This window comes from Cupressus sempervirens, chromosome 7, assembly GCF_028749045.1.
Source record: "Cupressus sempervirens isolate cs-2001-9-10 chromosome 7, ASM2874904v1, whole genome shotgun sequence".
Classification (NCBI taxonomy): Eukaryota; Viridiplantae; Streptophyta; class Pinopsida; order Cupressales; family Cupressaceae; genus Cupressus; species Cupressus sempervirens.
In genome coordinates this window covers 9376639-9448727 of record NC_143124.1, presented here as the reverse complement: position 1 = coordinate 9448727, position 72089 = coordinate 9376639, and positions in this window count along the sequence as shown.

Below are 72089 nucleotides of genomic sequence, written 5' to 3'. Positions count from 1 at the left end.
TGGAGTACTTTGTGCCATTATACTAATGATAGAAGTAGATGCCTCCTTCCTTTAATATACCATAATGAGCAATGTTGGTTATATCACTATGAATTGAGGAGGGGCTGAGGGTGTCATTTTTTTCTATAATAACTCCCCCCAGATAGCTTATCTACCTTCTCAATCTCATCAATATTCACCAGTACAGAATTCTCACAAAGTTTATCCTAGGTGGTGGATTCCATTGGTATCTTTTTCAAGCCATCCTCTATGAGGGGATTGATGTTCTAAGTGGCAATATCATAAACATCCTTTATCTTTATAGTGTCATCTTCTTTGTTCACCTCATGTGATGGACTGACACTTAGCACGAGTGTATTTGGTACACTCTATTCTATTGGTTACTCAACCTCAGCTAGTGGATGTGTGTCTATGTTTATATTTGTGCCTCCCTCAACTATATCTCATTCAATTTCATCTTCTTTTTCTCCTTCTTTTTCTTCTCCAACCTTAATAGGTTCCTGCAATATTGTCTAGGATGTTGTCAAAATTTATAGTGATTTCCACATCAAAGTAGACTTTTGCACAACATCCTCAATGCTATTCTGTAGAATACTGAATGCCTTGTATTTTGGTGCAAATTTTTTAGTATGTTTCTTATGGATTTTTCAATTGCACCCTTACTTAGTTCCAACATTACTTGGGCAAGTGTTGTTTCTCTTATTTGTTTTTCAGTACTCAAACAATATTGCCACTTCTACTCAACTCTCTCATACACACTCTTAGATATGGAGTTGGCAAGTTCAAGAGGAGTCTTTTTATATATTGCCATCATGGCATATTCTGCCTCTTCAACTTGATTCTTTTTAATCTTGCCAAGATTGTCAAACTCAATGTGAGAGAATCTAGATAAATCAGCATGATTGCTAATATTCTCACATAGATTATCTAAATTTAAAGAAGAACTATGACTTACCACTTAAAACTAGTTGTTATCATCAGATTCAGGCTTCTCTTCATCAGATTTAGTTGGAACAACATATTTTCTCCTTGGTCTCTTCTGAGATTCTTCACCCTTGCTAGCTTGACTAGCTCTTTTCTCCTTCGGTTAGGCTACATCTTTAGCCTTTTGTATAGTGGCCCTTGTGCTAGCCCTAGTTGTAGGTACTATAGGCTGAGTAGGTTTTTCAACCTTCTTTGGTTTCTTTACTATAGGTGTCTTAGCTTTTTTTTCTTCTATCCAGTAGCTATAGGTGCTTCATTGACTTATTCTCCCTCGACACCTTCTACAATTTCTATTTCCTCTTCTTCTTTTTCCTCTCCTTGATCTTGGGTGTTGGTAAGTGGTGCTTGGGCAGGTGCATTTTCTTCTTCTTTATCATCTTCTTCTTCTACCCCTTCACCAAATTTCTCTTTCAATTTCTTTACCATCTTATTCTTCTTTCTAATGATTGAAGTAGTCTTCAAGTCCATTGTGATTTTTGACTTAGCCATATCATAGTTCCCAAAAGTTGTAGCCTCCTTGTCCAATTCTTCTGCAAGTAATGTTATTGTTGTAGAGGCTTTATCAATGTTTGTTTCATATTCCAATGGTCTTAACCATCTAACTCTAGGAACTACTACCTAGACATATGTGTAGTCAGTGTCAATTAGAAATAAAACATCATCAAAATGTTTCTCCACTAGTGAAACTAGTATCCTCAGTCTTTTCTTCATTGTCTACTTGAAGTCTTCAAAGTATCTTGTCATGATTTGTTCAAAATTGTAACCTAGTTACTCAATGAATTCACCTATTTACACTGCAATAGATCTGTTTACCTTCCATGCAATTTTACCAAAAGTAGGAAACATATTATGCACATAAAAGAATATACATACAAGAATAGATCCAAAGTTGCATTGTGCACTTTTGCTCTTCCTTATGGCTCCCAAATTCTTAGTCAATTATTGTAATTGCAACTTGGTAAGATCATAAGTATGATCTTTCTTCACTATTTTGTATCCCACATCCACTGCAATACATGGAACACTGTTGAACCTATTGGATTGATAGAGCTTATGTGCTATAATCCTCACTACAAAAGAAATTAAGGGATCTGTAATTATGTCTATTTTCATCCCTCATTTATTCCATACAACCCCTATATTTCTTTCAATTACCTCTTTTTCTTCTCTTCTCAATGTCTTTGGCCAATCTAGGGTTGGATACCTTGTAACTCTATGCACAATTTTCTTGGTGATTTTCACTGGTCCATTCTCTAACCATTTTAAATTATCATGTATCCTACTCAAAACTATCTTTATGCATTATGTATTGAAGATGTTGGGGAATTCTAGGGTATGAGTTAACCCTTTCTTCTCAACAATTTTGAATTCCTCCTTCAATGCTCCATTTTCACACAATTTCCCATATGTCTCCCTAATCTACATGTCTCATATGCTTACAACCTTACATGTATAGCAACATCTAACATCTTCGATCATTAAAACTTGTGGTGGTATCATTGACAATGTACCGAATAGATCTTGTTTATAAGCTATGTCTAGAATAGCTCTAAAGTTAGGTTGCTTAATCTCACTACTTATCAATTGCACATTCAAAACCTCCTTTCCCTCTACAACCTTGGCTACTAAGAACTAGACACCATTTCATAAAACTAGGTTTTGCAAAAATTCAAACTACATAACTCAACACATGATAAATACCTTTATGATTATGCAATGATGGTGTTGAGTGACTGTTGAATCCATTTACAAAAGCTCAAAACAATTACTCTAGTTCATCTTTAGCTCTTCATGATCTCCCTCTAATTCAAATAATGTCAAATGGGTAGAAATCATTCATATAGACCTGAAAACCTTGCAATTAATGTTTAGTGCTTACACAACTGTAAGCTTGGCTTCAATAAAGATTTGGACTCACTCAACTTCCATGAAGTTTCCTTTCCACTCAACAACCACTTTGAGCTTGGTCAATACTAACAATTGTGAAAGCTCGACAACCATAGTGAAACTTTTCATGCTTGATAGCAACACAAAAACTAATAAAACTAAAATATTTCTTCTTGGTTCTTAACAACACTTTGCATATCTCTTCATGCATATGTAATCTTTTTAGCACTAAATCATTGGAACTGGTGTAAAGTATATCCTTTTTGATATCTGTCCCACTTATCTTTTGATTGCTTAATTGGAGGAGGTGTGATCACCTGACCCATTGGGTGAAGCGATCCCTTCTACACTTTATGTGTTATAGTCTTCCTTTCTCTTCCATGTCTTGTTCATTTCATCTCTGATATTCTCAACATCTACCTTTTCTTTGCCTTTGTTGAATTCATCATTCGGTGCCTTTGACCTTTTTGGACAATTTTTGCTCATGTGACCAATCTTCAAACAACTAAAACATGTCGTTTGACTCAACCATCTACTATAGTCACTTATGAAATGTGTTCTTATGTAATTTTTAGCAACATGTCCATATTCTTGACAGTAATGACAACTATACCTTCTATTATAATCCCAATTATAAGAATTGTCATTATGCCTTACCTTTGTCTGCTTTTTTGATGACCATTTAGGATTGGATTTTCACTCATATGCTCTATGTCCATACTTCTAAAAATTGTAGTAGTATCCTTGAAATATTTGTGAGCTTGTGGTCTTGGTTCTACATTCATGTGCCTAATGTCCTTATTTGTTACATGTATGGCAATGACTCATGAATTTTTTCTTAGGATTCTGATTTGTAGTCTTGCTCATACAAAAATTGGTAGTATGACCTATCTTACCACAATTATGACAAGTAGGTTTGGAGTTCTTACCTTTTTTACTTCTCTCTTTGTCACTTTTGGATGTTTCTCCTTGTTCAATACTAGTGTCTCCCAATCCATAAGTATCATTGTTGGATCTAGGGGATCTAATCAATTGTTCAAAGTATTTGATGGATTCAGTAAGTTTTTTGAAACTATCAAAAAACTCCTTCTCTCTTTTAGGTCATTTTTTAGTTGTTCATTCTACAACTTCAGTATTGTGATCTCAGTATCCTTCGCATTTAATTCATGATTAGTAGTCATCATTTGACTCAAGTTTTCCTATTGTATGTTAGCAATCCTGGTTACCTCTGATGTTTTCTCTTCTAGTTTGTTGGTCAAGATCCTTTTGTCATCTTCAATCATGACTTCATCCTCTTCAACATTCTTTTTTTACTCAGTTACTTCACATAGCAATACTGATTGGATCTCTTGTTCTCTCTTCAGATTTCTAACCTCTTTAGTTAGGGTTCCATTCTTTTCCATTAGATCTGCAACTACTGCATCAAATTCATTGGAGTTTCCATTTGTAAATAATTTAGTAGTGTCAATCTCTTGATATTGTGTGTCATTCTCTTGAATAGCAATTTCCTTCCTTCTCTGCAATGATCTCTTCAACTCATCTCTTGCTTCATTCAATTGATGTAGGGTAAGTTGTATTTCAATTTTTTGGTTCTCAACAGTCTTTCCTAATTTGTAGACTTCCATTTCCAAGATCCTCAAAGTTGCAAATCTTTTCATTTAGAGAACTAGGCTCTGATACCAATTGTTGGAAATACAATAGAAAAGTAAACTCTAAGAGGGGGGAGTGAATCAACACTTAAACTTTCAACCTTTAAAACTATTCACCACACATCTATCTCATAGTCTATGCATGTAAATTGAAATACCAAATTAAGCATATACATTCATAGCATAAAAGTAAATATTCAACACAGGTATGACACAAGATTTTTGGTTACCCAGAAACCCTCCAAGGAGAAGGTAAAACTAGGGTGGGAATGACACCCACAAATCTCCACTACTATAGTAGCAAAGTGTATTTAATGAAGGTTACAATGTTTGACCATGAAACATGATCTACCATGTGAAAGGTTTTCCTTGTTAAAGGCTTACAATATTTTTAGATCTTACCCTATTAAAGGATTTAAAACACCCTACTAAAAGTCTTTCTAGTAAGATGACTTTAATTTACAATGAAGTAAGCACCCCGTTAAAGGATTTTAGAACTACCCTATTAAGAGATTTAACTGATTCACCTATTAAAATATCTCAACATTGATCCTTTGGTTAGCACTCTATTTCTTGGTGTTAGATCACATCTATACCAATTTGTAATTGATTCTTTCTGATCAAATGTACCTTTGATGTCCTCTATTCTCCTTCTAACAAATTTTGTAATGTAACTCAATTCAGACCACCTTAATCACCATGAATGTTTTGTCTGCACATGCAGACTCTCTTTAATTCTCCTTAGCATTCCTCTCTCTATATGTTAAAGTTTAGGGTTTTTCTTCCTTAAGAAGACCTAGGTGATTTAGGGTTAGGTATGAATCAATGGTAGTGATTCACCCATATTTCCACTTAAACCTTCCCTTTTTCTAATTGGATACATGTAATACATAGGGATTCACAATTAAGATTCATCCTTATCAACAAAATATCATAAAATAATACTTAAGTCAGCTCAAAAATGGTTTACATAGTAGTTTGTACCAATACAAACAACTATGTAAAAATTGTATTACTCGGCATCTGAAGTCCCTGGTGCTCGACACTAACTGCAACTTCAATGTTGTCACTTGGCATCTGAATGACTCAACATGCACTACTTGCTTGACACTTGAATCACTTGGCTCATACTATCTACTCGACATCTAAGTGACTCGACAATGGAGTGGCTCGACACTCACTATTTACTTGGCATCAATTGTCTTATATTTTATGCTCGACATATGTTACTTGTTTAGTATGAACTCAATAAATGACTTAAGTGTATAGACACTCATTAGTCAAAACCAATCTGAGATCAATAGATGCGGCAAGTGGAGTGTGAACCACAATAGGAGTGGTAGCCCTCATAGATGCCTTGATCCCCTATGAAACAATATGGTGGGAAACCTATGAATCAACAAGATTTGACTCCTATAAAACCACCATCGACCCTACAATGGTTGAGGTTTGTGCTCCTATTTGTATAGGAGGAACGAAAACTATAACAATATACATCTTATTGGGAGCCGAAGAAGCATTTCCTTTGCGTCCAATAGTGGTCCATTCCTCATTTTTTTTTCCTTCTGTTTGTTTAGTAGGAGCATTCATGGGTGGGGGTTTAACCCTAGGTACTACCAAAAGGGAAATCCTTGATCTTGTGTTTGGCCGAGTGACACCTATAATAGGTGTTGAGTAGGTTCAAATAGAGCACCTTTTGAAAGAAGGTGCGGGAACCAACTTGAATTTCTATAGAATCCTTGAGATCCTTGGAGAGATCAACTTCAATGCAAATGCTTCATTGAGGGCAAGCATTAAAAAAAATCATATTCCTTAGTAACAACTTTGCCATGGCTTTCTAGTTTTTGTTATTTTTTTGTTACTCTTCTGGTCTTTTCCCATCTACTGTTGATGGTTTTGTTTTTTATGTTGAACTTTTTTATGGGTTGTAGGTGGTACGATACGATGACCACCTACATGCAATTTTTTAACTTATACTCTACTAGTTTTAAAAGTAGGAATACTAGTAACTCTATATTCTAGTATACTATTTTTGATGTTTTTGATATGAACCATTAGGGAGACTACTTGGTTGTGTGTTGGTTGCTAGCAGGTTTTCGATAGTTGTTCCACCTCTATTGTAAAGGGCCAACCCCCTAGTTTTTGGCTACTTTTCTCATCAAAAATAACTTTTCCATTGGAAATGACTCAATAAATGACATACAAGGCAAGAGTAGACCATGGAACTCAACCTAGACAAGAAACCTAAACTTTTTGTCGTTAGAAACTATAAAGTCTCATGACCATCGTTGGAACACTAGTAGGGAGGAGTGAACCGACCAAGGGCCATTGCTAAAAACTGTATCAACCTAGGATGGGTTAATGAAGCAAAATTGAAAAAACCTTTGGTAAGGCTTTGCATAGCATCAAGGAAGACTCCATGAGGAGTCCAACTCTTGTTAACCCTTTCAAGGAGCATGGCTTCAGGAGGAATCCTACCCACAAAATACCCTATAAAAGTATGTTGTTCTAACCATTCACATGTAGAGTCAAATTCTTGCAGAGGAAGGATAATATTAGGAATACCTCATGAAAAACCTTCAAGATGAACTTGCAAGGATGTTTGTTCAATGGAGGCACCATGGCTTTCTAAAGCAGCAAAGTGAACACCAGTATCAACTACTGGGTCCTAGCTAGCCCGAGCCATTATAAACTAGCCCTAAAAACTTCTCACACTAAATGTGGTATGATAGATGGAGAACACATAAGGAAAGCTTAGATGAAGAGTCATACACAGAAGATGATATTTTGAAAGAGTGAACTTTCTTCAAAAGTTTATCTAAGTTTTTTTTTTTAAATAAAAAAAAAAACTTATAAGATAGAAAATTAAGATTTATGTAAATTGTTTTATTAAAAAATATAATGTATGAAAGTTTTTATTTTAAAAATAAGAATAAAAATTTAAGGAGAAATGAATAATTTCATTAAAAATAGCTTCACTCTAAATTTTTACTATTTGTTTTAGAACTTCCTATTATCGAACTCATTTCTAGTAAAGATCTAAATATTAGACTTAAAAGTAATTTTATTATTAGTCAGGAGATAAAAAAATTATATGTGTAGTCATGGCCCAACTCATAATCATAATAAATAGTAGAACATTGAAATAATAGTATAAAGTTCAAGTATACTATAATCTAGCATATCTAATATTCATATTAAATGAGTATAGATTAATATTTGATTAGAGATTAATATTTAGTATAATATAACATATTTAATGTTGATATTAAATAATTAGAGATATGATCTACTATATGTATTTGTTTTAGATTATAAATATATATAGTTTTATTGATATCATTAAGTTTCCTATATAATATGAAGTTAACAAATATATTATAATACATATATAAACTATTATTAATGTATTTATTTTTTATAATATGATGAGACTTAGATGCTCTCAACTTATTTTGAAGATGCTTTCGGAGAATGATATATCTGCCCTCCAAAGCCTTGTTTCCCAACAAGAAATTGTAGATGCCATCTGGAAGCTAAAAGATAACAAAGCCCTGGGTCTGGATGGCATTCTCGCTGAGTTTTACATAGCCAACATTGAGTGGATTTCTAAGGACCTTTATGATTTATATCTTTAGGCTTTCTCCAATGGCACTCTAGGGGATGCTATTAACATTGGTATCATTAAACTCATCCCCAAAGAGGAGGAAAAAGCTTTGATTAAGAATTGGTGTCCTATCACTTTACTTAATGTTTCCTATAAAATCCTTGCGAAGGTTTTGGCCTCTCGGCTTGAGACTATTCTCCCTAAATTTATCTGATCTACCCAGACTAGCTTCATTAAAGGTAGATTCATCCTTGAGAATCTCATTACTAGTTGGGAGGCCATGGAGTGGGCCAATTCTTCTAATCAGAAGGCTACTATGCTCCTCCTTGACTTTGAGAAAGCTTATGATAGGATTGAATGGGACTTCATCTTATCGATGCTAAAAGCTTTTGGATTTCCTGATATTTTTTGTAAGTATATTCAACTTCTTCTCAAAGATGCTTCTACCATGATTGACGTCAATGGAACCTTGTCCAATCCTATTCTGCTGTCTCGATCTATTCGACAGGGTTGTCTTCTTGCTCCTCCCTTTTTGTCATTGCTTTTGATGCTCTTTATTATATCCTTAAAGATGACACCATCTCCCCTAAGGTGCGTGGTATTACTCTTCCTAATGACTCTGAGCTTCTTAATATTCAATTTGCTGATGATACCTCTCTTTTCTTAGATCTCAATCTTGAAAACTTAATCTACCTCTGCCTTAAACTTGCTTGTATCTCCAGCTCTAAATCCATTATATTAGGTTGGCATGATATTCCTCTGGACTGGTTTTACCAGTTTGGTTATTCTTGGGGAGGACCTAACAAGATTGTTAGGTATCTTGGTATCCCCTTTTCCATGATCCCTTCTCTCAAAGATATGTGGTTATGGATAAAAGACGAAATTTTCAGAAAAGTTAATAAATGGAATCATCGGCTCCTATCCCTTGCTGAGAGAGTTCAGGTTTGTCAGAAGATTCTTTCCTCTTATAATATATACTATTCCTCTATCTAGATGTTTACTAATTATTAGATTTTTGAAATTCAAAAGGCCATCAGACATTTTCTCTGGTATGATGGCAAAGGTACTAAGAAAGCCCATTCTATTAAATGGGGATGGTGCCATTTGGAGAAAAGCCTTGGCGGGCTTGGTTTGAAAGACCTCAAACTTCAGGGAATGGCTCTTGCTTCTAAATGGATTTTTCAATCCCTTGATGGTGATGAGCCCTGGAAGGTTCTTGTCATGAATAGAATACAAGGTGGAGTCCCTAAATCTGCTAAATCTTGGAAGCAGCTTCCCTTTTGTCACCCGATTGCCGATAAATTCCCCATAACTGTGCAAGGAACTTAGGTTTTTCAATCCATATGAAAAGCATGGGAGACCATTCTGCAGCATATTAATAACTCAACCTTTGATTATAACTATACTCTTCAAGGTGAGCGATCACTATGGTGGAATCTTCTCCACCAGGGTAAACCTCTTGCTTTAACTAAAGGCTATTTGGCTAGATTTTGGGCCAATAAAGGTATTAATTGTATTATGGATATCCTTGAGCACAATTAGCTTATCAGCTAGGAAACCCTTTCCAATAAATTTAATCTTCCTGCTTCTCATAAGCGTACTTACAATCTTATTGAAGTGGCTTCTAACCACCTTAATCTCCCTCATAATACTGATGTGGATTCTCACCATTTCCTTTCCTTTAGGTGGCAAGATGATACTCTCCTCAATTCTATCAAAACTAAGAATATCTACAATTTTCTTAATCATGACATCTCAGTGTCCCATCACCTTAATGGCATTTGGTGTTGTTCCTATACCCCCTCAGATTGGCATAAAATGTTTGATAAGCTCTAGAAAGCTCCTATCCAGCCTAAAATAAAATGTTTTAAGTGGTAGCTGATGTTGGATAGGCTCCCCATTAGAAACTAGAAAGCTGATATTGATATTTTTTCTATTTGCAGAGTTCCTGAAACCATGCGACATATTTTCTTTGATTTTTATTTTGCTAGAGAAATTTGGCTTATGTTTGGTATATTCATTACTAATTATATTTACACTTTAGATATTGTTATTGGTGTTATTGGTGGCCTTGGAAAAGATGCTAACTTGTTATGGTAGGTTCTCTCGTCTCTCATCCTTTGGCATTTATGGAAATTTAGAAATGATTCTAAATTCCAAGGTTTTACTAGATCTTTTACTGTATTTCATAGAAATCTCATATATTTTAAAATTGCTTCACAGGTCTGTTGTGTGTTGAACATGGAAAGAAGAAAGTTGCTTCGATTTTTGTGGGACGATCGAGATAACATGTTTATATATGAGATGCCAAATGGGTACGTGTTGGCTACCATATTGGACAATCAGGTGACATTTGATGAAGCTCTTGCAAAGCTTATGCAAGAAATCAAAAACAACAAGAACCCCTCCCTTGATAACCTCCATGTCTTTTCACAACTGCTGGCTTAGAAAAAAGCTATATGGATGGAAGGGCCCCTTGGTTGGACTTCCTAGATCAACAAGTTTGAAGATGCTTCTCTATAGGACTAGTCTGCTTTTGGATATTCTCTTGGCTCGCTTGTATTATCGTCTTGCTCTGATATATATGTATTTTGGTGAATGGTCCTCCTTGGTGGACTAATTCTTATGCTACTCTCTAATTAGTTGGTTGAGGCTCTGCCTCCCTTCTTTTTTGGTGTACTTTTTTGCTCTCTCAATTTTTAAAACAAATATATATATATATATATATATATATATATATAAAATAGTTATTATAATTAATTTTTAATCTATATGTTTATTTAAATCTCTCTCTCTCTCTCTCTCTCTCTCTCTCTCTCTCTCTCTCTCTCTCTCTATATATATATATATATATATATATATAGTTTTGAATTCTAACTATTGCTCTAAATAAAAAATATATAATTAAGTTTAGGGTCATTTTTTATTTAGAGAAATGTTAAAATTAAGATTAGATTCAAAATTATATTTGATATAGTTAAATAATAATCAAATATTTAATTTAAGGTAAGAGCCTACAACACACTGGTAAATTAGAACTTGAGATAAATAAATAATAATAATTAATCTTAACAATAATAATAAATAAATAACAAATACTCTCTATTTCTATATTTATTGTACTTTATCTTTAAAAAGAAAAAGTTAATCTTGCTCATGTGAAATCATGTTTAAAATTTTGAGTTAAATTTAAAATAGATATAAACTATAAAAGTTATATTTAAATGTTTAAATCTTACAATATGATTGGTTCTTCAATTGAAAAAAATGCCTTTGACAACAACTAACAATGACAAATCTTAGATACCTTTGATTACACTTCTCTAATACACTAATGAATTCTACAATCAAATACATGTATATTTAATTTAAAATTCTAACAACATTTGGTGACCCACATACTTTATACACAAATAAACTCAAAATCAAATCACAATCAGATTATATTCATAGTGTACATGTCCACTTGTAGACCACTATTGACAAGTGGAAAAAGTGCATGAAATGCAATTTGCAGCATTGCAATTATTAAATTAGGAAAAATGTAAATTGTCCAACTAACATTGAAAGGAATTAGTGAACAAATTTAATTAGCCAAATGTAGTAAATGTTCTGTACAAGTTGCATATGAAAAGCAAGTGGAATCTGACAAAATCTTTCCAAGTTATTTGTGACATAGAATTAAAGTGACCGGTCTAACAAGTTGATTTATTTTATTCACAAAAACGTAGCTATGAGTGGTATTGATTTGAGCGATTATCATGTATTTTATATGTGGACAAATTTGAATTGGAAGTTGAGTAGGGAAAAATCCATAATCAATGAGATGGAAAATGATATAATAGTAGAGTCAAAAGATTTATTATTATTATTATAATAAATATGTTGGGCTTATTTTTCTTTGTTCTTAAATGTGGTGGGCATGGCCCATGGGCACTATTCATGGCTAGAATTTTCCTTTTCTTTACTTTTTTCTATTTGACCTTTTACAATTTGGTGACTTTAAAGGAAGGGTTCTTTATCATTTCCAAGTCAATGTTTATTAGTCCAATACGTAATTCCCCCACTACAACCAAAGTATCAAATGCCTCATTGGTATAGCTCTCCCCTCTTCCATGGACACTTCAGTGGCAATTGGGGATGAAATGGCTGACTGTGTTTGTTAGTAATATTTTGTTGGCTCTTTTATATATATATATATATATATATATATATATATATATATATATATATATATATATGGTTTTTGGATCTTTAGTTAGATAGAAAATGATTAATAATATATTTTTAAGTTTTGTTGTGGCCATTCTTTCATGCATATTTAACTTTTGTTGTTAGATGAAGCAACAAGTTCAATGTAATGTATTTATTCTCCACTTTTGATCTAATGTATGATTTATACTGTTTGTACATAAATGATCGAGTTCAATGTATCTAATCTTGTTATATTTGTAGACTTTCTCTTATTTACGTGCACATTACTCAAAATACTATCCATGTTATAGTCCATTATTGATTTATGTAATTCTAAAACTCTCAAACAAATTCATGTAATTTTTTTCAAATAAGTTACTTCTTCCTAGTAACAGCTACATTAAAAATTAGAAATTTATCATAACACTAACATTTTCAGCTACAAATTCACTGCTTTATACAACACATTTCATACTTGTCTGATTTTGAACATGGAACTATTCACAATCTTGAAAAAGAAACACACTAACCTCATATCCCTAGAAGGCAGGGACTAAAGCTCTCAAAGAGCTCTTGTTATTATTATTATTTTTATTGTTGAAAAACTTTATGTACATAATCTTTTTAGCTATTTGATATAAGAAAATGAATGCTAGGTTAAAAAACCTTTTTAACTTAAAGAGTCACAAATTAAGAACTTTCCATTCTAGTAAAGTTATTAAAGAAGCAAACTTAAACTTGATAGGATTTAACCATAGATAGAAATAACATTTACATGCAAATATAAACAATATTGGGTTATAATAGATCACACAAAAGAGAACACAAGACACCAAGATTTAACATAGTTCACTCAAACCCTCGGCTACGTCCACCAAACAACAAGTCCAATATTATTATGATCCATTGGTTACAACCTGATTACAATCTATAATCCCTTACAAATCAATATTACCATAAGACGTAATTTTCACATCACACCTTATGAAAAAACCCTAACCCTAAGCCCTTTTATACAAGCATTTTTATTGTTTTAGGGTTATAATTAATAATTACATGTCAACCTAAAATCTTGATAAAATAGAATTATGAAGTATATACAATACTTCCCTGATCAGTCACCACAAACTAACAAAATTCATCCTCAATTTATTACAACAACAAGGGATTGAGATTGAATGGATGATATAATCAATGAGCATTTTATAATTCTTAACAATTGTGTTGACCAATTGAACTAGAATCTTTTGATTTGATTTGATTTTTTATTTTGTTCTTTACATACATTCTATAAAGATTTGAAGATTAATATGTAAATGTTCTATTCTAGTTTCTTTTACTATAAGAAAACTTATTTAAAAAATATTGATTATGTAAATATTCTTTATATTTTAGCTTATGACAACCAAACTACAAAATCCAACTAAACTATTTTATCACTTTTAATGCTTACATATTTTTTATTTTTTCTAATGTTTGATCTTTCCCCATAATTTTTTAAAAATTGATTTTATGATAGCATGTCTTATTTTCTTGCTCATATTCAAATCTTGAAATCAATCTTAATTGTTTCCTTTATTATGTGTTTGTTTTCTCAATTTGATTGTGTAAACCATTTTAAAATTGATGTTTCAAATCACACTATGTGGTCCATCATTGGGATGCAATACAAGAGAAAGGAAGGAGATAAATGATAGATTGCAAACCTAGAACCTAATAAAAAGGAACTAGGGGGAATGACAATTAAGAAAGAACAAGACCCTAATGATTACATTAAACAACAAAGAAGAAGAAGAAGATGTGTTGAACATGTCAAATAACTAAGAGGGGGATGGATCAATTATTCCCACACACTTATAAATTTTTTTGATCTATTAGTTATTACTCAACAATAAATAATCACTATTAGAATGATTTAGAATAATTGAGAGGGGGGTGAATAAAATATCTTTAAGTTTAGATATACAAGTTCAACTTTTAATCACTTCAAATACTTCAAATCTAATCATTAAGTAGCTCCATCTCTATAGCAAATAATCAACAACCTAAAACTTGCATCCATTGTCTTAATAGAAGCAAACTTGCAGATGTTGCGATGTGGAGCTTAGTCAAACTCAGAGGTTTATTCGACATAGTTTTCTCCCCATATTATTTCGATGGGGGTCCTGTAGGGTCCTAGGGCAGTGCCCTAAGTGCACTCCCTGTTGTAGTACAGGGTGGGGTCAAGGGGCAATGACCTTGCAAGGGTTTTGAGGGCAGCACTCCCGAAGCCAAAATTGACCTTATATTGTAAAAGGAATTGACTATTATTTTCCTATTGGACAACTTATTCTAGCCCTAATTTTGTAAGCGGCAAAAGCTTGTATAAAAAGGCGTAGAGTTAGGGATTTTATAATGTAATGGTGATATTGTAGCTTCTTTCGGTGGTATTGAGCTGTAAGGGATTGCAGATTGTAATCATTGGATAATAATATTGGAATTGTTGTTGGTGGATGTAGCCCAGGGATTGGGTGAACCATGTTAAATCTTGGTATCTTGTGTTCTCTTCTGTGTGATCTATTATTTTTTGATATCGATTATATTTGCATGTAACTATTATTTTTGTCTAATGTTAATTCTAACAAGTGGTATCAGAGCCAGGTTGTCATTTTCTTTTTAGCTAGACCATCGTCCTTCTTCTTTTTTGTGATCCTCTACAAGAAGGTCTCACGGTTGAGTGGGAGTCTCATAGTTGAGTGGGAGCTATGGAAGACAAGGGTAAGCTAAAGGTTGACAAGTTCAATGGGTAGAACTTTCAGTTATGGAAAATGCAAATGGAGGACTATCTTTATCAGAAGGATTTATGGAAGTCACCGAAAGGAAAAATTGAGAAACAGGGAACTATGATAGATGGGGACTAGGAGATTTTAGATAGAAATGCATGTGGAAGCATTCGATTATGCTTGGCACCATCAGTGATATTTAACATTATAAAAGCAAAGACAATGAAAGAGTTGATACAAACCCTAGTGAAACTGTATGAAAAGCCTTCTACTTCAAACAAGGTATTTCTCATGAAGTGTTTATTTAATATGAAGATGACTGAAGGTGGATCTATTGTGGATCATTTAAATAATTTTAATACTATTACTTGTTAGTTATCTTTTGTGGGTATTAATTTTGATGAAGAAATCAGCAATCTCTTGACTTTGTGTTCTTTGCTTGAAAGCTAGAATGACTTGGTAATAGTTGTGAGTAATTATGTCTATGGATCTAATACCCTAAAATTTGATGATGTGATTAGTGTTATTCTAAGTGAGGAAACTCATAGGAAAACCTCAAGTGGATCTACATCAGGAAGTGCTTTAAATGCACAAAGTAGAGACAAAATGACTGAGAGAAAAAAATTTAGGAAATCATAGGAAATCAAGAGGAAAGTCAAAGGAGAAGAGGTCTCAATCCAAAGGACGAAGAGATTACCGATACTTTGGTAAAATAGGACATAAGAAGAGAGATTATTGGACTCAAAAGAACAATGAAGAAGATAAACCAGAAGGGAACAAGGAGGAAAATGTAATAAGTAACAAATCCAAACAGGATGCTTTGCTTCTTTCCTTAGAAAGTATTGATGATTCATGGGTTTTAGATTTTGGTGCTTCATTTCATGCTACACCTCATAGAGGTTATTATATTGATTATTTCCAAAGGGATTTTGGGCTTGTTTATTTGTGGGATAATGAACCCTGTCAAATTGTTGGAAAGGGAAAAGTAAAGATTAAGTTGTAGAAAAGAAAAGAAAAGTGAGAGACTAGAGCTTGTGCATACAAATGTATGATAACCAACTCAGGTATCCTCCATTGGTGGCTCTCATTATTATGTTACATTTATTGATGATGCAACTCAAAAAATTTGGGTTTATTTCCTTAGATAGAAAACTAATGTATTTCAAACTTTTAAGAAATGAAAATGCTTGATTGAAAATGAGATTGGTAAGAAATTAAAATGTCTCAGATCTGATAATGGTAGTGAGTATTGCGGTCATGAATTTGAAAACTATCACTCCACTAATGGTATTGAGAGACATAAAACTATTCCAAGGACTCCACGGGAAAATGGAGTGGCTAAACACATGAATAGGACTATAATGGAGCATGCAAGGAGCATGAGGTTGCACACATGGTTGCCCTTAAACATGTGGGTAGAGGCTATCAATATTGTTGTACATTTGATTATTATAGGTCCCTCTACTCCTTTGGATTGTGGTATTCCAAAGAAAGCATGGACTGGTAAGAAGGTGAGTTATTCTTTCCTCAGAACCTTTGGTTGTGAAGCATTTTCTTATATAGATTCTGAAAATAGAACCAAGCTAGAAGCTAAGTCAAAGAAATGTGTATTTGTTAGATATGGCATTGATGAATTTGGTTATAGGCTTTGGAATTTTGAAAACCATAAAGTTATAAGAAGTAGGGATGTCATATTCAATGACAAAGTGTTGTACAAAGATCTATTGCAGCAACATGAGAAGAAAGAAGATGATTATGTAGTGTTGGATGATACTCCAAAAGATGATGTTCCAACAATTCTTCATGATGTGCAACAACAACAACAAAAAATACCACACACACTAGTGAATGTTAGATAGTCAACAAGGCTAAGTAGACCTCTATAAATATTTTCTCCTTCCTTGTATTCTATTTTACTTACTAATGCTGGTGAACTTGAATGCTCTGATGAAGTTGTGTAGGTGGACACAAAGATTCAGTAGGAGCCTAAAATGAAAAAAGAAATGGACTCTTTGCTGAAAATTAAGACATGGAATTTTTGCAAGTTACTTGCAGGTAAAAGGGCTTTACAGAATAAATGGGTTTACAGGTTAAAAGAAGAGGACCGAGGTAAGAAAATATTTAAAGCCAAGTAGTGGTAAAAGGATTTGCATAGAAAAAAGGCATTGATTTTGATGAGATATTTACTCTTGTTGTTAAAATGACTTCTATTTGCACTATTTTAATTATTATGGCTATTGAAGTTTTGCATTTGGAGCAACTTGATGTTAAAAAAGCCTTTCTTCATGGTGATTTGGATGAATAGATATATATGGCACAACCATAGTGATTTAAGGCCAAAGGTAAGGAGAAATTAGTGTGTAGATTGAAGAAAAAGTTTATATGGCTTGAAGCAAGCACCTCGGCAATGGTATCTGAAATTTGACAATTTTATGCATGATCATGGATATGGTAAGTGTCATTCAGATCATTATGTTTACTTTAAGAGGTTGGATGATAAAAAATATATTATTTTATGTTGATATGTTCATGATATGCTTGTAGCTGGGTCTAACATGGATCACATTAAGGGGTTAAAGGAATAGTTAGCACATTCATTTACTATGAAGGATTTTGGGGCAGAAAAACAAATCCTTGGTATGAAGATTTGTAGAGATAGGAAGAATAAAAAATTGACATTATCTTAGGTTGATTATATTGCAAAGGTGTTGCAACATTTCTCTATGGAGAATGCTAAAGTTGTCAACACACCTTTACCTGGTCATTTGAAGTAGACTAAGGAGATGTGTCCCATGACACAAGATGAGGAGGATAAGATATCTAAGGTACATTATGCTTCATTTATAGAAAGTTTGACGTATGTTATAGTATGTACAAGGCCAAATATTTGGCATGCAGTGGGAGTCGTTAGCACATATATGAGTCATCTAGGAATTGAGCACTGGAATGCAGTAAAATAGATTCTTAGATGTTTGTGAGGAACATATAGTAAGTGTTTATATTTTGGGGGCTCTACTACTGATTTACAGGGATTTGTTGACTCATATTTAGTAGGGGATATTGATATTAGGTGAAATATTACACGTTATGTATTTACTGTTGGTGGGATAGCAATGAGTTGGATTTCTTGGTTATAGAAGTTCAATGCTTTATCCACTACATAGGTAGCCAAGGAGATGATATGGCTTCAATTCTTCATGGAAGAATTTGGACACCCATAGAGGGATAATTATTTGTTCACAGATAGCTAGAGTGCCATTCATCTTGCAAAGAATTCAACTTTGCATTCAAAGAAAAACCTATATAGTTGTGATACCATTTCATTCGATCAGTTTGGATGATGGATAGTTAATGTTGAAGAAGATACATACATATGATAATCTAGTAGATATGTTTACCAAGGTAGTAACAAGGGAGAAGCTGAACTCCTCCTCAACTTTGGTTGGTCTTTTAGCCTGAATAGGATAAAACAACAACAAAGCCCAGGGTAGTTTCTTATTCCAATGGGAGCTATAGGTTTAGAAATGCTATGATCAATCTCCAAGTGCGAGGTTATTGTTGTGGAGCCTAACTAGTCTCCAAGTGGGAGATTGTTGTGATGTGGAGCCTAATTAGAATCAGAGGTTTATTTAGCATTATTTTCTCCCCCATATTATTTTTACAAGGGTTTGGGGGCAACACCATCAAGATGGGATTTCATAATGTAAGGGTGATATTGTAGCTTCTTGTGGTGGTATTGAGTTGTAAGGGATTGTGGATTATAATGACTAAATAATAATAATATTGAACTTGTTATTGGTGGATGTAGCCTAGGGATTGGTTGGACCATGTTAAATCTTGGTATCTTGTGTTCTCTTCTATGTGATCTATTATTTTTTGATATTGGTTATGTTTGCATGTAACTTATATTTTTGTCTAAGGTTAATCCTAATAGTAGAATGTAAAACATCTCAGAAAACATCCACACAAGTATGACACTTGGATTTAATGTGGAAACCCAATTTGAGAAAAACCACCAGTAACATGCTAAGGATTTTCACTATTTTGAAGTGAGCTCTGTGAGGATCAAACCCTATTAAAGGTTACAAAACACATTGTTAAATGTGACCTTGTTAAAGGACTTAATCACCTTATTAGGAGTGGATTTGTTAAAGGGTTTAAGAAATTTCTATTATATTTTCACCTTGATTAAAGGATTTACAAATAACTATTAGCTTAACCTTGATTAAAGGATTTCAAATTGATACAATGGTTAGAAAGAAACAATAGTCTGATATGACAAATACATCTCACTTTGCAAATGCAGATCACAATGTAGCTCATATGTTGATCCATTGACTGACCTTCATTATCATCTCTATCTCTAATATGCTTCTCAATCCTTCATGTGATCACACTTCACCTCTTCGTAACTCTTCTCAACCTCCTTGTTAAGATTTCCAATCAATAGCATTAAAAAACATCTACTAGTTAACCTTGTTAGGTCACCCTTATGCCTCCTTAAATAGGTAGTTTTGATCTTTTGCTATTTAAACATCACCGTAGATCTTAGGGTTTGGTCAGATTCATTGAATCCTTCCATCTTTTTGTTCCATCCTTTCTCTTCTAGATACTTATCCAAACTTCTCTTTGAATCCATGAATAGAAATTCACAAACACAATTTTTTATGTATTAAATGCTCCAGGTCATCCATCCTTATCTTCAACAAGCTTTCCATATTCCAAGAATTCAATTATGTTAGTTGGAAATCAAGATTTCCTCTCAAATTGAAAAAAATTGTCACTTAGCCAACACTGTGTCTTGACACTCAATCATCACTGAATTATTCCTCATATACTAACTATTATATTCCACACATTTTTTGATACTCTCTCGATACTGATTGTTGGTCAACACTATATTATGCTCACCTTATCCATTGGTCGATCAACACTAGCATCACTCGACATATGCTTCTAGTTCCTTAATCTTCTACTCTTTTTCTTGGTCAAGCCTATGCATTTGGTATTCTATTGATCATTACTTATACGATTCAATAAACTATCTTCTCAACTTGTGTTATGATTAAACAATCATATTATCTTCTCAAGGTCTAACTGATCAAGTGCCCATTGTAGTTTTTCATAACTCAACCTTTCCTCTAGGTCCTTTTGTTATCTCTTCTTCCCTAATCCTCTTCATTAATCATTTTGATAAGGCACTCTACTCAAATAACAATTGCCTTACCAATAATGTTTAACATCAATGACAACATAACAGTTGTTCTTGTTGTAGTTCCAATAATCACCGTCTTTGACATTGATGGAAATACCTCTAGTTACCATGTAATTCAAAACATTCAATTTCTTTGAGAATCTCCCTCTTTTTTTAGTATCATATCTTCATTAATATCTTTAGTTTCATTCTCATTCATGCAGCTCTAATATGCAACACATAGACTCCCTCTATCATATCAAATCATGAAATTGGTCAACTCCCTCTTTGATTTTTGGTAACACCCTGCATTGTTGCAACTTCACTTCACCTCTCTCTCTAACCTCTCCCTCTTTATGACTTAACATACTCTCCTTCTAGATGAAAACTTCATAACATTTATCCCTACTTGACAACAATGACAAAGATACTTCATCTTTATCATACATTTTCACTATGTAGATATCTTCTTGTCAGTGCTTTTGAATTTTATTCTCCACCTTCCATCTTTGCTTCTGACTAATATGACATAGTGTGCTTCTCTCTTCACTAATTTAGGTTGTTCCTAAATTATGACTTTCTATATCAACTTGTAAGATATTCTAATCAACACATATGATGCAGAGCTCCATCTTAGCTTAAGTAGCCTTACCTAGGGGAATCACCCTTGATTTAGCTCTTAGATAGTCATGTGCATCCTTCGGTAAGGCCTTAGTGAAAATATCAGCTATTTTCTCCTTAGTATTCACATATTTGAATCTCATTTATTTTCCTTCAACTAGTTACCTCAAGTAATGATAATTGATAGCAATATGCTTGGTCTTTGTGTGCCTCACAAGGTTCTTAGATATATTTATAGCACTTGTGTTATCAGATCAGATAACAACTAGATCATCGATCTCTTCCTTCATTACTTTTCATAACTACTCTATTCACATAATGTTAGAACAATTTTCACTATTGTTGCTACATATTCAAATTTTGTTGTTGATTGTGAAATGCAGTTCTACTTCTTGCTTGTCCAGGAAACCAATCTCTTTCCTAGAAAGAAAGCTCCACCACTTGTACGTTTTCTATCATCAACATTTTTTTCCCTTTCAACATGAGTGCACACTTTCAGTTCAAACTTGTCATTCTTTTTGTAATATAGGTCATAGTCCTATGTTCTTTCAAATATCTTAGGATTCTTTTCTCTGCTATCATATGATACTCTTTAGGATTTGTAGAAAATATTGCAACAATTCCAACTTTTAATGCAATACCTAGTCTACTGTAAACAACATATTGTAACTTCCCAATCATTTATCTATACAATGTCTAGTTCACATTAGTAGAATAATCATTCTTAGATAGCTTATGTCCAATAGCCATAGGTGTGTTGACTAGTCTTGATTCTTCCATCCCAAAGGTATTTATTATCTCCTTGATATATTTTGATTATGTAATGTAGATACCCTCCTTCATTTGATACACCTATAAACCAAAAAAGAATTTGATTTCCCCAAACGTAGACATTTCCAGTTCCAAAATTTCATTAGAAAATGATTTTTGTAATGCATCTTGTCCTCCAAATATGATATCATCCACAAATATTTCAGCTAATAGTATCCCTTTTCCACCTTTATTTTTCAAGCATAGATTGTTGTTTTCATTGGTCCTTTCAAAACCAATCTTTACCAAATAGTTGTGAAACCTTTCATACCATGTTCTACAGTCTTCTTTTAGTTCATATAGTTATGTAGTTTGCCTACCATGTTCTTATTACTGGGATCAACAAATCCTTCTAGTTATTCAATGTAACAAACTTGATCTTACAATGAAACTTTACTAGCATGCTAAAATATCAAAATTGAACCTCCAAGTAAGAAATCTAAATATTATGAGCTCAAACAACCTACTTACTCAAAATAGTAAGATTCTCAAAGTAACAACTCTTCACTGAGATATCCCTTATTGAAGAATAAAAATCAAAAATATTTTTGGGTGATGCAAGATTTTCCTTACATCTAGTATGCTCTTGCATCAGACACCCAAGATAATTTGTTAAGTGACCTTGTCACATATCAAGCATTCAGAAGAAAATCAAAATGATTAACCTCTTCCCTTATCATCCATGCTAAATCCTCAATAGATTGTAAGTTTATTTTGACCAAATATTCTTCATATGTTACTAACACAACTATCTAAAATATCTTCAATCTCCTTTTAAACTAAAGTGGTTGTTGGAATACTCCATTGTGATAATGTGAATTCATCTTTACTACCTCCTTCATGATACCCTGTCAAATATAAAATGTTAAATATTGGTAAAACATTTAGTTCTCTAGGAAATTCTACTTCATATGTAGTTCCTGAATCATGTTTCTTTAGTATCTTGCATGGTCCACACTTCTTCATAAACCAAAAATCTCTCATTTCTCAAATGAACCACAACTTCATCTTTAGTCTAAAATTCCTTATACCTCCTCTTATTATCTACCTTATCTTTGTACCATATATTCATTTTAGTAATGTGCTTCCTCACTTTCTCATGCAAAATATTCTATTATTTTGCAAAGTCTTTAGCTTCAATGCTACTTGTCTCCCCTTTGTCCAACTTCCTCAATTTAGAATCATTTTTAGATTGCTTCCATATACTATCTAGAGTACTGATTTACCTTTACTCTTATCAAAAAAATTATCATATAAAAATTCCACCTGTGGTAAAATCAAAATCCACCTTTTTGGATTATGCCCAACCAAACATCTTAATAGGTTCCTCAAACTCCTATTCGCAACTTTTTTATGTCCATTAATTTGTGCATGATGTGTTGTGATGAATTTAAAATATGTCTTTAACTTGTCCCATGGTAATCTCCAAAATTATCCAATGAACTTGGTGTCTTGATATGAAACTATGTTCTTTAGTAGACTATGTAGCCTTGCCACTTCTTTAAAAATTAATTCTACCACATGAAGAACAACATTAGAATTCTTGAAAAAAATGAAATGTTTTCATCTTTGAATAAATTTCAACCACCGCAAAAATTGAATCATGCCCTTTTCAAGTCTTTGATAAGTGAAGAACATACTCATATCCTCCCATGGCTTCTATAGTAAAGGTAATGGTTGATATAACCATGTATACTTATTTTCTCCTTCTTCCATAAATTTTTTTTTAGAAATAATTATTCAATTGTATATTATCATTGATGTTTACACAAATTTCAGTATTAATTGAGAAATATTAAGTTTGCAATATTAACCTTGTATATCTTAGTATTAACCAAGTAATTGGTTAATGAAAGAGTACCTACTTACAATATTGACCAGGTGGTTGGGCATCACATGTTTTTATTATTGACTGAATGGTTGAGAAATGAAGAAGTCATAGTATCAACCAAGTGTTCATTTCTAATGTTGATTGGGTGACAATAAAATGAAATTGTAAAATGTTTTATTAATTGAGGCTAACTATTTGGATATTTATTGATGTTTTAAAAGGCCATTCACACTAAATTTATGTACCATATGATATATAAGAAAGGTCAATTTGATAAGGAAAAACAAGAAGTGGAATATGAAGAATATGGATATGTGAGTAGAGGAGGGGTAGAGAATGATAGTGTGAAAGATAAGTTGCAAAGAAACATTAGATTAGGAAGGATCCAGAGGTCAACCTAGAACAAAGATCTAAATCTACAAAAGACATTGCTTCATAAATTAGGTTGAATTATTTTTTCTTTCTAACCATTGTATCCTTAAATAAATCTCTTAGTAGAGTTTACTTAATAGTTATTTTATAAATCTTCTAACAAGGTGACATTTCAAGATTCAAGTGTTTAAAGACTTCTAACTAGGCCACTCCTAATAGGGTGGTCTAAATCCTCTAATAGGGTCATACTTAATAGTATGTATTTTAACTTTTAACAGGGTTGGCTCCTAATAGGGTTCACTTTAAAAGAGTTAAATTATTGTGACTAGTTACAAGGTGGTTTTTCCCAAATTGGGTTTCCATGTTAAATATTGATGGCATCTATGTTCATGTTATTTGCTTATCCTTTAAGTTTCTACAACTAAGTTACTAAAGGATAAAATATATTAATAAATCTTAAGATTTTTTTGTTAACCAAGCATTAGTTAATACTCTAATGTTAACCAAGTTGGACAGTATTGCATGATCAGTGAAAGTTTGTATTGACATCTAAGTGATAATGATTTGTTTTTGTGGTAACCGATTTGCTCCCCCCCCCCACACACAAACACACAACCCTCCCCCCCTCTCTTAGTTACTCCTCTTCATTTCCAACAATTGGTATTAGAGTAGTTGGTGCTTGCTGGAAAAGGTTTTAAGGGCCTAAGCTAAAGATCAAGATGTCTTACAGAAGGGAGATTCCTAAACTTAACAGAGAAAACTTTTCAGAATGGTAGGAATTGATGAAGCTTCATATATCAAGTAGTGATGTTGGTGTATTCTACCTAGAGAAAAAATATGTGCCACCACCCAAGCCTATGACTATGGAAAAAATAAAATAAGTAAAGGATCACAATATTATGATGATTGATATTGCATATTCTTTGAACTATTTTGAATTTAATAAAATCAAGTATTGTCCTACTACATTTGACATATGAGAAAAGATAAAGAAAGTCTTTGGAGGTGACAAAAATGTGCAAAGAGCTAAGGTAGAAAATTTGATCGATTGAAAATGAAAGAAGGCAAGAACATCACCCAATACAATGGAAAGATCAAAGAAAGTGTAAGTGCAATGAAAGCTGTAGAAGGTAAAATTGATGATGAGACAATAATCAACAAGGTACTAAGAACTCTTCAAATTAAATCTAGATAATCTTGTGGGAAGATTGACTGCTTTTGAGTTGCATAACTTTGATAATCATGCTCCTTCTTCTAACAATCTTGAATCTACATTCAAAATAGAACTAACCCTTAGCAGAAAAGGATGAAGCTCAAAAGGCAAACAAGTTGAAATTGAAGATGAAGATGATTTAGATGAGGATTTTGAATTCATTGAAGCTCTCTTAGAAAAAAGGGCATCAAGAGGAAAATGAAAATTCAAAGGAAAGATTCCATTGATATGTTTCTCATATGAAGAAGTTTTCCACATTGCTACAAGGTGTCCAAATAAGGAAGATAAAGAAGAAAATAAGTTCAACAAGTTCAAAGACAAGAAAGACATCAAAAGCTTCAAGGACTACAAAATCAAAGTTAAGAAATCATGTTACATTGCAAAAGGTTATAGTAGTGATGATGATGAAGATGAAGTAGTTTATATTGTTGTTAAAGATTAATCTGGTGATGAGAAAAATGAAAAGATGACACTTATCTCCCATGTTAGCAAACTTGATACATGGATCATAGATGGTGGTTTTTCTCATCACATGGTTGGTGATAAAACTAAATTTGAACATTTGGAACACTATGATGGTGGAAGTGTTAGATTTGGAAACAATTAACCATGTTATGTAAAAGGAAAAGAAATCATAGTATTAACTGATGGAATTAAATGTAAGAATTCTTATTGGTTTGAAGGATTAAGACATAATCTACTAAATGTAGTGTAGTTGAATAATATAGGATACAAAGTTAAATTGGTAAAGCCAAACTATTGGATAGAAAAGGAAAACTAGTTGGAAATGGAAATTAGACAAAATAGTTTTTCTTTTTACCTAGATCTCAACAAAAGTTCTTGTTTGTTAGCTCAAGTTGAAGAAAGTTGGCTCTGGCATAAAAGAATGTGTCATGTTAACTTTGATAAGCTAACTACCATAATCAAGAATAATAAAGTAAGAGGCATACAATCTAATGAAACATGAGGTGGGCATGTGCAAACAATGTCCAATTGGTAAAATGAGCAAAAGAAGTTTCAAAAGTAAGTCCTACAATTTTGAAGATGTTTTGGAACTTGTTCACATTGATATTTGTGGGAAAATTGGTGTAGGAGGCTATTGTGGGGATTTGTATTTCATTCTATTTGTTGATGATTATTACAAAATGATGAGTGTAATGTTTTTGAAGGATAAGTCTGATGCTTTTAAAAAATTCAAATAGTATTTGGCTAGAGTTGAGAAAGAAACCTGGAAGAATTTGAAATACCTAAGATTATATAGAGAAGGAAAATCAATTCAATAATTTCTACAATGATAGATAAAATCTTGATTTAAGAGCCTTTACTAATGCAGATTGGGCAAGAAGCATTGATGACAAAAAACACACTAGTGGAGGAGCATCATTTCTTGGAAAGAGGCTAGTGTCTTGAATAAGAAAGAAGGATAATCAAATTATGACAGAAGTAGAGTATGTTGTTGTAGCAGTAAACTATTCTAGGATAATGTGGATGAAGAAGTTGATTCTAGGAATGAAGGAAGAAATCAAGGAACCAGTGGTTATCTATTGTGATAACACAAGTGCAATCAATATATCCCAAAATTTAGTGATGCACTCAAATACAAAATGCATTGCAATCAAATATCATTTCCTAAGGGAATTCGTTCAAGATAAAGAGGTGAGATTGGAATATGTGAACACCAAGGAGAAAATAGCTGATATATTTACCAAAGCTTTACCTAAGGATACATTTATGTATCTAAGAGGTAAACTAGGGGTTATACCCTTACCTAATGCTCACTAAAGCAAAAGATAGTGAAGCATCAACTAAGATACACTAAAAATCAATCAAGTTAATGTAGTTTAATATAGAAAATATTGCAGATGAATCAGTACAAAAGGTACATTTTAATTTTAGATGTCTTTATCTTCTTGCAATTAATGTCAAACAGAAAGATTTTAGTGTCAACATAGAAGATTGTAAAAATTGAGGGAAAGTCTAGATGTTGGAATGTGATTGTGAAAATTGAAGGAATGTTTTGATGTTGGAATGTACAACTAAGAGGGAGAAAATCATAGAAGACTAGTGACAGGAAAGAAACAAAGACAAATCCTAGTAAAAATCTCAGATGGAGCTAGTGTGGATGAGAATCAAAATCAAACTATGGATATTATCTAATTTCTCATGTTTGTTTATTAATTTATGTTGGCATATTGTGTCGCCATTAATGCCAAAGAGGGCATTTGTTGGAAATAATTATTCAATTGTATATTGTCATTGATGTTTACACAAACATTAATATTAATCAAGCAATAGTGAGTTTGCAGTATTAACCTTGTATATCTCATTATTAATCAAGCAGTCTGGTTATGAAGACTTTATAGTATTAACCAAGTAGTTGGTTAATGAAAGAGTACATGCTTGTGGTATTGACCGAGTGTTTGGGCATCACATATTTGTAGTATCGACCAAGTGCTCAAGCATCAAAGGAGATCAATATTGACCAAGTGGTCAGGCAATGAAGAAGTCATAATGTCAACCAAGTGTTCAATACTAGTGTTGAACAAGTGACACCAGAATGAAATTGTAAAATGTTTTATTATTTGAGGTTGACTATTTGGTTATTTATTGATGTTTTACAAAGATATTCAAGCCAGCTTTTCCTACCTTATGATATATAAGAAAGGTCAAGTTGAGAAGGAAATATAAAAAGTGGAATGTGAAGAATATGGATATGTGAGTAGAGGAAACACATAGCATGATATTGTGAAAGATAAAATGCAAAGAAACATCTAATCAGGAAGGGTCCATAGGTCAAGCCAAAGTATAGATATGAATCTACAAAAGAAGTTGCTTGATAAATAAGCTCAAATTGTTGTTACTTTCTAACCATAGTACCAACAAAGAATCTCTTAACAGAGTTGACTTAACAATCATTTTATAAATCCTCTAACAAGGTGAACTTTCAAGATTGAAGTGTTTAAAGACCTCTAATTAGGCCACTCCTAATAGGGTGAAATAAATCCTCTAGCAAGTCCATATTTAATAATGTGTATTATGACCTTTAACAAGGTTATCTCCTAGCAAGGCTCACTTTATAAGAGTACAAATTATTGTGACTAGTTGCAAGGTGGTTTTCCCCAAATTGGGTTTCAACATTAAATCTTGGTGTCATCTATTTTCATGTTATTTGCTTATGCTTTAAGTTTTGACAACTAAGTTACTAATGATGCAGAGCCACACCTTGGAAAGCTCAGGAGGAATACTCACTCAACTGAGTTACTTCAAGGGGCACGACATCAATCAGTCGGGATCGAACTCGAACCAAACTCAAGATTGGATTAATCAGAATATATCAATCTCCATAGTTTATCTTCACCCACACACCAAGATCTTTAACCCAGAATGTCCTTCCAAATCAAATTGTTAAGGCTGAGACTCAAAGAAAATGTATTCCATCTCCATGCCGCCTACACTTTAATGTGATCAGACTCGGCAAAGGTTTGCATGAAGAATAAAATGGAGTGATAGAACATGCAGAAGATCCACCAGAAAATAGACTGTAAAAGAATGTTATAATGTCTCATACTAATCCTCCTGCAACATCATTTGGAAATCTGCACCTTTCTGCTTTCGCACGGACTCACCACAATCTTTCCTCACCTTTCGTATTCCTGTCTTAGAAAATCGGGTGCAACTAAATCATAAATGCCATGCTTGAAACAACAATCTCAAAACTGTATATCTCAGCTGAAAAACTCCAAAAAACACCATAGAAAACTGAAACTTTGCATAATGGAAATCATTTCATATTTGCCAGATGGAAACCGAAAAATCTCAGCGGTTTTTGGAGAGTTTTGAGAAAAAAAAATGACAACTTCAATGAGACTTGCACAAGAAAACCAAAACGCATTTCATACTAAAAACTAAACCATGCACCAGGAAAATCAGAAGAAACGTTCTATTCTCTCCAAAATTTGATTCTTCCAAAGTTGAAGAGACACGCGAAAAAATTGCAACTTTTCTATTTTACTCAAACTTGAATGAATCTCTTACATAGCCGAATGGCTTATTTAAAACTGACTCTCCTTTTCTAATAAAAGGATGAGAAATGTTTTTTCATCTTCTACCCCAAGAAAAGGATAAGAATCCAAAAACCGCCTACTACCTATTATTGGAATCTAACAATCATGCAGTAGGCCACATGTTTTTTTTTTTCATCTTCTATCCAAGAAAAGGATAAGAATCCAAAACTGCCTACTACCTATTATTGGAATCTGACAATCATTAAAACTATTCTAATTTAAAGAATCTACACCTGGTCCTAGGTGGCTATATCTGGAGAGCTCATCAAACTGCTACTCTAGGTATGCCACCACATGTAGGACGTTTATTGAAAACATTAAATTTAAAATACACAAAACATAAACATTTCTTATTCTATTTTCCGTTCTGCTACTGCAGCATACTCCCCTGTAGAAAGAATCTCAAGTCCACTTGAGATGAGGTGTTGTAGTGATAAACTGTGCTTGTTGCTTTGTTCCTTGTCCATCTGAATATCTTTTGTTGCAGGGATGTTCTTCCATATTACTGGATACTGAATATATTGTCTCCTTGGAGTCTTTTTAGAACTATCTGCAAAAATAAATGTTAGAAAAGAAAAACCTTTCTTCATCTTTAGTTTAAGCTTATATTCATCTTCCAGTTGCAATCCTGCATTTTCTTGTCTTTGACTCCCTTGGATTTGTCTTTCCTTCATCTTAATCTTTGGTTTGTCTCTGTTTCATAACATAAAAACTATTTGCTGCTGATCATTCATTTCCAGTAACAACTTTATCCCATGTAAGATTTTTACTACTACATATATTTGTGATTCCACCAAATACACTTTCCAATTAAATTGCTCTTTGTTGTCCTCACAAACATACCACGTTTCCGTACATAGAGAATATGCCAAAAATTGATCCCGTTCGTAACCCTTAACTAGCTTTTCTATAGTCTCTTCTTTTGGAACCAAATTAGATTTCTCAATCTGAGTTTCTTCAACCTTGTCATAAACACAATCAGAATTTGTTACCTTCTCATAAACCCATTCAATCTCAACTTCTATTTTCATAACCTCATTAGATATCTCTTCTTTAAAAACTTTGTCATTCTGAGTCTCTATATTACCACCATTCCTTTTCCATTCTTCCATGATGGCTGCAAAATCTTCCCATAAATCAGATTCTTCTTTAGAACTTGTTGTTTTAGCTTTATCTTCATGCCATTCCTCTTGACATTTCACTACACTATGTGATTTTAGGGCTTCATCATTTGCCTCCAATCTTTCTTTCATATGAGTACTTTCTAGCATTGTACTCTTCTCTGTTTTCAAAGGACACATTATTGTTCCAACCATAACTTTATCACACTGAAATCCCATAGGACTTTCCTCTTTATTCTTCTTATCAACATTTACTTGCTGCACTCCTTCTTTCTGCATTTTATCTTCTCTCAACTTAGCTTCATTCTCTTCACGTTTCCTTCTCAAACTTTTTATTTCCTCTTCTATCTTGTTTACCTCTTCTCTTTGTTTTCTCATTTCTTTTTCTTATCTTTTCTTCTTTTCTATCACTTCCACCTTTAAGTTTGAAGACTCCATTTCTAAATTTTTTTCCCCAGTCTGATTTTCAGCATTCTTTTGTAATTTATCTTTGAGTACAGGAACCAGTGTAAATAGTGGATACGTCTTCCCTTTTACCTCTTTCAAGAATTCTTTCTTACCCATCATCATAACTTTGGCTTCTGCGGCTTTTGATTCTTCTTGACTTGGCTCAACTAAAGGTATCAGTTCAATGACCTTTCCATTCTTTGTAATGGTATATGTATTCTTCACTCCATCATGATGTGCCTTGAGATCATATTGCCAGGGTCTGCCGAAAAGTAAATGGCATGCATCCATGTTAACAATATCAAACAATAATCTGTCCTTATAGGCTCCAATCTGAAATTCCACCCAAGCTTGCTCTTCTACTATAGTATGCTGCCCTTTATTTAACCAAGATATTCTGTAAGGATACGGGTGTTGTATTCTTGGTAGCTTCAACTTTTCCACCATTTCAAGAGACACAAAATTTTTTGTAGAACCAGAGTCCACTAGTACCTTACAAATTTTTCCTCCAGATTTACAGGTAGTTCTGAAAATGGACTTCCTTTGTGGTGGTTCTTCTTTGACAGGCCTTTGCAATAGTGTTCTTCTCATCATAAGTGCTTCCCCCTTTTCTGGATGACCATAACCGTCTGAATCTTCTTGTGTCAGATGTATTCTTCCTTCGCCATGAGTACTAGAGCTTGCTTTTGCTGGACATTTGTGTGCCATATGCCCTTCTTGATTACAGTTGTAGCATCTTATTGGTCCATTCGTTCTTCCTGGTGATCTTCCTCTGAAATTTGGCCTTCTACCTGTGAAACTTTCTCTGAAATTATCAAAATTATTAACTTCATTATGCATCTCCATTTGTGGCTGAAAATTTGGACTCCTTCCTGCAAATGTACCTCTTCCTCTGAATGGTTGTCTTCCTCTGCCTCTGTTATTATTTTCTTGTCTCCTTTTGATTTTCTCTTCCACCTTTAAAGCCAGTTGATAGCATTTAGCTACCGTGTTAGGACTTAGCAACTACAACTCTTCTTGTATGTTCATCCTCAAACCATTTAGGTATCTTTCTACCTTGATACTCTCAGGTTCTGCAAATTTTGACCTTAGACTTAACTTCTAAAATTCTTCTATATAAGTACAGACATCCATATCCCTTTGTCTGAGATTCTGCCTTTTCTGATGCAACTGTACCTCATAGTCTTCAAGGAGATACGTCTCTCTTATCATTGACACCATCTTCTTCCATGAACAGATCTTCCTCTTATCTTCCTTTACCCTTTCTTCTTGCACAAAATTCCACCATGTAAGGGCTGCTCCCTTCATTCTGGATTTGGCCAATTTAACTTGCTGCGATTCTGAAACTTTCTCACATTCAAAATGATTCTCTAAGGCTTCAATCCATTCCATCACTAATTCAGCGTCCATCTTTCCTGTAAACATAGGTAAATCAACGAGTTTTCCTCCCAAAGCCTTTAAAGCTTTAAAAAATGGCCTCTCGTTCTCAGCTATTCTATCTTCTTCACTATCAGGTACATCTTCCTCTTCTTCCATTTCTTCTTTCATTTCTTTCTTCTCAACTACACTCTGCATATATTCCAACTTACTGGCTAGTTCTGCCACTATCCCCTTCAACTCTCTATTCTCATTCTGGAGAAGTTCTTCTTGCTCCTCAACCTTCTTCGCTAACTCTGCATTGGTCACCATCTTGCTTGACCCTACTGAAGAATCTTGATCAGGGGCGTTCAACATACAACTTCACAATCTGCAACTCTCAAGCTCTGATACCAAAAATGATGCAGAGCCACACCTTGGAAAGCTCAGGAGGAATACTCACTCAACTGAGTTACTTCAAGGGGCACGACATCAATCAGTCGGGATCGAACTCGAACCAAACTCAAGATTGGATTAATCAGAATATATCAATCTCCATAGTTTATCTTCACCCACACACCAAGATCTTTAACCCGGAATGTCCTTCCAAATCAAATTGTTAAGGCTGAGACTCAAAGAAAATGTATTCCATCTCCATGCCGCCTACACTTTAATGTGATCAGACTCAGCAAAGGTTTGCATGAAGAATAAAATGGAGTGATAGAACATACAGAAGATCCACCAGATAATACACTGTAAAAAAATGTTATAACGTCTCATACTAATCCTCCTGCAACATCATTCGAATTTGGGTAATAGAGAAAGTTTCAGTTTTTTCCTTAGAAAGGATATAGATAATCGACTATGGAGTTTGGCAGGAATTCGATCTTGGTCTCTCTTGTAAAAGTGCAAATATATTTTCTTTGAGGACATTCTGGGTTAAAGATCTTGGTGTGCGGGTGAAGATAAACTATGTAGATTTATATATTCTGATTAATCCAATCTTGAGTTTGGTTCGAGTTCGATCCCAGCTAATTGATGTCGTGCCCCTTGAAGTAACTCAGTTGAGTGAGTATTCCTCCTGAGCTTTCCAAGGTGTGGCTCTGCATCAACTAAAGGGTAAAATATATTAATAAATATTAAGATTCCTTTGTTAACTGAGCATCAGTTATATTGTAATGTTAACCAAGTTGGACAATATTACATGATCAATGAAAGTTTGTGTTGACATCTAAGGGACAAAGATTTTTTTTTTTTTTTTTGTGGTCACTAATTACCTCTCCCCTCACAGTTACTCCTCTTACATTTCTAATAGAATTAACAAGTTGATCTTTTGGTATAATGAAAATCCTATCATATAACAAGTGATATTAGAGCTTTTATCATAGGTTTTGAATCTCCTTAGGTAATTTTGAGGAGGATTGTTGGAATAACCACCAACATTCCCTTTCAAGATTTATGACATGTCTTAACATTGTTATGTGTTCTATAAGTCTAGTGGTTGTGTTGGGCATTAATAGTTAAAAAGATAATTCACTTGTAAATACTACTAGTAACTAGTCTTCATTAAATACATTGTACCTCAATCTAAATAGCTTGCCACCATATGCGATGACAAACATAAAGTATCTAGATGATAACCATCATCCCATAACAATCATATCAAAGATTAAACAAATTGTATCACCATCAAACCGATCTCTAAACTAAATAATAATCTATCTAATAAATAGATATGTTAACATCAATGATAAAACATTAATCCAAACATAACTAGAAGAAATTCTACTCTAAAAAAATCTCCAATAATCTCCCCCTTTGGCATTGATGGAAAATGACGTGAAACACCTCAATGCAGAAAGTAATAATTTTATTTCCCAAAAAAGTTTTGATAAAACATAATTCTTTCTCTCCAAACTATTTTTCACATGATTGTCTCTCCAATTTGACATCAATGTCAAAGGGCCATCATACCCTAAAAACTAGACAAAAAGACACAATCTTTCAAACTACATGGTGGAACTACTACAACTAAGGTTGGATCTAAAATATTAAGATGCAACTAAATTTGCTGATAACAGATCTCCATTCTGCACTATTAGATCCTCCATGATCAAATATAGCTTTTTTGCTCCTTAATGATCTATGGTCATCCTTCAAAATTCTCTCTTAGTCCTTCTTCTTATTCACATCTATCACACACACTTAGCATTCACAACTTGACCTCTTGTATATACCATTGAGATTATCAAGTCGGCTCATTCACAAGTTACATTTACCAATAAACCATATATCAGTTGGCTACAAATATTACTTTAAACAAATAAACTTTATTTCACAAAATAATGGAATCCTTCACTAGCCGACCCTACTGGATAAATACTACATCTAGAAATAATTTCCTGAGTTAACTGTCTTAACTCAGTTAACACTGCAAAAGCTGAAAAATCCTTTGGTTGTCGAGTTAACTCGATAAGAACTAGATTTCCTTCACTATCCATGAAAGCTCGGTTAGAACTATTTTCTGCTCTATTTTCTCTTAATGACCGAGTGAGCTCAATAATAATTGAATTTCCTTTCCTAAACCTTGAAAGCTCGATAGCAACTGTTTCCTGGACTATTTTCTCTTGATGACCAAGTGAGCTCGGTAACAACTGAATTTCCTTCACTATCCATGAAAGCTCGGTTAGAACTATAAATCTTCTTGCTAACCTTCTGAAGTCGGTAACCTTTGTCTTTTGCCTTGGTGACCATCTAAGCTTAGTAGACTCTGACTGATAACTGATATGACATTTGTGTAACATCAAAGACAACACACAATTGAACAATTGTATCCAACAATCTCCCTCTTTGGCATTGATGGCAACACAACATGTCATAGCAGAATGAAATTTGAAGACAAGTCTTTTTTGACAAAATACTTCTTCCTCTTATACCAAACTTCCCAAATATAGTAATCTCCCACTTTCATAATAATCTCTCCCTCTTACATAAGCTCTCTTTTTCTTGCAAATTTTAGAAAGATATGATAGTATACTCTCCCTCTTTGACAACACATGCCAAAGACAACAAAAATCAAATGATTAGCATTGTACCTGATGTACTGATTCATATACAATGTCTTCATTACTTTGCTGCATCAACTAATAGATCTTCAATTCTTTTCTTGTTGATGCATCACTAAAACTATATTTTAGTGAGCTTCAGATAGGGGAATGACCCTAACTTACCTCTTAGATACAAAAATGCATCCTTAGGTAGAGGCTTTGTGAATATGTCAACAACTTGTTCCTTTGTATGGACATATTCCAATCTGATTTCCTTTTCTTGTACCAATTCTCTAACAAAGTGATACTTTATAGCAATATGCTTGGTTTTTGGATGCATCAATAGATTCTTAGATATGTTGATTGCACTTTTGTTGTCACAAAACATAATAATAGGTTCTTTGATTTCTTGCTTCATACCTTCTAATAATTGTTTGAACCATACAATGTTTGAGTAGTTTACTACTACTACAACATATTCAGCCTCCTCTATGGACTGGGATGTATAGTTTTGCTTTTTACTTGTCCAAGAAACCAACCTCTTTCCAAGAAATAAATCTCCTCCACTTGTACTCTTTCTATCATCAACATTCCCTACCTAATCTGCATCAGTGAATACTTTTAAATCCAAATTTCCTCCAAGTTTATACCATAATCCATAATCTTCAGTTACTTTCAAGTATCTCATGATTCTTTTGATTGCCATCATGTGATTTTCTTTTGGTTTTGCTAAGAATCTTGCCACAATTCCTACTACAAGGGAAATGTCTGGTCTTGTATGCACTACATAGTACAACTTTCCAATCATAGATCTATCCAATGTCTAATCCAATTCCTTTGATCCATCATCTTTGGTAAGTTTCAATCCAGTACACATAGGAGTCCCAACTAGTTTGCAATCTTTCATACCAAACATTTTTAGTATCTCCTTGATGTATTTAGATTGAGTGATGTAGATACCATTCTTACTCTATTGAATTTGAAGACCAACAAAGAATTTGATTTCACCAAACATTGACATTTCAAATTCCTTGTTCATTTGTTCTAAAAATTCTTTGCAAAGATCATCATTTCTTGTGAACAATGTATCATCTACAAATATCTCTGCTAAAACAATCTTATTATCTGGTCCTTCCTTTATGTACAAACTACTGTTATCATTAGTTCTTTGAAAACCAATTTGAATAAGATAGTGATGCAATCTTTCATACCATGCTCTAGGGGCTTGTTTCAGACCATATAATGCTTTATGCAGTTTGTAGACCATGTCCTTCTTGTTTGGATCAAAAAAACCTTCAGGTTGTTCAATGTAAACCTCTTCATTGAATATGTAATTGAAAAATGTTGACTTGACATCCATCTGATAAACTTTGAATCCCTTGTATGCAGCATATGCAAGTAAGGTTTTGATACCTTCCAATCTTGCAACAGGGGCAAAAGTCTCACCATAGTCTACACCTTCTTCTTGAGAGTATCCTTTGCATACCATTCTAGCTTTGTTCCTTGACACCTTACCATCTTCATTTAACTTGTTTCTGAATACCCACTTAGTTCCTATTACATTTTTGTCTTTAGGTCTAGATACAAGAGTCCATTTTTTTGTTTTTCTCTATTTGTTCTATCTCGTCATTCATGGCTTCAATCCAACTTTTATTTTCTAATGCATCTTTGACATTTCTAGGTTCAAAATCAGCAAGTAAACAAGTGCCTTTCAACTTACTTCTTGTCCTTGTTCCTTCTGATTTATCTCTAATGATCTGATTTTGTGAATGATGCTTCCTAACGTACTTGGCTAACATAGGCTCCTTGCCTTTTTGAATAATTTGCATTGTTATCCTTCTGTGTCTCAACTTCTAGTTCTGGTTTTGGTTACTTGGGCTCAGTAGATGTTGATTCGATAGCTTCTATTTGCAACTCAAGTTCTTGCAACTTGGTAGGTATTAGCTCGGTTTGAACTTCCTGTGACTTGGTTACTGAAGACTCTGGAGTTGAAGATTCCTGATTAATAGGTATAATTGGCATTGTATTATGTTCAATGTAAACCAATCTCTTTTAGTCTTTAGGTTCCCGTTTGCTTTCTTTGTCAGTTCTTTCTGCAAACTCATCAACTTTCACATGTGCACTTTCTATGACTTTGTGAGTAGATAGATTCAAACATCTATATGCTTTACTTTTGCAAGAATATCCCAAAAATATTCTTTCATCACCTTTTACATCAAATTTACCTTTTCTAGATTCTTTCAAAATGTAACATTTGCTTCCAAATATTTTTAGGTAACTTACATTGGGTTTGTAGCCATACCATAACTCATAGGGGGTCTTGAATGAGTCCTTTTTCACCTATACTTGGTTCAAGAAATGAACTGCAGTGTTGATAGCTTCATTCCAGTATTTGATAGCAATGCTTTTCTCAATCATTAAGGTTCTTGCACAATCCATGATAGATTTGTTCCTTCTTTCAACTATTCCATTTTGTTCAGGAGTTCCTAGTGCTAAAACCTATCTTTTGATTCCCCTTTCAATGCAAAAGTTATTGAATTCATGTGAAATAAATTCACCACCTCTGTTAGACCTTAAACATTTCAGTCTTTTGTCTGTTTCCTTTTCTACTCTGGCCAAATATCATTTGAACTTTTGAAATGCTTCTAATTTCTCCCTTAGGTACATGACAGTCATCATTCTTGAATAATCATTAACAAAAAGAATGAAATTTTTTTCACCAGTATAACTTTCAATGCCAATAGGTCCACATAAATCAATATGCACAATTTCTAAAATTTCTTCAGACTGATAGTTCTTGCTTTTAAAACAAGTTTTTCCCATTTTGCCAATTTGACAATTCTTGCATAGACCAACCTCAAGTTTCTTTATGTTAGGAATGCCTCTTACTTTCTTGAATTTACTTATTTTTACCAAGTTGTTAAAGTTTACATGACATAACCTCATGTGCCATAACCAACTTTCTTCAACTTGAGCAACAAAACATGAACATTCACCAAGTTCAAGATAAAACAAGTTACCTTTTGTTTGAGTGCCTAATCCAATCAACTTTCCTTTGTCATCCAGCAGTCTTTCTTTTTTATTCATAAATTTCACTTTGAATCCATTATTGAGTAGTTGTGCCACACTTAGTAGAATGTGCTTTACTCTTTCTACCCAATATGTATTGTCACATACAAGTTTCTTGGTCAATGAGATTCTTCCTTTTCCTTTTATACAACAAGGTTCATTGTTACCAAATCTTACACTACTACCATCATAGTCTTCAAAGTGTTCAAACTTAGTTTTATCACTAGTCATGTGATGAGAACAACCACTATATATAATCCATGTACCATTTTTTCTCACATGAGAAATGAGTGTCATTTCTTCATCATTATCAGATTCATCCTTTACAACTATGTAAACAATTTCATCTTCTTCTTCATCACCAGAATCATTAGAATCTTTAGCCATGAAACATGTTTTCTTACCTTTATCCTTGAATGATTTGATGTCTTTCTTACCATTGCACTTGTGACCTTTCTTCTCATCCTTGTTTTGCCTATTTGGGCACCTAGCAGCAATATGTACAATTTATTCACAAGAAAAATAGATTAGAGGAACCTTACCTTTGTATTTTCCTTTGTCTCTTGAATATTTCCTTGCTAGCAGAGCTTCAACCACCTCAAGATCATTGTCTGAACTCTACTCTGATTATTCATCACTATCTAATTGAGGATCCTTTAACTTTTTTCTTTTTTCTTTGAGTGAAAGCTTGGCTTCAAATGCTGATTCAATGTTCTTGGTAGCTAGAACATAATTATCATAGTTTTTTAGTTCAAATGCAGTCAATCTTCCAACTATGGCCTCTAAATTTATCTTATGATTTGCTTCACATCTTCTTTCTTGAATTGCAGAGACTCTGATTGCATAAATGGGAAGTAGAGTTCTAAGAACTTTACTTATAACTGTCTCCTCCTTGATATCTCCTCCATATGCTTTGATTGCACTAACACATGCTTTAACTCTTTCAACATATTTTGCAATGTTTTCATCCTCTCTCATCCTCATTTGATCAAATTGTCCTCTCAAACTTTTTGCTTTGGCCCTTCTCACATTATCATCTCCTCCATAGATTTCTTTCAGCTTGTTCCACATTTCAAAGGTGTTTTTGCAATCCTTGATGTCATCAAATTCTTCATAACTCAAAGAAGATGCTATATCTATTATCATGTTGTTGTTAGTCTTCTTTTCAACAATATCATTGATAGATAATGTACCAATAGGTTCTACATATTTTTCATCAAGGTACTTCAGTCCTGTATCTCTGATAGAAGCTAGATGAAGTCTCATTAACCCTTGCAATGCTGAGAAGTTGTCCCTTTAAGTCTTGGAATTTCCCTCTTATAAGACATCATGACCTTTGGCTTAGATCCTTGAAATCTTTTCCTCCAAGCACCAAAAGCCCTGATACCAATTGTTGGAATTGTAGATGGAGTAATTGAGAGGGAGGGTGAATCAGTTACCACAAAAACAAATCATAGATCCCTGATATGTCTTAAACAACTAGTTATTGTTTATACTTGATAAACACAATAAAAAATGTTGTAACTCAGTAGATTAACTGATTACTGATAATCTAGCATTCATAATTATTAATATGCATGCAAAGGCTAAATAAAATGAACACAAGAGACACCAGATTTAATGTGGAAACCCAATATGGGAAAAACCACCAAGTAACTACCTACCAATTTTTCACTCTTTTGAAGTGAGCCCTATTAGGAGCCAACCCTGTTAAAGGTTACAAAACACACTATTAGGTGTGACCCTGTTAGAGGATTTAATCACCCTGTTAGGAGTGGCCTTGCAAGAGGTCTTTAGTGTAGACACCTAAATTTGATTACATCACTTTAGTAATCCTATTTAGTTATCTCTAAAGGCGTCATTAATTAAATTCTTATTTAATTAATCCTTTTCCATCCCTAGCTGATTAATTTAATTAATCATCTATAGTCCTAATTGATAAATCAAATAATCTATTATTTATCAATTAAATCCTTTTCTCCTATCTAATTCCAGAAATCTCCATTTATTAAATAAATATATTTGATAAATAAAATCCTCAAATCCAAAAACCCCTAACTTATCCCTAATCCTCCATTTAGCCTAATCCACCCCATCCACCCATACTAACCAAGCTTAGCCACTAACTCACCCACCCTCATTAATGCCATCCATTTGCACATCTCTAACATCCCTAATCTAATCCTAAACCCAAGCCTAATCCACCCCCTAATGTTGTCACATTCCCTAAGCAAGTTTAAGACTTTCCTAAACCACACCAAAGTCTCCCCTCAAAAATCCCAACCACCAAGTCATGAGTGCTCTTACAAACCATAAAAGACTCTTACAAGCCCACTCATGACTCTTACATCCATCTTTCACACTCTTCCCTCTTCCACACTCATTCCTCTTACACCTTTCTTACATACTCAACCCCACTCATCATGCCTTTAACCAACCCTTTACCCTACCCTCTCACACTCATCCTCCTTGTGACAAGTGTCACCTTCCCATTGGTGCTAAACAAGCACAATCCATGTGCTCTCCTTTGAGTGCATCCTAGCCCTCCTTAAGCCTTCATCTCTCCTTGCATCTTAGCTCTCCATCCCTCAAGCCCTTAGCCTATAAATTTAATCCCATCCCAAGCCATTCAAAATCACAACCATTTGAGTAAAGTTATCATGCCCTTTTGAGAGCCAAAAGCCATACCCATACCCTTATAATGCCAAATTGAGAGCTCACAAAGCTACCAATTTGCCATTACCCATCTCCACCATTGAAGCAACTTTGAGCATCTTGAGCATACATCCACATCAAAGGATGCATCTACAAAATCAAGAAAGCATGGAGTGTTTTCTCTTTTGAGGTTTTGCACTTCTTGTTTTCTTTTCTTTGTCTAAACATATATGTAAATTTAGTTTTAGTTTGTGAATGTTTACTTTATTGTTAATGTTCTTTGCATACTAAATCTTGTTCTACATTTAGAACAATTCAATTGAACCATCACCTTGTTAGAGGATTTACAAAATGGCTGTTAAACCAACTCTGTTAAGAGATTTGAAATCACTGCTACAATGGTTAGAAAGTAACAATGAATTGACCTGAATAAGATGCAACTAAATTTGCTGATAACAGATCTCCATTTTGCACTATTAGATCCTCCATAATCAAATACAACTTTGTTGCTCCTTAATGATCTCTGGTCATCCTTCAAAATTCACTCTTAGTCCTTCTTCTTATTCACATCTATCACACACACTTAGAATTCACAACTTGACCTCTTGTATATACCATTCAAATTATCAAGTCGGCTCTTTCACAAGTTAAATTTACCAATAAACCATATATCAGTCGGCTACAAATATTACATTAAACAAATAAACTTTATTTCACAAAATAATGGAATCCTTCACTGGTCGACCTTTCTTGGTAAATACTACATCCAGAAATAATTTCCTGAGTTCACCATCTTAACTCGGTTAACACTTCAAAAGCTACAAAATCCTTTGGTTGCCGAGTTAACTCGGTAAGAACTAGATTTCCTCCACTATCCATGAAAGCTCGGTTAGAAATATTTTATGCACTATTTTCTCTTGATGACCAAGTGAGCTTGCTAACAACTGAATTTCCTTTGCTAAACCTTGAAAACTTGGTACAACTATTTCCTGCACTATTTTCTCTTGATGACCGAGTGAGCTCGGTAACAACTAAATTTTCTTCACTATTAATGAAAGCTTGGTTAGAACTGTAAACCTTCTTGCTAACCTTCTGAACTCGGTAACCTTTGTCTTTTGCCTTGCTAACCATTTAAGCTCGGTAGACTCTGACTAATAATTGATATGACATTTGTGTAACATCAAAGAAAACACACAATTGAACAATTGTATCCAACACCTTACGATCTTATGCTCGTTGTAAGATCATAATAGTGCATTTGAAGAATTTGAAACATTCACATCCTGTAGCATCTTACCTTGTAAAATTTCTCCCTATGATCCTATAGTTCCTTGGTTGTTGTGGCATCAATGTTGACTTTTCCTTCTTCTATGATGTCTCGGCAAGTAGCTATGTTGAACTAGCATAGCATCTTATACCTTGATTTTTTACCTTATGATCATACGATATCCTTTGATTTTCATAGCATCGTATCACTAACATTTTTCCCTCCCGATGCTACGGTTAAGGCTTCTGTCATGACATCACAAATGAATCCTTTAAGGCCTCCAACCACTTGACTAGCATAGGATCTTAAGCCTTTCTCTCTCCTCTTCCAATACTACACCTTGCCGATCTTACGCCACATTGCAACATCGGAGCTCCATTTTCGTGGTCTTGTGATCTCCCAATGGATCTTAGGATCACAACCCTTTCCTCTTTCTTCTTTGGTCATACAGTGGACTCCAGGTTGATGCAATGTGTCATATTTCCATTTATTGAACTACTTCCCAGGCAGGCAAACCCCACTAGCATGCTCATTTCTAGCTTGGCAAACACATTTATTATCTTCCCAATTATTGTGTTCCATATCATCATACTTTTCCACCTTAGCATGATTCAACAACTTCCTTAATGACAAGTCCTACCTTGCCACATCGTGTGCAAGCACTTTTCCACTTTGTTTAAAGTTCCTTCACTTTCATATTATTGGAATACACTACCCATTGATCTTCTCAAGATCAATGGTGTTATAAAATCATGCCTTTTTAAGATCTAGTTAGCCAAGCCAACCAATAAATGCATTGCTTTTCTCCAACGTGTCTAACAGCTACCAATTGTATAGATTACATTATTACCTTTCAAAGCTATGGATCCATGACATCATCATATGCCACATGTCTTGCAAGTGCTTGCCTACATTACATAAACTTCCTTCACTTTCATATTGTGCGCATGTGCTACCTGTCGATCTTCCAAAGATCAACAGTTTATTGATATGGTAGCAAAAAAAATGACCCCAGTATCCAGCTTGACCAACGAGGCTACCAAAAATTCCAACGTGCACTGATAATTTTGCAAAAGTTTTGAAAAGGTTCTAACAAGCTTTGATAGGTTTTGACATTCTCCAGTCTTTGCAGCACATTTAAAACTCAATGTCACCAAGTGCTACATGGCACAAAGGCATCTACTCAAAGTCATGCAAATTATGAATGCAAGCATGCACTCACCATTGATCTTGAAAAGATCAACTATTGGCTGAAACAAACTATTGTAGTAAAGAGATTTCACAAAATGCTTAGGAAAATAACTACGGTTAGGGAACTACCTTGAGTAAGGGTTTTAGTTTGTGAAAAGTAATTCTTAAAAAAGAATAAAATATGGGAAAATGAATACTTAGGATAAAGGTTTTCCCGTGTATTATATAAAATACTTTCCATGAATTTGAGAACTAGGTCATAAAAACAAGGTTTTATGAAATTTGAAAATTTTCATCTAAGGTTTTAACAAATTTCACAAATCTTAAACATTGAACTAGGGTTTTTGCACTATAAGGTGTAAAAAAATATAAAGAGTGAAAAACCAGGCCAATAATTAGTTGATTTTCCTAATATAATAGACTTGATGAATATAAACATTAAAATTTAAAACACCGTAATACATTCAACACAAGTTTGACACTAGGATTTAATGTGGAAACCCAATTTGGGAAAAGCCACTAGCAACATATCACCACTTTTTCACTCTTCCAAAGTGAGCCCTATTAGGAGTCAACCCTATTATTGTAATGTGACCTGGTTAGAGTTTTTAATCACTCTATTAGGAGTGGCCTTGTCAGAGGACTTTATTATATTCCAATAGAATGTCACCTTGCTAAACAATTTGCATGGACTATTAAGTCCTTCAATGACTGTTAGGTCAACCTTTGATTAAAAGGATTTCAATAAAAGCTATTTAAAGTTATTAAAAATAAAATAGTAGGGTTTGATTTGTATGTTTACATTTGTAATTTTAGATCTTTGTTCAGTTCATGTGTTGATTATCTGATAAACCTTTCTTGTCCTTGATTCACTTGGCAACCCTCTAAGAAATCATCCTTCTCTTCTCAGAAAATTTAATCCTTCTTCTTATATTCATTTATCAACCTTGGCATCTTTATTCCATCTCACTAGAAATACACACTGATTCTCTATTCTTTCTCTTTGCATCTCACACTTTACACTCATATCACCCCCTTTATGTGCTCTCCACTTTCTATTCTTGTGCATTCACCCTTGTGCACATTTGCTCCTCCATTGAATTTCATGTCTGTACCTCCTTAAATAGGTAATTCTTGTCCTTTTTCATTTTCCATAATCACCGTAGATCTTAGGGTTTATGATCTGATCCAATAGACTCATTATATTTATCCATCTTCCTTTTCTAGAAACTTCTCATCAAATTCATGCATTAGGTATCTTACCTAATCCTCTCCTTGAATTAAATGATCCAACTCATCAATCTTATCTTCAACACACTTTCCATATCCTAAGAAATCAACTAAGTCAACTAAAAATCATGATTTCTCATACGCATTCAAAATAATGTCACTTAATCATCATTGATTTTTGACACTTGGTTATCATTGAATTGCTTGGTCATTATAGAACTTCTTTCTCAACATCAACTTTTTTTCTCAGTCGATACTAATGCTCGATCAATACTAAATTTTCCTCAACACTTATTATGGCTCAGTTGACACTAGCTTCATTGGATATTCCTTAATCTTTCACTCTATTGCTTGATGAGGCTTTACATAAGTGATATATCTTGACTTGTACTATAAAGACTTGAACATTAAAATGATTTAAACAATCACTTTTTTTGTCAAATTTTAACTAATAAAACATCTATTGTAGCTTCCTTTTCATAACTCAACCTTTCCTCTAGGTTCTTTTTTTATGAGCAATCTCTCAAGTCCTCTTCATCAATCAAATAGATACAACATTTAGATTAGATAGAAACATGTCTCATTAGTATATTTGACATCAATAATAATACAACAATTGTTTCAATTGTAGTTTCAACACACTAGTCATATCACCAAGGATTGTTGGGTCAAACAAAATTCCAAGCAATAATATAATAGAAACAAAGGAAAAGATAAGGCCATAGATGTTGAGAAAGCCAACAAGGACTTTTCCAAGGTGTGGACCAAGAAGAGGTCAAAAATAGTGAAGTTAAATCTAGAGATATTGTGAGCTCATTGACAAATGGTGAGACTTCCCAATCCAATTTAGATAGAAAGTCTTAAGGTGTTACATAAGAGTAGAATGTCTTGTACTAGTCCCTTCATTCAAACTTGTAGTTCATAAAGGAAAATGCGTCAAAAAGACAAAATATGATCACTGGTGCAAAACACCTAACATGTGAAGATAGGATAGCCTGTCCTCAAAAATTGACTATTGGAAACAACATCAAAAACATTTATTGCACAAGGGTAGATGTAGGTAAGATATGAGGTTATCATTAGAACTTCAATGTTACTTTTGAGTTGGATCTCTAAATAGGAAGATCATCCATAAATTATCACTTTTATAAACTTGAGATCTTAAGAGTTTTTATTCGTAAAACCCTAGCTCTCAAAAGAGAAACTTTTGTGTGAATATGAGAAAGAAGTAGCTAGCCACCCTAGAACTAGTTTCATGCAACACAGTACATGAAAGGATTCATTTTAATTTTTATCTTACAATGACATAAGAAAAATATTATGAGTGATATGACATTAAATTTATTGATGGAAAGGAGAACGATCTACTAGTTTATGAGCCGATCTTGAAAAATGTTGATGAGAAAGGCATGATAGGAACCCTATCTTACTTCCATGTAGTATTTTATTGATCGAATATGTAAGTGATTATTTGAAGGAAAAGATCATGGAACTAGGAGACAAGGAAATTAGGTCTAAGTATGAGGAGAAATTGGTGGAAACTAGGATTCAGAGACCTGAAAGATACAACCCTAGCCTGTATAGTGGAAATGCCAATTTTTTTGAGGAATAAATGGATGATATTCATGTTGAGTAGTGTGCATTATGAATACATGTGGCTTGATAAACCCTAAAATATCACAAAGGAGGTGATTGAAAGAATTATAGGTTCAATAGAACCATAACTAAGATGAAAATCAAGAAATAGAAGACAACTAAAGTGACAGAAGCAATTCTATTCTATCACGATGGTAGGATGTGTTCATTGAAGGACATTAAACATGAGAAGGTACAATTTTTTGAAAGGATAATTTCTCACAAGCAATACCAATCAAGAAGAATGAATAGTGTACCTAGTGCAGTGATTTATAGAGCATACTAGATTATAACTAAGCACACCAAATTTTATCTAAGTGGTTGGATGAATATGTAGGTGATGGAAAATTTGAGAAAAATGAAGAGGGGAAGTGGTGCACACATGGTCAAGTATAGTGCAATATCAGTATGTGTATTCTTCTACTTCAAAGCATAATTTCTTGGATTTGTGACATTCTAGTGGAAGTCTAGAAGAAACATCATAGCTCAAATAATGAGCATATACAATAGGTTGGGTAGTGGTGCCCTTGAATCTTTTGATAAGTACTTTAAGAAGTTTCAATAAAAAGTGCACAAGAGAAGAATGATACCCCTAAATATGATCATTAATTATAGAAGAGACTTTCGTTTCTTAGATAGCATAGGCAAGAGCAAAGTCCAAGTGGTCAAACCATGAACTCGTTGGTTGACCAAACTCCCCTATGAGGTTGAAGATAACTCAACCAAAGAACATATCAACTAGTTATTGGTAATGTGAATTCACCAAGAATAGCTGATGAAAAGATACACGAGATAAGAGGGAAACAAGAAGTATTTTCTTAGGAGAAGAAGCAAAAGAAGAAGGGCACAAGATAAACTCTAAAGAAGGATGAGAAAAGAAAATAAGAAAATGGAGGAGATGAAAGTGTTAGAAATTTGGATAGGGTAGATGATATAGGGTAGTCATTTATGGAAACATACAGTCAAGATTAAGTGAGAAAATCATGGTGATAAAGTTTTGAATGAAGTACTTAGAGAATTCTCTAAGTATCACATAATTTATCTATCAACACAAGCACTATTTTGATCAGTGCAATTCATAGAGGTATTTTTATATGCACACTGAGCTATGGATAGAACCAAGTACTAAGATTCTACATACATGAGGACAAGATTGAATGGATGAATTTATTGCAATTTTTCTAGTTGCAGTAATAAGCCAATAAAATAGGGTAAAGACAAGGAATACAATATTTTATATTAAGGAATCATTTTTCTTATCAAAATAATTACTTAATTTATTAGGGATGACATCCTAGATGTTAACCCTAAGTTGACAAGAGTTAATTTTGTATTTTGATAAGCTTGTAAAGGTATCAATGCCAATAGTACATGTTATTATGAAGTAACTTGGAATAAAGGACAAAACTTGAGATGAGAAGTTAGGAGATATTTATGACATTGATATGCTATTGTTTTGAGATGAAAATTAGGATGTTTGACTAGAGAAGTATGGATTTATGATCAATTTATTGAAGAGAGGCAAAAAAAATTAGATATTGAAGATATTAACAGAAGTAAGAGGTTTTGTATATATCTCTTTTATTAAAGAACATTATTGTATATTGCATGTTTGGGTAGTAGGTTCATCATGCATACTTTTTGCAGTTGTATTAACAACTCCTACTAGGGTTGAGGTTTCTAACAAGGCCTAATCCTCTTTAAAGGACCAAGATATTATACATATGTAATAGACTCCTAACAGGGTCAATATCTTTCACCAGATACTTTTGATTAGTGGATCTTTTTTTGGGTACCATCCTCGTTAGGGTTTTCTCTTGGTCAAAGTTTCCTTAGTTAACAAATTATAGTGTTATATGTGTTGGAAATATAAGAGGAGTAACTAAGATGGGAGGGGTGAGTCAATTACCACTAAAATAAACCCCATATCCCTTACATGTCAATATAAATCAAAATTGAACTCAGTTGTAGCTTGGTAAATACATAAGAAAAATGTTATAACTCGATAAACACTAAAATTGCTCAACAAATGCTTAACATAAAAATATTAAGATATTATTTTTTTATTGATCTTACTTCAAACTAGTTGTATACACATAAAAGAAATAGCATGAACACAATTAACACTAGGATTTAACATGGAAACCCAATTTAAGAAAAACCACCAATTGCATCTAATTACTAATTTTCACTCTTTTGAAGTGTGTCTTGTTAGGAGCCAACCCTGTTAAAGGTTACAAAATTGAATATTATGTGTGACTATGTTAGAGGATTTAATCACCCTATTAGGAGTGGCCTTGTTAGAGGTGTTTAGATAGTTCAATGGAAATGCCACCTTGATAGAAGATTTACAAATAGTTGTTAAGCCAACTCTATTAAGAGATTTAGATCATTGCTACAATAGTTAGAAAGTAACAATGAGATGACCTAATTCTTGATGTAATTAAATTGTTGATTGCATATCTCAATTCTAGCTTGTATACTTGATCCTTCTTGATCAAATGTATCTTTGCATCTCAACAAGGATATTATACTTATCCTTGTAATTTGCTTCCTCTAAGCATCATCAAATCTTCAATTTTTTCTCCTCATTCAATCCTCAACTTGACCTTATATTTATATCTTACATATTATCAAGTTGGCTTGAATACAACTTAAAATAATTAATATTCATCTTCTTAGTCGGCTATAACCAACAAACAATTCAATTGAACTCAATATGTCAAAATAAGAAAATCCTTTGTTAGCCAATCCTTCTTGGTAGATACTGACTCAAAGTGATTTTCTTGTGTTAACCAAGTAAACTTAGTTAGCACTGCATATTCACAAAGTTCCTTTGGTAAATGAGTGAGCTCGGTTAATAGTAGTTCCATCCAACATTTCCTTCATTAACTAAGTGAGCTTGGTTAATGCACAATTTCCACAAACTTTCCTTTGTAACCTGGGTGAACTCAGTAGACACTATCTTTTGAACTAGGCATACTCTGGAATCCTTGACAGACTTAGGAAACTATCTTTAATGCCTGAGTGAGATCAACATACACTAACTGGTAATGATATGACATCTTGTGTAACATCAAAGATAATACACAATTAATCAATTGTTTCCAACAATATCCCTCTTTGGCATTGATGGAAACACAACATGTCATAATATAATAAAATTTTAGAGCAATAATAAAAGAGAGAGCACATCCTTAGTTTCATTTTGATTCTCATCTAAGAGAACTCCCTCTACCTTTAGTTTCTTCCTCTTTCAACAAAACTCTACCTTTTATATCAAACCAAGTTCATTCTCCCTTTTTGACATCCCTTTCTCTTTAACTTTATAAAATTTCTATGAGATATGACAGTAAAATTCTCCCTCTTTGACATCTCATGCCAAAGAAAACATTTAGAGAATGTCAATGTACCTCATGTACTGATTCATTTGCAATATGCCCTTGTTAATACTACATCAACTAACTGTTCTTCAACATGCTCATCACTAAACTTCATTTAGTGAGCTTTGGATAGGGGAATGACCTCTAACTTACTTCTTAGATACAAAAATGCATCCTTAGGTAATGGTTTACTGAATATGTCTACAATTTGTTCTTTAGTATTCACATATTCCAATCTTATCTCTTTATTTTGTACCAATTCTCTCAAACAAATGATATTTTATAGCAATGTGTTTTGTTTTGGTATGCATCACTGGATTCTTGGATATATTAATTAAACTGGTGTTATCACAGTATATAACCACTAGATCCTTGATCTCTATCTTCATACCTATCAATAGTTGTTTGAACCAAACAATATTAGAAAAATTAACTATTATTTCCACATATTCTTTCTCTATTGTGGAATGAGAAATATAATTATGTTTCTTGCTTGTCCAAGACACTAGTCTTTTATCAAGAAAGAATGCTCCACCACTAGTGTTCTTTCTGTCATTAATACTTCCTGCCTAATTAGTATTTGTGAATACTTCTAAATCCAAATTGCCTCTTTTTTGTACCATAAACCATAGTCTTCAATACCTTTTAGATATATCATGATTCTTTTGATTTCCATCATGTGATTTTCTTTGGGATTTGCTAAGAATCTTGCCACCATACCGACTGCTAATGCAATATTAGGCCTTGTATGCACTAGATACTGCAATTTTCCAATCATTGATCTGTATGTAGATCATCATTTTTTGAAATCTTATGCTTAGTAAACATAGGAGTTCCAACTAGTCTTGGGTCTTCCATTCCAAGTTTCTTTAGTATCTCCTTGATATATTTAGATTAAGTAATGTATATACCATCTTTCTTCTATTCGATCTACAATATAACAAAGAATTTTATCTCTCCAAACATAGACATCTTAAATACTTTACTCATTTCTTCCAAAAATGCTTTTCATATCCATGAATATTTCTTCTAACACAATCTTCTTGTCTTGTCGTTCTTTGATATATAGACTATCGTTATCATTTTGTTCTTTGAAAATAAATCTTTATCAAATAGTTATGAAGTCTTTCATACAAAGCTCTGTGAGCTTGCTTGAGACCATATAATGCTTCGTATAATTTGCATACCATATCTCTTTTGTTGAGATCTACAAAACCTTCAAGTTGTTCTATGTAGACTTCCTCATCAAGAATTTCATTTAAGAATGCAGATTTTACATCCATTTAATAAACTTTAAATCCTTTGTGAGCTACATATGCTAGTAAAGTTCTAGCAACTTCTAATCTTGCAACAGGAGAAAAAGTTTCACCATAATCAATACCTTCTTCTTGAGAATAACCTTTACATACTAACCTTGCTTTGTTTCTAGAAACTTCTTCATCTTCACTTAGCTTATTTCTGAAGACCCACTTTATGTTAATTACATTTTTATACTTGGCTCTAGGAACAAGAGTCCAATTTTTGTTCTTCTCTATCTATTCTATTTCCTTATTCATCGTTTCAATCCAATTTTCATTATCCAAAGCATCTTTAACATTTCTAGGTTTAAATTTAGTAAGAAAACATGTACCTTTCAATTTGTTTCTTATCATTGTTCCATCTAACTTGTCTCCAATGATCTAATCAGGTACATGATGTCTTTTGAAATATCTTGCTAAAATAGGTACTTTGGATTTGGAGTTTGATTCACTGATTTCTTCATGATCTTTTACATTAAGCTCAGGTCCCACTATTTATGACTCAAGTCCATCAGACTTGGTTTTCTCTAGCAATAGCTCAATAGCTTCTAATTGCAACTCAGGTTCTTTAGAATATGACTCAAGTTGCACTAATTGCAACTTGGTAACTTTTGGAGATTTTGGGGACTCGAGAGGTAAGGCCTCTTGACTTCCAAATAGATTTGGCAAAATATCAGGTTCATATTAAACAAATCTTTTTTAATCCTCAGGTTCTTTGTTGCTCTCTTTTTTACTCTTTTCTACAAAATGTGCACTTTCTATGATTTTATAAGTATATAGATTCAAACATTTATATACTTTACTTCTGTAGGAGTATCCTAGGAACATGCCTTCATCACCTTTGACATCAAATTTACCTTTCCTAGATTCTTTCAAGATGTAACATTTGATACCAAATACTTTCAAGTAACTTACATTAGGTTTGTAGCCATACCATAGCTCATAAGGAGTTTGATTTGAGCCTTTATTCAACTATATTTTGTTCAAGGTATGCACTATAGTACTGATTCTTTCCTTCTAGTATTTGATTGCAACATTCTTTTCTATCATCAATGTTCTCGCACAATTCATGATCGATCTATTCTTTCTTTCAGCTATACCATTCTACTGAGGTGTACTAGGGGCTAATACCTATCTCTTAAATCCTTTTTCAATGTAGAATTCATTGAACTCATTGGAAATGAATTCACCACCTCTATCTGATCTCAAACATTTCAGATTTTTTCTAGTTTCTTTTTCTATTCTTTCCAGATACCACTTAAGTTTTTGAAAAGCTTCAGATTTTTCTTTTAGATACATTACAATCATCATTCTAGAATAATCATCAACAAAAAAAATGAAAATCTTATCTCCACTATGACTCTCTATAGCAATAGGTCCACATAAGTATGTATGTACAAGCTCTAAGACTTCTTCGAAATGATAGTTTTTTCTTTTGAAACTAGTTTTCCCCATCATACCAATTTGAAATTTTTTGCATAGACCAATATTAGGTTTCCTCAAGCTACAAATACCTCTTGGTCTTCTATTTTTTCCTATTTTGACTAGATTATCAAAGTTTACATGATAGAATATTTTGTGCCATAACCATCTTTCTTCTACTTGAGCAATAAAACATGAACTTTCACTAAGATTTAGATAGAATAGATTACCTTTTGTTTGTTTGCCAGATCTAACCAGATTTCCTTTTCCATCTAGTAGTTTGGCCTTCCCATTCAAGAATTATACCTTAATTCCAATGTTATTCAATTATACCACACTTAGTAGATTACGTTTTAGTCCTTCAACCTAGTAAGCATTGTTGCATCTAAATTCATTGGCTAATGAGATACACCATTTTTCCTTTATGCAACAAGGTTCATTGTTTCCAAATCTCACACTACCACCACCATAATGTTCCATGTGCTCAAACTTTGTTTTGTCTCCAGCCATATGATGTGAGCAACCACTATCAATAATCCATGTATCATTTTTGCTAACATGAGATGCAAGTAACATTTTATCTCCTTCATCATCAAATTCATCTTTTATAGTAATATATACCATTTCATCTTCACTGTTATTAGAATTTTTAACCATAAAACAAGATTTCTTACCTTTGCCCTTGTAGTCCTTGTAGTTTTTGAATTCCTTCTTTCCTTTGAACTTATTATATTTCTTTTAATCCTTTTATTTTATGTTTGGGCACCTTACAGCAATGTGACCAACTTCTTCACAAGAAAAATAGATTAGAGGAATCTTGCCTTTGTACTTTCCTTTGCCTTTGGAATATTTCCTTGCAAGTAGGGCTTCAACAACTTCAAGATCACCGTCTGAAATTTTTTCTTCTTCTTCACTTTTTGATTGTTTGGCTTTTGGTTTCTTACCCTTTTTCTTGAGTGAAAGCTTGGCCTCAAACGTAGACTCAATACCTTTGGAACTAGGGACATAGTTATCATAGATATCTAACTCAAAAGTAATCAATCTTCCAACTAGAGCATCCAAAGTTATATTGCTATTTGGATCATATATCATTTTTTGAATAGTAGACACTCTAATTGCATAGATAGGAAGAACGGTTCGGAGTACCTTGCTTACAACTATTTTTTCATCAATGTCTCCTCTAGATGCTTTGATTGTACTCACACTTACTTTAATTTACTCAACATATTTTGCAATGTTTTTATCTTCTCTCATCTTGATCTGATCAAACTATCCTCTAAGACTTTCAACTTTAGCTCTTCTTACATTATCATCTCCTCCATAGATGGCTTTTAGTTTGATCCACATATCATAAGCTATAGTTCAACTTTTGACTTCATCAAATTCAGCATAATTAAGAGCAAAAGCAATGTCAATCATCATTACATTATATTTTTCTTTTCAACAATATCATCAACTTATAATGTTCTAGTAGGAGTCTTCTATTCATTATCAAGATATTTACAACCTGAATCACTTATAGTTCCCAAATATAACTTCATAAATCCTTGCCATGCTACAAAGTTGTCTCGATTCAACTTAAGAATTTCTCTTTTGTAAGACATCCTAATATTTAGCTTTGGTGCTCAAAACCCTCTCTGCAAGCAACAAAATCTCTAATACCAATTGTTTGAAATATAAGAGGAGTAATTAAGAGGGGAGGGGTGAATCATTTACCATTAAAATAAATCCCAGATCCGTTAGATGCTAATATAAATCAAAACTAAACTTAGTTGTATCTCGATAAACACACAAGAAAATTTTTGTAACTCAGTAAACACTAAAATACCTTGACAAATGCTTAACATGAATATCTTAATATATTATATATGATTGATCCTACTTTAACCTAGTTTCATACACATAAAAGAAATAACATGAACACAATTTACACCAAGATTTAATGTGGAAATCCAATTTGGGAAAAACTACCAATTGCAACTAGGTATTGATTTTTACTCTTTTGAGGTGAGCCCTATTAGGAACCAACCCTATTAAAGGTTACAAAACAGACTGTTAGGTGTGACCCTATTAGAGGATTGAATCACCCTATTAGGACTGACCTTGTTAGAGGGCTTTAGAGAATTCAATAGAAATGCCACCTTATTAGAGGATTTACAAATAGCTATTAAGGAAACTCTGTTAAGAGATTTAGATCATTGCTATAATGGTTAGAGAGTAACATTGAGATGACTTGATTTCTGATGCAACTAAATTTTTTATTAAAGATCTCAATTCTAGCTTGTATACTTGATCCTTCTTGATCGAATGTATCTTTGCATTTTAACAAGTATATTTTGCTTATCCTTCTAATTCACTTCCTCTAAACATCATCAAATCTTCAATTTTTTCTCCTCATTCAATCCTCAACTTGACCTCTATTTATATCTTACATTTTATTGATTCAACTTGAGTACAACTTAGAATAATTATTATTCATCTTCTTAGTTAGATAGAACCAACAAACAATTCAATTGAACTCAATATGCCAAAACAAGAAAATAATTTTTTAGCCAACTATACTCAGTAGATACTAACTCAAAGCGATATTCTTGTGTTAACCAAGCAAACTCAATTAACACTACATATTTACAAATCTCCTTTGGTAGTCAAGAGAGCTTAGTTAATAGTGGTTCCATCCAACATTTCCTTCATTAACTGAGTTAGCTCGATTAACACACAACTTTTGCAAGCTTTCCTTTGTCACCTAAGTGAACTTGGTATTCATTGTCTTCTAAACTAGACATATTCTAGAATGCTCGACAAACTCAAGAAACTATCTTCAATTCCCAAATGAGCTTGACATACACTAACTGGCAATGATATGACATATCAAAGACAATACACAATTAATCAATTATTTCCAATAATGTGTTTTATTACTTGATGGTTATATTTACTATTTAGTTTAATCATTTTACTTTCATATGCAAGTTATAAGATGTTGGAAATAACACATAACACAATAAATTTGCTACCCAAAAACCCTCCAATGAGAAGGTAAAACTAGGGTGGGGATGTCAGCCACAAATCTTCACTACTACAAATGTAAACTGTAGCTAATTAAGGTTACAATAAGTTTTGTCATAAACTATGATCTACCCTGTTAAAGGCTCACAAAGACTGTTAGGTCTCACCCTATTAAAGGATTCCAACACCTTGCTAAAAGTGTACCTTGTTAGAGGACTTAAACTTACAATAAAGAAAGTACTTGGTTAAGAGATTTACACAAGTCTATTAAGACTAGTCTATTTGGAGATTTACTCTATATCACCTATTAAAATGATTCAACACCATGATCCTTTAGTTATCACTCTATTGCTAGATGTCATATCTTCTCTTTCCTAATGAATCCTTGATCCTTTTGATCAGATATGTCTCCACTATCCTCTCTCTACTTTCCTCTATGCTTTCTAACTAATTTTGCAATTCATAACATTATCACAACCTCCATAGTCACCATGAATGTTCTTTATGCACTTAGCTTCTATCTCCTTCTGTGCATTCACTCTATAAACTCCTTAGGGTTTTCCTTCTTAAGTAAACATAGGTGGGATATGGTTTGGTAAGAATCAACTACTATGGTTGATCCATAGTGTCACTTAGAACATCCCTAAATTTGATTAGTTTCATGTGTTGCATAGGGATGTGTAATATACCTCCATACATATCTTCTAGAATAGTAAAACAATAATTATGTCAGCCCAAAAATGGTTTACATAGAAGCTTGTGTCATTACAAATAATTATGTACAAAATTGTTCACTCGACATTTGAAGGTTCTGATGCTCGATCATCACAATACTCATAATATTGTAGCTCGATTCGTAAATGACCCAACATACTCTATTTACTTGGCCCCTAAATCACTCGGCATGTATATTCTACTCAGCTCATGAGTGATTCAACACATACTAGGTATATTACTTGGCATGTATTGTCTGGAAATTCATGCTCAACATGCTTTGATCACTCAGCTTGTGCTATAATACTAATAGATAATGACTAAGAGTTTTGTAAATGCCTTATCAAAACCAATCTAAGATTAACATAAGATTGTTAATGATATACATATTGGTGCAAAATTTTGTTAAATATTGATTCACCCTCCCCCCTCCTAGTATTTTTTGTGTCTAATAGAAAGCCCACAAATGGAGCCTCAAGGTGAATCTTCACCTAAACCATAGTTAGAAGAAGAGGCCACTAGAAAGAAGATCACAAATACCCCCCAATGATAGAGACTTATAAGAGGATGTGAAGGGGGGAAATCAAAGTGATCCACCCTAACACATTATGAAGGGGGAAGACCAACATCCATCCCTTGGATTAGGTTTGATTGACTCAAAGAAAACCCTAAATAAAAAAGGGATGAATAATTTAGATTTATTCCCTCTTAACTCCACCTTTAGAGGGTTTGAGAAATAAGATAAATAATATGATACTAAAATGTAAAGCTATGAAAAAAAGATGTATATGGAATAAGAGAGATATAGATGATAAACCTTGAAGATACAAACTTGAAAAAAAGATGTCAAATGATGCATGAAACTATTGTAACCTGATATTTAAGCTAAAAAATCCAAGACAAACAAGAAAATGAAACCATTAGTTGATCTATTAGGGGAAAACCTGATGATCAAGGGTGGCTTGGTCACCATTGATGTTTCATGGGTGGCCTAGTCAAACCTAATAAAATAAGTGCAATGTTGATCCTGCTTTAACAACTCCATAAAAATATAGAAAGGGTATCCAAATATACAAGGGGGGGGGGGGAGTGGGGGGCGCAATTTCCTTAGTCAAACCCTAGTTTAGGAATTAACCATGAATTTAAATAGGAATAGAATGCTAGCATGTAGTAGTGATAGATCTAACATAAAAAAATGTAAATCTATGAATATGTCCTTGAATTTGGAATATAATCAAGTATAGAAATGTAATATATTTGACTCAACGTCAAAACTATAGAAACAATATCAAAGTGAAACAAAAACCTTTATGAATTTATGTGCTTGAAATTTTCCTTATGAATGTATGTAAATGAATGTAGATCTTGCGAGGATGAATGTAAAAGATGGAACAAAGGATCATGAATGTGTGAAGGGAGATCCTAAATGTAAAAAATGCAATAGAAGATCTAGCATTAACTCCACCAATAGCTTGAATGGATGAATCCTTGATCTTTAATGGAGAGATAACTTGAATGCTTTGAAGAATGCATTATAATTCGAGAGCTTGAACCCAAGTAGTTAAACTTGATGATGGGATATACGAGAAGTGGAGAAAATGGAAGGGTTTATACAGAGCTCAGAATTGACTAACATTATAGGCTGACCTACCTAGACACAAAACCTAAATAGAGGACCCAAAATGAAGCCCAATCAAGGGCACATTATAGCCCTGACTGGCCCTAGGTGGGCAGGGGCAGCCCTAAAAACTAGGGGCTAGAACTACTAGAGTGGGGTTGTCATTGTGCCAAAAGATTGATCTATCAATACCTAATACAACCATTCAAATTAAAGTAAAAATGAGGCTATTAAGCCCTTATTATAAATCCTGAGGGGAGTGTTGTACAAACTTCCAATAGTGTCCCACTTGACGTTACCTGAGAATCTAAGGATTTGAACTTGTGAGCAAGTTTTGATACCACTTGTTAGAGTGGGGTTGTCATTGCACCAAATATTGATACAACCACTCAACTTATAGTACATATTAGGTGGTTAATCCCTTTTCATGAATCTTGAGGGAAACACTAGAAAAATTTCCATCAAGAACCTCCAAAATTTCTTCAGAATTCCAAAATAGATTCTAGATCCAAAAAATCAAACACACAGCCCAAAATATAGGTTTTTTAGTGAGAAAAGAAGATTCCAAATGATCAATTGAAGAGTAGGGAGGACCTAGGAGGATAAATCCTACCTCAAGCTTAATGTCATGAAAATCAAAGATTTAAAGAGGATCTATTAGGTTTTACCCGAATTCCACCTAGGAGAAAGGATATAAAAAGAAAAGAAATAGGAAGGATACAAATGAATGATGACCTCACCTTAAATGGGTGCTAAATCATTATTAAATTGAGGTACATCCAATTTAAGACAATACAAAAGAAAACCTTTGAGAAAGACAAGAAGAAGCCTCCAACTCCACCGAAGGAAGAAGAATATGAATAGGAAACTAAGACAAAGAGTCTCAAATTCCCCAAGGAAGGTAAGAAACTTACATTGAAAAATATTATTGGTGATATTGAGAATAATGATGATTACAATACATTGATAAATAAATTTTCAAATTTTAATGAAGTAAACAAGAATAAAATTGTAAATGTTGTATTTATAAGTTTAAGAGTGTTTAGTACAATACCCTAAAAGGGTTAAGCACTAGTTCTCAATAAAATTTACACCATGATTAGATTATGCTCTAGCTAAAATAAGGTCTCAACTAGATGATGATGAAAGAACTAGATTGGTCGAATCTTGTAAAAAATATTTTGACATGCTAACCAATGTATCACTGATAACTATAGTTTAGAAGAAAGAAGCATTTCAAAGTGCAAGAATATTTTAGTTAAAGCTATACAACTATGAAGAAACTATCTGAAAGAAGAAGCAAGGTCCAAAACAAGAGAGAAAAGAAAAGAAGAAGGAAACAAATTATACAAAAAGGACACAAAGCCCAAAGTAGAAGACATCAAAATATCCTACAACACTAGCCAAACAAAAGACCCAGATGAGTTAAGATCTAAACATGGGATTCAAGGAAAGTGGTGGGGTTCAATAGGACCGATCCACCAAGACATGGCCAAAAGTGAAAGGAAAAATGAGAGATGATACTCATGCTGATGAAGGCAGTCCACATATTATAGATGTCATAATGATCGACATAGGTCCAAAGGATGCAAAATAAGATAAAGGTGAAAGTGTGATAGGTGCCATAAAAGACACACAAAAAGATGAAAAGGAGAGAGAAACAATTGAAGAGACAGAGATTGGAAATGTGACTAAAGGACAATAATTGCCTATGATGGAGATTCTCAAAGATATAGTAGGATAAGAAACACAAGATGAAGAAGTGGTAACAAAAACTGGGCCTTAACAAAGACAAGATGATTTTCTATCATCTCAGCAAGAAAAGACTCCTATGAAAACCAGACCATCTGGGACACCACCTAAAGGAAAAAGGAGTGTCAAAAAATTAGAAAAAGGAAATACAAAAGGAAGATATATATAGAGGAATCAAGCAATAAAAAGAGGAGTAGAGGAAGACACGAGTCCCTAGAATTGGCTGAATCATCTACATCTAAGGATGAAGGATAATTGTATGATGTAGATGTGAAAGAAGTCATAAAGATGCAAGAACATTTTGAGAGAGTAGAGATGGGTAAGGCTCTTAATCAACTAAATAGAAAATAGTTGAATAAATATACAAGGCTTATGGAAAAGTACAAGATAATGAGATTATCCTATCAAAGGCATGAAAGGAAAACTACATTGGTGAAGGCCCGAGAAATTTTCAAACAATTGGTATAGAATCCCAATACAATAAAGAAGATTATATGGTAAGTTGGACCAACTTTTTCATAGATAATCTCTAAAGGAAAGCAGATAAGATTACACAGGTTTATGAATATCAGATTCTAATGACATATTTTGAGATGCAAATAATTCTTGTGAAATACATGCAAGGAGATTTGACATCATTAAGAGATGAGATGTTAGAAGCATTGAAAGGTAATCCCTTTATTCCAAAATTCAAGATAATCACACACCTTAATAGATGATCTATAGAAAAGGAAAGGGAAATCTCAAAAGGATCTTGATGAAGCAACACATGCTTATGATCCACTTATTGGATCAGCCTCAAAGCACATTGTAAAGATCTAGGATACTATGTACCTAATACATTAGTTGAGAGTAGAGGAAGAGAAGCAAGAAATTCAATTGATGGAACTTCAATATTTCTTTCCCTTATTATCTAGGATCATTAGTGAGCATATCAAGGATGTTGATGCTCAAGTAGCCAAGCCACCCACATAAATAAAAGATGCACTTTCCAAGCAACAAGAAAAATTCAAGAGTTCAATATTGGACCTCACTCACCTGAAAGGTCCTAAGAGACTCTAGTGAATACAAAAAGGGAATGATACAAAAATATCTTTAAGAAGCTATAAGCCCTAAGAACCCCACACTCAAAGGAGAAAAATCATATAAAGGGGAAGTATATGTGATCAAAGGATAACCCTTTACACCCTTTTTCATTGATGATTAAAAAAGGGGGTGATAACTTTAGGAAGAGATGATTATAGGGGGGATAGGAAGAGATTAATGAATATAAATAAAAGTGGGGATGAAGACAAAATAGTAGGGTGAGATAAATCAAGATAGCTAAATAAGAAGGAGATAACCCAAAATTGAGAATAGGGGAGAGAGTAAGAAGAAAAGAGGAAGAATATTGTGACAAAGGAAATGACAAAAGGAAAGCATACTTAAAGGGGGAGCCTACAAATAATAAGGAAAACCCATGCAACAGAAATGTTGTAAAGAATCCAAAACAAGGAGCTAAAATAAAGTCAAGGCCATATATAGGTGGAGAGGAGACTTAGAAGCAAAGAGACAGGCAAGGGTAAACTTGTGAAGATGTGTAAAATCCTTGTTAACCACATCAAATGTTATGATTGTTAAAGAGGTTTTCCATTCAATGCCAAAGTGGTAGATTGTTGGACTAAACTAGTCCCTGGCATGGTTGATCAAAAAAATGGTGAGAAGTGGACTCAAGCATTGAAGTTTGTAATTGATTGGAAATAGATTAACAAGATGAATGGAGGATTGAAAAAGAATGCAACCACTAATAGGTTGAAATACTGATTATGACAAAAGAAAAGACATGATCTGACTTATGACAAATAGATAGTTAAGGAAGTTTGATGGTCATAGTTGAGTCACCCTTGGATGTGACAAAACTAGGAGAAGGTCTGACAGTGATGTGACATGTATGTAGATAAAAGTGACAAAAGGAAGCAAGGACACACATCTATATATATACTTACAAGAGGAAAGGCACACCTCCATGTATAGGCACCTACATATATGTAGTCATGAGTATTTTGTGACTATGCTCGTTATGAATTTAAAATTTCAAACTGATATTTTGAGTGAGATAATTTTAGGGTTTCTAGATTGGATGAGTGGATTTAAGCTCACTTAGACTTCATTTTGAAGTTGTTGTTATTTCTAATTTGAAGAGATATATGTGGGAGGTAGACAAGAATAGAGAATAGAGTATACTTGTAGGCTAGTGCTCAAAGCACATGAAAGAGGTAGTGAACATAGTTTTTTCACAGATTCAAGCTAGAAGAAATGATGAATATCAGAGTATCTCTATGAAGCATCATAGTGGATCTACAAGGAAAGTGGTATCTTACCTTTAGATATAATCCTTAGTTTTATTTCTTACCATTACAACTATTGTAAGCCTTTGACATGGAAGACTTGTAAAAAGTCTTTGAAATCCTCTAACAAGGTATCTCTGAGAAAGGGATCAAAATACTCTAACAAGGTAGCTGTTATCATTTGTTTGCCTCACCAAGATTCAAATTTCAAATGTCAAACCCGTCCAACGGCTAATTCCCAAAGTTAATATTATTTTAATGCCTAATCTTTATAACATGGTTTCTATGGTCTGCAGGTTCTCCATCGTCAGATCTAAGGCAAATCGACGGTTGGCGCTATCTCACCATCAGAAGCTGCACGAGATTTATGTTCGCGACATGGCACCCTGATGACATGTGTCGATGGGTCCAATAGGTTGAGCAACATGTTTTGGTGGGTCAAAAAAATTCCATGGCACCATGGGCACTATGTCGCTATCATGTGTTGATCGAAAAATCTTCATAGCGACATAGCGCTCAACGGAAATGTCTTATGGCAGGCAGGTTGCGTCACTGGGAAATGTTCACGGTGAGCAGTCAGTTTCACAGGCCAGAGATGAGAAATGCCAGTGAGGTGCTATGTCACCATCGGGAAACTCACAAGTTTTTCGATAGCAACATAGCACCTAACAAAAAGTCATCGCAGAAAAGAACTTCAGGCAAACGAGTTGGGTCCCATTTCGTACTCTGTTTGCCCAGTTGGAAGGGTCCTCAATCCACGCTAACAAATCAGAACATGCCACATCTGCGAGAAAAGGGTACTCAATGGGTCAAGGTGGTACAGGTAGCTAGGATGATGCTACGTGGACCAGTGTGGGGTTGCTACGTGTATTATGGGACCAGGGTTTCTAATGTGATCAGTAGGATTAGGGCAAGTCTTTCGTGGCCGTAGGATCAGAGTGAATCGATGGTCAGTGCTATGTCACTTTTTAGAAGTTGCACGACAAATATGATGGTGACATAACGCCCTCCCACCATGTTTCCGATGAGCCTCAGATATTCTTTGTCAAATGTCAACGAGGATCCGTCAGACAGTTGGTACATGGCCAGTTCTTATTCATTGATGCACTGAGGGGAATGATCTATCTTGCTCGCCATCAGATTGATTCAGATCAACGACAGTCACCATCTCGCTATGGTGAAGCTACGTGGTCTTTGCCATGGCGACATAGCGCCTTAGTGACATGTGTCAGGTGGGGTCGTGTTATCTCGTAAACCTTAGGGGTGATGCCAGGTGTGCTGACGGTAGAGGAGCAAAGTGCAAAGTACGATGAGTCTTCATGATTGTTAGATTAAGATTGATCTATGATGGGCGCCATCGCGCTATGAGGAACTGCTCGAGAGATATCAACAGTGACATAGCGCCTGGGTGCCATGTGTCCTGATGGGACCATATTTTCATGTAGCCAGCGCAGTAAAGGGTTTGGGTCGCTTGTAACCACCAAATTAGTTCAGATCAATGGATGACGCCATGTCACTATGGTGAGTTGTGCGATCTTTACCATAGCGACATAACGCCCATCTTCCACGTGGATCAACAGGGCCAGGTCTCACCAAAGTTTGCCAGGTGTCATTCGAGTGTGGTGTGGTTGCTGAGGTGGCACCAGTTATGATGGGCCTGGGGTAAGCAAGCACGGAACATGATGAGTCTTCACGATCATCAAATCAAGGTAGATAAATGGAAGGCGTTGTCTCGCTATGGTGAAGTTGTATGATCTTTACCATAGCGACATAGCATCTTGCTGACATGTGTCTCGCTGGCTCGACCAAGGTTGGTAGTTAGCGACTGGCAGTTAGTATGATCATTACAGTTAATAATAACAGTTTGAAGGGTGGCACGGTTTGTTCAATAAAAGGAGATCAACCAAGGAGGACTTCCCAGGTGGCAGAACGAAAAGATGTGATTGGCCTGCGTGGCCCAGTCAGCATGTGGAATCATTTGACCTCGTTGATCCTGCTGATTCATGTACCAAGAAATGAAGGTAATCGATTTGGTTGTGCGATTTGATCTTCATGATCAATCCTGACCTACCTGGAATGAATGCAGAATGGGGAAGAACACTCCACCGTCTCAGTCGATCCATCTACTCAGTCAAAACATTGATGGAACCATTTTCAGTCCTCTCAGGACACCTGTTGCAACAAAAATCAGATTTTCTTCAGATTCCCATGATTGTCCTCCGTGGGACTTAATGGCAGGTAGCTACAGGGTCACTTCAGCAGCAAAAGATCTTAGTTATGCCTGAACTATAAAGGAAAATTTTGTAGTTTTTGTAGAGGACTCCTTTTCTGATTTCTCTGCTACTGCTTGCAAGTCTGCAATGTAAAATTCCCTTTGTCTTTGAGCCATATAACATTATGTATCATCTCCTTCAGCCATCAAGGTGTATGTGCATCCATCTTGCCTCTCGTTGGTGTATTGTTGAGATCTGTGACTTGCATACTATATCTATTTTTGGCCTATTGGATAATATATAAGTGAAATCCTTTTCCTTGTGTTATTCAGTTTGGTTTCCTGATCTGTATGTGGTTGTTGATTGACATAAGTCTGGGGGTGTATGTATTTTGAATGTTATCCTAGTTTTGTAGTGCATATATGGGCAGAAATGAGTCTGAACACTCTATTTTGGTGCATCACCTCCTTAGATTAGACTAGGTAGATTTGCTTTCATGCTCTCCTTCTCCCTTTTCCTCTCCAAGAGTAGATAGGTGCACCCTGATAGTAGGAGGAAGCTGGCCTTCTCCAGAGACTCAACCTTGCAGTTCAAGTCCCATAGCTTGGAGGTTGTTTCCATGTTTCACTAGGTTGTCCTCACGCATAGGCCTTGGACAAGGGTGCAAACCTAAGTGACAACAGTTTTTAGCATGCTCGGTGGGACACTTTTTCAAACAAATTTTAAAGTCTACTGGTGTCAAGAAGAAAGATTTTTAGAGATTAATGCTAAAGAGATAGTGCTGGCTTCAGTATCCAAGCCTTCGAGAGGCTAATTCTTCAAAGTACTTGGCGACTTTGAACATCAACAAATTTGGTTCCAGGCCAAAGTTGCAGTGATTCATGCCTAGAGCTAAAACAAGGGCATCTTCTAGAGGTAAATTTCAATATCAAGAGCTTTCTCTTTCAAATCCTAGAAGAAGGAGGACTAGAACTTCATTATCACCAGTTAGGGGTGTAATAACAGTTAATATACCTGTAAGATTTGTCTCTACTCTTCCTACTGTTCAAACTCGGCCTAGATTGCCATCAACACTCATCAATAGAACACTTGTTTACATGGCACAGCCAAGAGTCCATGCTTTTGCCACCTTTAATGGTGGAAGTCCTCTATTGTTAGCCCAAAGACATGATATACCAGTATCTGCACTAAAAAGTATACCTGATTTTACTGGTGAAACTTCCATCTCCCCTTTAGAGCATATCCAAGAAGTAGTAAATGTCTATAATATTCATGGTATCACAGAGGATGATGTTGCTGTCAGACTTCTAGCCTCATCTTTAAAAGGAAAAGCATTACAGTGGTATAAAGGCTTAGCTCATGGTTCTATAACCGATTGGGATGGACTAGGAGTAGGGTTATGCAAACATTTTGAGGATAGAAGTGACCATTTGTCACTTTTAGAGCAGCTGACTACTATAAAAAGGACCCCCCATGAATGTATGATTGATTTTAACTATAGATTTCAAAAGACATGGGATAGAATACCTACTACAGTGAAACCTACCCCTAGTAATGCCTTCTTGCATTACCTTAGAGCTTTTAACAGTGATATTGCCACCACAATCCAAACTATGGGAGGAGATACCTTGTCTAATGCTTATGAGATAGCCATAAAAGCTGAGAACATCCTAATACAAGGAGGAAAGTTGGCTCCAAGGCTCCCTATGCCTTTCTTTCCTGATATTCCCAACCACCAACCAGCAATGCCCCCTCTTCCTACAACTTCTACAACACAAACCCTTACTCCAGTTCCCCAAGCTTCCACATCCTCAAATGGGATAGATGAACTCAAAGAGGTGCTCCAAGGTCTAATGCTTAATACAGATAAGAGAGAGAAGACCCTGGATAAAAAATTGCAAGAGCAGGGGAGGGATTTGAAGGACCAAGGGAAGAGATTAGACGATAGTTTTTCTATAATACAAAAAATGAGTAACAAGGTGGTGGCCTTAGAAAGGCAGAAAGCTCAAGGTGGCAAGCCTCCCCAATTGCAATATCAAGCTCCAAATGGTGGTAGGCCTCCTAATCAGTGGAATAGCTCTTTTGATCAGGGTAGGCAAAATAGTCATGCTTCTGCTTCAAGCTCAAATCAGAACAGAGCTATAGTCCCTCAAAATAACTTGGCCCAAGATCAAGACTTCTGTCCTTCCTGCAACAATTCTTACACCTATTGCATGTGCTAGAAGGCAGAATCTTATTTGGCCCTAACTACCCAAGAACCTATAGCAAAGCAATCGTACAAGGAGGATCATTCCAATGAGGTCTCATATATTCAAGGACATGATGATTGCTCTTTCATGAATCATCAGATTGGGGAGCATTGTAATGTAAACCAGGATTCCGTTGCTCATAATACAAGAAGTAAGAAGAGAGCTATGGAACATGTTGCCCCTCTTTCTTCTAAGCAGGCCTCAACTTCAAGTGCTACACCTCATATACATGCAGCAAATGAACCAACAAGTACTTCACAATAGCAAAAGCAAGATTCTAGAAATAAAGATGCAAGTGATCCTTATGTTGCCCCATCTCAACCTCTTATAAGTGCAGCTCTCAAAGTTTCTACCAAAGTTTCTAATACACCATTTAGTGTGGTAGAGCAAATGAAGAAGACAAATGTGAATATTTCTTTGTGGGATGTTGTTGCTACGATACCAATGCAGAAGAGGATGCTACAACAAGAGTTGGAGAAGATTGAACCCAAGGATCAGCCATCTACCATGGAGAGTTCCAAAAGTCTAGTACAACCAGTAGAGGATGTGGAGACAAATAAAAAGGTTAGACCTCCTCCATTCTATGTTTCTCTGATTATAGGGGGAAAATTAGTCCACAATTGGATGATAGATTTAGGGGCTAGTAGCTCAGTAATGCCTAGGTGTGTTGCTGATGCTTTAGGAATGAAATATGAGCCCATTGTTAGGGATGTGTTACAATTAGATGGTAGTACTGTCAAAACTGTAGGTATCCTTAGGAATGTGGAGATGGCCCTACATGCATGCCCTAGTTGCACTGTGATTCAAGACATATCTGTTGCTAAAGTCAAGCCCTATTTTGCTATCTATCTTTCAAGAGACTTCACTGCTCAAATTGGTGGATTCATATCCACTGATTGGTCATATATATCTTTCAAGACCAGATATGGAGCCAATGCCTCAATTAGAGTAGAACCTCAAGCCCTTCATCACACTGAATCTTACACCCCCAATCCCATCAACATGAATTGCCCTATTCTAGAGATGGATGAAAATGACATAGTAAATGAACCTGTCACTTCCATAGCAGAGATTCCTAATTTCTTCTTGGATGAGTGGGAAGATGCATATCAATTTGAGCCTATGTCAGAGACTCTTGAGATAGGCCTTAGTACATATTGCATAATAGAGAAAGAGGCTCAAGTTTCTAAAATCGTTGGGACTAATGATGATATAAATGGAACATGGAGTATGTATTTTGATGGCTCAAGGAATAGAAATGGATTAGGGGCTGGTGTTATGTTGATCTCTCTTGCACAAATAAGATACTACTTCTCTTTTAGGCTCCAATTTAGTTGCACCAATAATGTGGCCAAGTATGAATCTTTGATTCAAGGTCTCTTACTTGCCCAAAAGAGAGGAATTCAAGCCTTGAGAGTATATGGGGATAGTGAGTTAGTAGTTAACCAAGTGAGAAACCAGAATATCACCAAAAATGGCCTGCTCAAGTCTTACAAACATAGAGTCTGGGATTTTCTTGAGGGCTTCAATGCATTTAATATTCAGAGCATTCCTAGGAAAGAAAATAGACATGCTGATAGACTTGCAGTAGTGGGTGCATCTTATGATTTACTAGGGAATCTTGAGGAAGAAAAGAAGCAACAAATAAAGCTGGTAGTGAGGCCTGCCATCCCTAACAACAACACTCATTGGCAGGTATTTGATTCTGATGAGCAAATTGTGAGTTTCTTGCAGAATGAGGCAGAATTCTCAGATAGAAACCAGTCAAGACTACAAGATCAAAATGGTGATCAGATCATTCATCTCAGTTCTAACAAGTTGCCCAAGGGTCTCATTACCTTAGAGAGTTTCTTTAATCCTGATGATCAAACAAGAGGAAAAGGAATGAATCTAGCTGCAGAAAAGGATGATCATGCCCCAGTTACAATTGCTGATGGAAAATCTCTAAATATGGGGAAGGTATGTTCTAAAACTTACCAAGAAAACTTCATTTAGTTATGTCAAGAATTTAACGATGTATTTTCTTGGACATATGATGATTTAAAAGGATTTGACCCTAGTTTGTTTCAGCATACCATAGATTTAATTGATAAGGCCAAACCAGTAAGGCAAAAATAGAGGCCAGTGAATCCTAAGATTGAACCTCTAATGAGAAAGGAGCTATCCAAGTTGATTGAGGCTAATATACTTTTTCCCATCAAGCACTCATCATGGGTAGCTAACCTTGTCCCTATAAGGAAGAAAAATGGAGAAATCAGATTGTGTGTGGACTTTAGGGATCTTAATCAGGCTTCTCTTAAAGATCACCATCCTCTCCCTTCCATGGAGAAAATTCTGTCTAGAGTCAGTGGGTCAAGGAGATTCTCTTTTCTTGATGGGTTTTCTGGTTATAACCAAGTGTTGGTTAAAGAATCTGACTAACATAAGACAACATTTACTACTAAATGGAACACCTATGCTTATTGCAAGATGCCATTTGGACTAACAAATGCAGGTGCCACATTTCAGAAGGCAATGGAGATGGCCTTCAAAAAATTAATTGACAAATTTGTCTTAGTATACCTTGATGATATAACTGTATATTCAAAAAATGTAGAAGATCATTTTGATCATCTAAGACAAATATTTCTAAGATGTAGAGAGTTTGGGGTCTCCCTTAACCCAGCCAAGTGTGTCTTTGCTACAAGCCAAGGAAAATTATTGGGACAGATTGTATCTAAGGATGGGCTAACCATTGATCCAAAAAGAACAAAGGCAATACTTGCCCTTCCTCTTCCTAAACACAAGAAGGGGTTGCAAAGTTTCCTTGGTAGAATAAATTTTGTAAGAAGGTTTATTCCTAATCTTGCTACCATGGTGAAACCTCTTACAGTTATGCTTAAGAAAGGTATGGTCTTCTCATGGACAAAGGAAGGGAAGGAGAGTTTTGAAGAGATCAAGGCAGCCGTAGCCTTAGCCCCTACTCTCATGAACCCAAATTTTGAAAAATATTTCATCCTCTACACTCTAGGTGGTGAGTCAAGTATCTCTGCTGTCTTGACTCAAACAAATGAAAAGGATGAGGAGCAGCCCATAGCCTTTTTTAGTGAAGGGCTCAAGGAATATGAAGATAGGTACAGATCTGTTGAGAAGCAGGCCCTTGCGGTCATCAGAGCCTTGAAGAAATTTAAACACCTCTTGTCCCATAATAAGATCCATTTGTTGGTGCCCCATGCTAGTGTAAAGGACTTCCTGTTAAGCAAGGATATCAGTGAAAAGAGAGCTAGATGGATCACTAAGGTAATGGAGTATGATGTTGATATTCAAATTACCAAGTTGGTAAGAGGGAGAGGATTGTGCAAGGAAATTTTATCAGGCCAGGATATCAGGCCAGGATTCAGATGAAGAGGTTGCTATGGTAATAAAAGAGTAGCAGGAGGAAGGAAACGGTAATGGCCCAAGGAGTTGGATAAATGACATGAAGAGCCTCTTATCAGGGAATGGATACCCTCAGGGATTGGACAAAGCTAAAAGGAGACAATATAGACTACAGTCCATTCCCTATGTTGTGATTGATGGTATCCTATTCAGGAAGGATTTTAATGGGACCCTGTTGAGATGCATTGAAGAGGATCAGGCTGAGAGGATGATTAAGGAACTTCATGATGGCCCTGATGGTGGTCATTTCTCTGCAAGAACAACTGCCATGAAGATCATGAGGGCTGGTTATTATTGGCCATCTTTTTTTCATGATTGTTATGGATATGTGAGAAAATGTGAGAAGTTTGCTTTCTTTTCAGGAAAACAAAGGCTTGCAGCTCTCCCCCTGTGTCCCATTCAGGTGGATCAGCCCTTTACCCAATGGGGGTTGGATTTTATAGGCCCCATTAATCCTCCGTCTAGTGCAGGTCATAAATGGATTTTGGCTGCTACTGATTATTTCACTAAGTGGACAGAGGAAGTTGCCTTGAAGGATGCCACAAAACCATCAGTTGTTGAATTCCTTGATGGAATTGTATCTAGGTTTGGTGCTCCTTCTACTATCATCTCGAAAAATGCTAGTTCTTTTATTGGAACCCAGATTTGTGCATGGGCAATGAATCACAATATTTACCTGAGCACATCATCAAATTACTATCCCCAGGGTAGTGGTTTGGCTGAGTCTTCCAACAAGAATCTAATCAGAATCATGAAGAGGACAATAGAAGACAATCAGAGGGTCTGGCATAAGAAATTAAGAACTGCTCTGTGGGCTGATAGGATAACACCCAAGAGATCTATTGGGAATTCACCTTTTGTGCTGGTATATGGTAGGGAGGCTAGACTCCCAATTTCATTAGAATTCCCATCCTTGGAATTGGCTCATCAGCTGGAATTGATTGAAGATAATGCCATGTCAGTAAGAATGGCAGAGTTGATTGAACTAGAAGAGAAGAGAAATAAAGCTATGCAAACCCTAGAGATACATCAATAGCAGATGAAGAGGAGTTTTGATAAGAAGGCTAGGGTTAAGACCTTCAGAGAAGGGGATTTAGTTCTGAAGTGGGATGCAGATAGGGAAAAACTAGGAAGACATTCCAAATTTGATGTGCTATGGAGTGGCCCCTATCTGATTGCCAGTTGCAAACAGGCTAACGCATTCCAGCTAAGTCGACCCAATGGAGAGATTTTGCCCATTCCACTCAATGGGATCTATCTGAAGCCCTGTTTTTGAAAATTTGGGAATCCATGTACATAAGTAGTTTAGTTTCTTTTCTGTTGTTTCCTGCTTTTCAAGAAGTGCACGGGCACAACCGCCTCCCTGTGAGGTAGTGGATTTTGAGGTGTCTTAGGTTGCAGAGGAAGTTTTTATTTCTAGTTGCAGTTGTAGAGCTAGGGTTTTTAATGTTTTGATCTCCTCACAGAGGAGTTAGGGTTTCACAATATGCACAGACCCTTTTTTTGACTCCATAGCCCAATGGATATATGAGGCCATTGGTCATACACATAGTAGGCTTGTGTCCCCTGTGAGTCGCCAAAAATGTTATCATTTGTTTGCCCCGCTAAGATTCAAATTTCAAATGTCCAGCCCATCCAATGGCTAATTCCCAAAGTTAATATTATTTTAATGCCTAAGCTTTATAACATGGTTTCTATGGCTCGCAAGTTCTCCATCATCAGATCTAAGGGAGATCGATGGTTGGCGCTATCTCGCCATCAGAAGCTGCACGAGATTTATGTTTGTGACATGGCACCCTGATGACACGTGTCCGGTGGGTCCAATGGGTCGTGCAACATGTTTTGGCAGGTCAAAAAAATTCCACGGCACCGTGGGCGCTATGTCGCTATCATGTGTTGATCAAAAAATCTTCATAGCAACATAGCGCCCAACGAAAATGTCTTACGGCAGGTAGGTTGCATCACCGTGAAATGTTCACAGCGAGCGGTCAGTTTTGCCGGCTGGAGATGAGAAATGTCGATGAGGTGCTATGTCGCCATCGAGAAACTCACAAGTTTTTCGATAGCGAAATAGCACCTAACGAAAAGTCATCGCAAAAAAGAACTTCAAGCAAACGAGTTGGGTCCCATTCTGTACTCTGTTTTCCTAGTTGGAAGGGTCCTCAATCCATGATAACAAATCAAAACATGCCACATCTGCGAGAAAAGGGTACTCAATGGGTCAAGGTGGTACAAGTCGCTAGGATGATGCTACGCAAACCAGTGTGGGGTCGGCACATGTGTTATGGGACCAGGGTTTCTAATGTGATCAGTAGGATCAGGGCAAGTCTTTCGTGGCTGTAGGATCAGAGCAGATCGATGGTCAGCGCTATGTTACATTTTAAAAGTTGCACGATGAATATGATGGTGACATAACGCCCTCCCACCACGTGTCCGGTGAGCCTTAGATATGCTTTGTCAAATGTCAGCGAGGATTCGTCA